At 40.2% G+C, this 72,089-nt stretch overlaps 3 protein-coding genes and 1 long non-coding RNA gene across 5 annotated transcripts; 3 read left to right on the forward strand and 1 right to left on the reverse strand.

Moving 5' to 3' along the window:
• Positions 1-2,485: 2,485 nt before the first annotated feature.
• Positions 2,486-21,935, forward strand: LOC124253120 (sulfotransferase 1A1-like). Of its 2 annotated transcripts, XM_046686838.1 has the most exons (7): positions 2,486-2,547; positions 14,750-14,911; positions 15,332-15,510; positions 15,754-16,077; positions 20,208-20,311; positions 20,912-21,098; positions 21,482-21,935. In XM_046686838.1, the coding sequence occupies exons 2-7, from the start codon at positions 14,898-14,900 to the stop codon at positions 21,589-21,591; spliced, it is 918 nt and encodes a 305-aa protein (XP_046542794.1). In that variant the 5' UTR covers positions 2,486-2,547; positions 14,750-14,897; the 3' UTR covers positions 21,592-21,935. The 2 variants fall into 2 exon arrangements, with proteins under 2 accessions (XP_046542794.1, XP_046542793.1); XM_046686837.1 differs by lacking the exon at positions 2,486-2,547 and having other exon boundaries at positions 14,721-14,911.
• Positions 11,061-31,942, reverse strand: LOC124253124. The gene is made up of 4 exons (XR_006892103.1): positions 31,930-31,942; positions 24,696-24,703; positions 15,728-15,735; positions 11,061-11,243 (listed from the first exon to the last, which is right to left on the reverse strand). It is a non-coding gene; the product is annotated as an uncharacterized LOC124253124 (long non-coding RNA).
• Positions 31,943-33,726: 1,784 nt separating this feature from the next.
• On the forward strand, positions 33,727-39,939 carry LOC124253123 (sulfotransferase 1B1-like). The gene is made up of 6 exons (XM_046686842.1): positions 33,727-33,840; positions 35,129-35,307; positions 35,944-36,267; positions 36,621-36,724; positions 38,108-38,293; positions 39,317-39,939. The coding sequence occupies exons 1-6, from the start codon at positions 33,827-33,829 to the stop codon at positions 39,344-39,346; spliced, it is 837 nt and encodes a 278-aa protein (XP_046542798.1). The 5' UTR covers positions 33,727-33,826; the 3' UTR covers positions 39,347-39,939.
• A 1,332-nt stretch (positions 39,940-41,271) lies between these two features.
• LOC124253116 (sulfotransferase 1C2-like) lies at positions 41,272-45,831 on the forward strand. Its single transcript, XM_046686833.1, has 6 exons — positions 41,272-41,620; positions 42,114-42,292; positions 42,412-42,735; positions 43,532-43,635; positions 44,056-44,242; positions 45,165-45,831. Exons 1-6 carry the CDS (start codon positions 41,607-41,609, stop codon positions 45,272-45,274), a joined length of 918 nt encoding a protein of 305 aa, XP_046542789.1. The 5' UTR covers positions 41,272-41,606; the 3' UTR covers positions 45,275-45,831.
• The last annotated feature ends 26,258 nt before the right edge of the window (positions 45,832-72,089 follow it).

Consider the following 72,089-nt stretch of genomic DNA (forward strand, 5'->3'; position numbering starts at 1 on the left):
GGTGCGTAAAATGGGGGCGACGGGAGGAACCACCGGGGCCAGATCGACGCTGTTTAAACGAGTCCTGGAGCTGTGACTTCTGTATCTTTAACAGTTCAATCGAGACTTGAAAGTGGGTTTCTTTATCAACTTTATTAGATACTTCTTGGATGCTACCATTGAAGAGGGAGTCAGTAAACCAAGGCTGGCGAAACAGTTCTGTTTTAAATCCCTCCTCCCATGAAGAGATGTTAAGGGGTCCACGTCGGCGAACAGCAAGAGTGTAGCCCAAAAAATGAGACAAGTGATCCAGGATAATTTGGAACTGGCCCAGAGCTAAAGTCATGCATCCTCGGATGTAAGCGTCTTGATCAGAGTAAGTATGCTCCAGAGCAGTGTTAACAGCGTCGACTGCTGCAATCACGCAACTAATAGATGGCAACGTCTTTCTCATGGTTGAATCCATGTGAGCAAACTCTCGGTCCTCAATAAGGTAGGGCGAAGCAGCTCGTTTGCCACCCAGGGTTCCAATATCCTCATCAAATGTTGACTGACTGACTGACTGAGTTTGGTTTTACGCCGCTTTTAGCAATATTCCAGCAACATCACGGCGGGGGACACCAGAAATGGGCTTCATACATTGTGCCCATGTGGGGATTCGAACCCGGGTCTTCGGTGTGACGAGCCAACGCTTTAACCATTAGGCTACCCCACCGCCCCATCAAATGTTGAAGCCGTAGAGATTTTTGTTAGGCCGTGGACATGAGAGGTAGAAGGATTATATCTGTGAGCAGAGAATCCGTCCTTAATTCGTTTCAGGCTCTTGAAACCATCATTTAGGGTACTGGGTACTTTCAGAATACAAGGTCGAGGTGGTAGGGTGATGGTAGACCAATCCTGGTTCCTAAGAGTATAAGAGTGATCCAGGTCGTGTGCTGGGGTACTCAAGGGAAGTTGGAGCTTCTCAACAATCCAAAGGAGTACCTGAGGTGTCTCAACTGCTGCAAAGCTACCCCCAGGGGTAGATAACTCAGAGTGAGCGGAGATGCAGGCATGGCTATTTGGACTGGATCAATCTCAGGAGGTGAACCAGATGAAGAGCCCGGAGCTACCGAAGCCGGATGGGCAGGAGTAGACGGCTGTATTTGGTTCCAGGCTGAGGTTATGGCCCTTATCATCATATTTAGATCCGGAGTCGCTGTAGGACTCAGCGATGATCATAGAGTGAGTAGAAGGATTCTCAGAGCGTGTAGACGGAACATCGTAAGAGACTGTAGGCCTATTAGTGGTATCAGAGCAATCATCACTCGAACGTGGGTCAGAGGAACTGTATCGAGATCTCAACGTGGTAAGTACCGAAGTAGGTTGGTAAGCCGGTGATCTGGATTCCCTAGTATGGCTAGGTGATCCGGTATGACATGAAGAACTAGTCAGGGTCGCTGTAGTTCTAGTTGGTGATCTGGTTCTGACTGGAGCTCTGGTTCGACCATCTGAATAGGATCGGCCATGAAATGTGGATCTGTACTGTGATCCCAATTGGTCAATGGGATCGTATAGGTGACCTGGGTTGGTAAGATGATCTGGATTTGTAAAGTGATTTGGATCGATTCGATGCACTAACTGGAAACTGTGATCGTGATCTGGATCTATAAGGTGATCTGGATCGAACAGGTGATCTGGTTTGCAGTTGCGATCTGGCTTGATTTGGTGATCTGTATTGGTTAGGTGATCTACGTTGATGTTGTGATCTGGATCGGTTCGGTGATTTGGATCGGTCTGGTGATCTACTTCGATGTTGTGATCTGGATTGGTTAGGTGACCTAGATCGGTCCGGGTGATCTGATTCGAAGTTGTGATCTGGATCCATTTGGTGATCTGGATCGGTCCGGTGATCTGATTCGAAGTTGTGATCTGGATCCATTCGGTGATCTGGATCGAATAGGTGATCTGGATTGATCAGGTGATGTGGATCGTAGTTGTGCTCTGGATCGTGACTGTGATCTGGATCGATCCGGTGATTTTGATCGTTGAGGTGATCTAGATCAGGCTTGTGATGGTGATCTGGATCTTGAAGGTGACCTAGATCGTTGAGGTGATCTAGAATGATGTGGCGATCTGGATCGGCGATTAGGTGACGAAACCTGTATTGTTGATTCATGCTGTCATCCCCCGGCGACGCTGTTGTAGCAAGCTCCGTCCGGTTCAGTGAACTGTGGGGAGACAGTTGGCTGGTTGAACGCGGTTGGCCAGGCTCTAAACAAACTGAGATATGTACCGATGATCTGGATGGTGATAGTGTCGATCTAAGGTCCCCTGGTAGTGTAGATGGGACAGGCAACGAAGAATGGAAGGAGGAAGATTGATGCGTACGTAATAGGTGCCGACCGTCCTCATATAAGGAAGAATCTGATGATACGTCCATAAAATCCTCTTGAACCACAGACGTCGCACTCTCTTGCGTGAAGGTGCGATTTTCTGTCGCTGTAACTTGATACGCTTGGCTGGAGTGGGATCAGATTCTGTTGATTTCCTGTCCCTATCTGCGATTCTCCGGGAGCAAACACGAAGGTAGGCCTTAAAATCCTCATAGTTTAGTGAATTACACTTGCCACATCGTTTGTTCCAGTTACATTGTCCAATACAGTCACTGCAAGACGAGTGAGGGTCGAGGGACGAATAATTCGTCTTGCATTGAGCACGAACTTTCCTTTTCCTTGACTGATTATCAGTTTTCCCCATGATGTTAGGGTGAAATAATGTCCCTAATATACAGCACGTCCACACAGTCGTGCGACAAGAAAGAGAATGATCATTCAAGGTAGTCACGTGGGCAATTAGTGGAGCATGCTGCAAGCTTCATTAGGAACTAGGAAGCTAATTAAGGCTGAAGGGGTCGTTGTCGAGCACAGGTACTACAGATATGTACCCCAGGTACGTTTCTGTATACAGACATGTACCCTAAACAAAGACAAACTACAGAAACGTACCCGGTACCCTAAACGACGGACGAGTCCATATTCCGCAACCCAAAACCGAACCGTATATGTAGTTGTTCCCGTTCAGCTGATTGCAAGTGGTGTACGTTGTGCACCGTGACATATTCATTACTGTGTAAGTAGCATATAAGTAATCAGTTCCGGACAGACAATAGCATTCCTAAGGAGACAAAAACGTTCCTAAGGAGAACAATAGCATTCCAGGCGAGAACAATAGCATTTTTCAAGGAGCGCTCCTACATACTAAAGGAGCTTTCAGGAGCTCATTCCATAAATTCCAGGAGCTGTCCTTTGAACCTATTCCATGACATCTTTATATAATGAGATTACTCATGCTGATTGGAATGTGTATTGAAATGTTATGAATAGGAACCAAGCAAATTTGATATATTGAAATCATTGCTATTAAATTTGAAATGGGTGGAATGTTGCTCATGTCTATAAATTCATAGCTGATTTTAACCGCTTTCAATAAGTGCTTGGTACCATAAATAATATGTTTTAAGTAGTACATCTTATTTGTTAACATTTGTAAGCTAGTCTGACGTACAGACCCTGAAGCAAATATATCCAAGAAAGCCCACGCAAGTCTAGAAAATGTGGCAAGTCTAGATTTCCTCAGCTTCTGAAAATGAAGAGTCTCAGGGCTCCTTTTCATTATATTATATTTTTTTTTTACAATGAACTTTTTTCAGTAAAATATGTTCATTTCAGGGACTAGTTGTTAGTGTAACTTGTAAGCACACATCACTTCTTACGTTATATTCCATCAGAATTCCAACCTAGAAATGCAGCAGTCTATTTCCTTTTATATGTAATATCAATGCTCAAACCTTGTACATATAGCTTCTTTGGAAATAACATATTGTTTAAATCAAATGGTTTGAAAAGAAGTACAAACATATGTAAATATGAATGGAAGGTTTAGCCTGGTGAGTCACGCAGATTGGAAAGTCAGTTACTGAAACTGAAAATATTCACCCAAACGCAACCGTCCACGTTAAAGTGGGACGGAACTAACGCATCTCGCCTCAAAGTTGTGTTTTGGCGCTACACTCCAGCGAATCGCAATTTTTTCAATCTAAGTTTAAACTCACTAGCGAAAATTAAGTAAAAATAAAGGTTAATGGTACCTGCGGCAGAGATTAATTATTTACAAAACCCTGCAAGATATCATTACACAGCCAACTTACATGAATTCGATATGGGAATGTGTAATGAATTTCAACTGAGTATTTCTCTACTCCAGCAGGTAAAGGGTTAACAGAATGTATGAAATACAGCTCACCTTTTCTAGCTCATTGTACATGTCTGCATATGAATATAATTCTGCAGTATACAAGCAGGTCAAAATAAAGACTATTCTCTGCAAGAAATGAAATATCAAATGCTCAATGGATGAGAAATATTACTTCTAAGTCAATCAATTCTAACAATTTGTACAAAGTTTCAATTACATACCTTCAACTGAACAACATAGGGTTTGCAGAAACACCGTTCCTGGTCTTGAATTGATAACACTAAATTTTTCACTTTGCTTTTAAGGATAGGTATAGTTTCACACAACTGCTTATCATTCAGCTGAATCACACGCCAGACAAAGATGTGTGCGTTCACCTGTACCTGTGATATTTTTTACCAACATAAAATTAAATCACGTATATCTTCAATGTCTTACCACTTTATTTTGAATGTTTAATGGTAGACGCTATTTAGAAAATGTCACGATTTATATTACACTATATCATGACTTACAATTCCTTTGAATTTTCAGTACACATATTCTATTAAAAATGTCACGATCAAGATTTGCAAACTTTTTTTGTTTGCAGACAAATAAGAAAGTATAGCATATGACCTCTTTACACTATTATCTGATTATTGCATTGTATTCCAATAGTTGTGCCACAAAATATTTTATTGATACTTCATCAACTACAACCTTTATATTAAACTGAGGTCAGATTTAGTTTCATGTGATTTCTGTGGAAGGTTATTTAGTATGTATGTAACTCATTAATAGCCAAATATATGCATGACGTAACAAGTCAGCCAAGTCATGGTTGGGTGTATTGTTCTCATGCACTGATACATTCAGTCATCTCAGCCTTCATTAAAGCAAAACAATGGAAAGTACAAAAACGTAGTCGCCATTTCCAAATAGGGAAGTGCTGACACAGAAAGGAATGTGTATTCACGTGACAAGCTCACTGTGTGGGCATTGTTGAGATGTTATTATAGATCATGACTAGTGTGGGGGCTGCGACTTGACACTATTGAAAAGAGATGCCGTGTGTCAACAACCTGTTTGCGAGCTTTTTAGATAGATAGTAGAATTCGAAGAACAGGATTTTGCAAAAATATGAAATTATCTAAGCTGTAATCGTTTTGTGTTTTCTTCACACGAAAAATTCGAGTTCAACAACTCCACCTGGATGTATTGTAGGAGTAGTTTCATTGGTAAATACTTTAGGTTTTTCTGTTTATTTGGTCAAAGCTTCTTTAACTTGCTTTGTTGTTACCTCTAGGTAGTTATGTAAAGTGCATGAACACTCATAAACACGCAATGTATGCATGACATCAAGGTTAGACGTGATGACAGATGCGAATACACTAAGGCTATATTAACCTCGACTCTTCATTCAGCCAAAACATGGCGTAGCAGACCTTTCCATATAAGGTTATGCTACTACTTGATCACCCGATCCAGAGCGGGGGCGGTCTTGTAAAAAGGCAAATACACTAGTGTCAGCAAATATATATATATATATATATATATATATATATATATATATATATATATATATATATATATATATATATATATATTCGGGGGGTTCGAGGGCGGTGGGGTTGCCTAGTGGTTAAAGCGTTGGCTCGTCACGCCGAAGACCCGGGTTCGAATCCCCACATGGGTACAATGTATGAAGCCCATTTCTGGTGTCCCCCCCGTGATGTTGCTGGAATATTGCTAAAAGCGGCGTAAAACCAGTCAGTCAGTAAAAGCCTGTTCAAGATCATATTGTTTTGAACAATAGGATTGCTGAAACATATTTACAATGTGTATGACACCATAGAAACATGAATTAAAAACAACGAAACAAAAATTGTAACGGACGTTTTTTTAACCACATAAGGTGTCAGTCTTCACAAGTGTAGGGTTCAAAGGATTTTTCACAAGAATAAAAAGCAATCTTGATGGTTCAATGATTTTAAAGCTTGTATTGCGTTTTAGTCTTAACATGAAACATGAAACAACTCAGATACATCAGGTATAAAACAGAGAAGACTATCGTTTAGCGGCATTTATGCCACAGAAAGATGTTTGTGTCCTGGGGGTCCCAACTTGGCTGCTCTCCTGATGTATAGGACCAAGTGTTTCTTTGATAGGGAGCTGTTGGTGTCATTTCGAGAACTGTTTTGTCTTCTTGGCAGGTTGTGTTTTTAATATGTGGATAAGTCCACATCTCTTCCTTCCTTTATGTCAGCTTGGTGACTGATTCTTCTGTGTCATTATTATGGGATGATAAAATCTCGACTGAAGGGTTGTAACAAAAGACAAGGATTTTATTCTTGCTGACCCTCATCATCATCATCATTATCGTCATCGGCAGCCATGACAGATTCACTGTCACTTTCTACTTCGGGCATATCTATACGAGTCAGAATGTCTTTCATGATCGTTTTCATGAAACGGGTTATCTTGTTTTTGATGATAGATTGATCAGTGCCAGGGTCCACATTACTCAGGCTGTCTAGGTTGGGTTGAAACAGAGGTGCCTGTTTAAAGTATTGACTGAACTCTATGACATTGTTAAGGCTATTTGCCAATTCATTTCCCCATATCTGTTTCATTTTTCTGTCAATCCAATCTTCTGTTCGACCCTGTTGTCTGTACTTTTTCCTTTTGAGTTTCATCACGTCATGGTTGATGTTGTACACACGATTCCAGATGCGTTGTAAACCCACATTTTGCCACTCCTCCATGTCAATGTTTGAAGGCTTCCCACGACATTGTTTTCCAGCAGAACCTCCTCCTTTCTGTACAGGAACTTGTTCCTCGCCTTCACTGTTGTCGTCACTATGATATCTGAGACGTTTCCTCTTGGATTTCAAACTGGTGTTTACTGGACACCATGTTTTGATATGTCGCTGTAGATTATGCATACTGTCTATCAATACGCCGCAGTCGGTACACGCAGTGGCCATGGTGAAAGGTCCTGTGTGTCGTCACTCGAGATGGATGCTTTTTCAAGGTCGTTGTCAAAGTTAAGTGATCTTACTTTGGATGTGTGATCAGCACAAATGTCGGAAGCTGTCTGAACGTCTAATACTGGAGAGACCTCTTTTACCTGTTCTTGTTGCAAACCACTCTGTTGATCAGATGTATTGAGGTTGGTTTTCAAGAGATTGACATGGAGTCTATTCTTTTCACTTTTACTAGGTTTGAGATCCACTGTGAGGTGTCCATAAGGTGTATCAACAGCCTTTTCATAAAGAGTCATAAATCTACTAATGTCGTCAGGAAATATCCTTCTGGCAAATAACTTCACCTGCTGTCTGTCCACTGGTGAATTGAAAAGTGTTACATAATGTGAATTTAGAGCAATGTCACGAGATTCCTTACCTCTTGGGAAGAGGTTTTGCAATAGTAAAAAATAATAACATTTTTGTGGTGGGAGGTTTGAGTAAACAGACGGGAAATTCGCTTATCGTTCTTTGCTTCAGACAGAAAATCATCCAACACCATCATGTTCTGGTTGTGGGCATCAAAGTGGTTTTCATCTTCGATATTTAAGGTATTCCTTTCACAAAACGTACTTGAGATAAAGTTTGAAGAATGCTATCGTAAAGAGGTTGCCACACGGTATAACACCAGACTATACAGTCAGGTAGAGGTTGAATGAATCCACGTCTTAATAGGTTGAAGACAAACACCGACTTTCCACATCCACTGGGTCAGACGATGAAGCCATTGGAGGGAATGAGAAATTTGAATCGTTCGTGCTGCTTGTGCTCCTCCTGAAGAGGAGGAGGAGGAGGAAGTTGTTTATCCTGAGGCAGAGAAAGATGTTTATCCTGAGGAGGAGGAGAAGGAAGTTGTTTATCCTGAGAAAGAGGGGGATTTAACTCTTGCATTGACCCATGCATATGCATCTGCTTCTGATGTCTTTGTAAATTATCTTTCGCGTAAATCTCTTGTCACAGTCTGGACAGGTGGTAGTAAGCTCCATAGTGATGTAACACAAGTGTGTGATTAGAGGGTCTGAAGCATTCTTTTATACATTTGAGCCATGTTACGTTTCAAGGTAGCTTTAGTCCGTTTCATAATGATATTCGACACAGGTTGTATTTTCAGTGCAGTCTTCTTTTGCCCTTCACAGTTGTCCCTCTTTTTCCTTGTTAGATGTAACCTGTCTATTCAGCGATCCCATTGTTTCTCTCTGACGTGTTTTTGTTGACTTGCTCTTGCCAAACTTTGTGAACATGGGTGTAGGGCCAAATATATCCTCAGAAGCTCTCCTCATGTTGAAAAAGGACGTCTTATCCGTCAGCAGGCAAGAGTGAAAATGCCAGTCATTAGATACTTCAGTTTAGTATTATTCTGCTTTCTTACTATGCATGACATTTTTGCAAATGATATTGGGTAAGGAGGAATGCAAAGTATAATTATAGTTGTGTAGCAGTTCAGGTAAAACATCAAGGTAATGTTTGGTATTGTTGTGTGTCATGTAACGGGTGACCAACGATTTTAGTGTTCTATTGAAACGTTCCACATAATTGCTTTTGATGATTTCATTCAGTGCAATGGTGAGAGTAATATTTTCTTGTTCTAAATAGGATTTGAATGCACCCTTAAACTCACTTCCAGCATCTACACGAACTTTCCTTGGTTTTCGTTTCAACAGTATTTTTTTGAAGGCTTTCAGCACTGTCTCTGGTTTCTTATTTTGTAAAGGAAAGGCAAAGGCAAACCTACTCAAGATATCAATAGCTACAAGCAAGTAGCGTATACCCTGATTTTCTTTGCTGTAACGTGAAAGATCAGCTATATCCACATCAAACATTTCATTCATGGAATTCACTCTTACTTTCATTCTTTTAAATCTATGTTTGACTGGTTTGTGTAAACTATAAGCATCTTGCAATTGGTTGTTCACAAATCGTTTCACCTTCCTCAGCTTGATACTATGGTGACTCTTTTTCTTCAATTCATCACGCAGTTTGGAGGGTCCATAATAAGTGCCCGGAATGTGAGGGTCATAATGATACTTTTCTAATGCTTTTTGCTGTTTCAACTCACTGCTTGTCTTTTGGGAACTCATGTTGTACTGAGGAGAATGTGACTTACTAAACAATATATATAACATAAAACACATATGGTTTGATTATTTATTCATTCCACTACTTTCCCCTATTACAATTCACAAAAGTGTGTTACAGTACATAATGATCATCACCATGTTACAGAGCATGATTAAAACACCTCTGAATTTACACGGATAGGATATGTCCTTCAAAATCTTGAGATAACATGTCTTCCATCATCCCCTCTGGATCATAGTAACACAAACAGTCAAAAAGTTCATTACAACACACGTGACACTGGACTTGTCCACTATTGCAACTCACGTGACGCAGCATATTATTGTGACGACAAATGCTACAATTTCGTTGAAGAGGAGTAAGTTTCTCTTCTTCATATCGATCTTCCGCTGTTAAATCACATGCGAGTGTAATCCAACCAGAAGTCATTTAAGGTGGACTCTGTTGGAAGCCAGTCTTTGAAGTTAGGTTCTGTAGGAGGTGTTATAGGTTCTATCAGGAGTGATGGAGATGGCTGCGGTGCAGTAGGTGAAAAAGCGCTGACATCGCTCCTATCAATAAAGAAAACAAATACAAGATATAAACTTGGAACAAAATTATTTCATTGTAAACAATTAGGTAGAACAAATATAATTAATTATCATAATGATTACACTTACCTTGGTTTGATTGCTGGACTGGCTACCTCCTTTTTGGTCTTCTGCTTTTGTGTTCTTTTGCTCTTCTTTGCAACTGGTTGTCTCTCGTTCTCCTTCACTTTTCTAGTTTTCTTAGCCTTAGAAGAGATGCGATGGGAGATTTTTGCTTTCTGTTCTCTGAATTCTCGTTGGCAGATGTGGCAGCAAATTTCATGTAATCCAACAGCAAACTCAAGAGAGCGGGCGATACTGATGGCAGTTTCTCTTCTAAGGTCTTCATTCGCTCTGCCATCTCGGTGTACGTGGTTTTGTACAACTCACTTGTTCGCATCATAGTTTCATGCAAATGTACCTGAGTATTCACAATATCCTTCACTTCTTGAAACACACTAGTAAGTAACTGGTCTGTTGAGAAGCCTATACATCTCATGTCCAACACCTTCTGCGCCATATTGATTGCGAGCAGAAATGCTTTTCCAAAACTCTTCTGGTTTATGATAGCAATGATAACTGATTTGAAATGTCTCATAGTGGAAGGTGCAACATGGGATTGTGTAGTGCTTGTGCTGTCTGATTGGATGTAGAGTAGTACACATGCTGTCTGATTGGTTGGTTAACAAGACACGATAAATGGAATGCCAAACAACACAAGAATTTAAAAGATGTAGGTGGCCACCATTCCACCCATTTCAAATTTAATAGCAATGATTTCAATATATCAAATTTGCTTGGTTCCTATTCATAACATTTCAATACACATTCCCATCTCCGTGAGTCATGATGTTAACTAAAGACGTCACTTAACTCTTTACCGGCTGGTATAGAACCATAGTGTAGGCTATCATTGTATACAATAGGGTTAAGGGTTCAAAGGACAGCTCCTGGAAGTTATGGAATGTGCTCCTGAAAGCTCCTTGAGTATGTAGGAGCGCTCCTTGAAAAATGCTATTGTTCTCCCCTGGAATGTTATTGTTCTCCTTAGGAATGCTATTGTTCTCCTTAGGAATGCTATTAAATAATAATAATAATATGTGTATTTATAATACGCTGAACTCCACACATAAGGCATGCTCAAAGCGCTACATATTTACAAATATTTACAAAGCAAAGGTTATGCTAGAACGAGGCTGACATTTTTGGAAAGTTAAGTTATAGATTGTAATATTTTCTGAAAAGATGGGTTTTCAGGGAACTTTTAAATGAGTCAATGGAGGGAGACATTTTGAGTTCAGTCGGGAGTTGATTCCACAACTGTGGAGCACCATAGCTGAAGGAGCGAAACCCGAATGCCCGGAGTTTCTGTCTGGTAATAGTGAGAAGGTGTCTATCTGCCGATCTTAACATTCTGGAAGGATTGTGCTTGGTGACTAGCTCAACAAGGTACTCTGGAGCCGTAAGATGGTAACACTGGTAGGCAAGACTCAGGACCTTGAATTCAATTCTGGCTCTGATTGGTAGCCAGTGAAGAGACTTAAGAACAGGCGTTATGTGGATCCTAGAGGGAACTTTGCTGACAAGTCGAGCTGCAGAGTTTTGTACTTTCTGGAGTTTTGATAGAAGTTTTTCGGAAAGTCCATAGAAGATGCTATTACAGTAGTCAATCTTTGAGAGAACCAGAGATCGCACCAGTGCATGAGCTGCCGCTGTAGTAAGGGAGCTTCGGATGCTGCTAATGTTCCGCAAATGGAAGTAACAGGATTTGCAGACTGTGTCAATATGAGCTTTCAAAGAGAGATCAGAGTCCAGATGAAGTCCTAGGTTTTTACGGTTTTCGAAAATGGAATGACAGTGTTGCAAACTGTGACTGAGTTAGTCATCACTTGATGAAGATTCTTATTAGTGCCGACAACTGATTACTTATATGCTACTTGTGTATGTTCTTATATAACGATATCAAATGCATCTAATACAACAGTATGACCGTTCCGATGAAGAAAACTCCACAATGCAGAATGGAATCATCCCAGGGTACGTTTCTGTATTCTGATTTTGGCTAGGGTACATTTTGTATACAGAAACTTTACCTGGGGTAAACATCTGTAGTACCCATGCCGACAACGATCCCTTCCGCCTAATTAGGGAGAGCAGCATGGAGTGCACGGGCGAATGGACAAGGAGGCCTATGGAAAAAAGTTTACAGTCGTTCCACTAAAAGTGGAAGCAAGAGAGAGGTGCAAGTAGTGAGATAGGATAAGTTTAAAAATTAGATGTTACGACATGAATGAATCGGCTAAGCGAGACCACTATTCAGTTCAGCCTGGTTCCCTGGGTCTGTTGCACCTGCTAACGCTCCGACCCTGACCCAGGCAACCACTGCAGGGAGACGCGCCATACATTTACTATAGAAAAATCCGAGAACGGGTGGTTAGAATTTTTTCATAGCATTTTCATCGATACTATGGCAAAGTATACGTCACCAGAACAACACCCATCGTTACTTTCAGTGTACGAACACGTTATTTAAGCAGTTTCGAGACACGAAAATCGGTCGTTGCATTGGCGATATGTAAACAATGACACACACCCTATATTCATCACCGACGTGTGCTTTGACATTTCGTGTCAGCTCGCTATTGCCACGAAATCGTACACATAAAAAATGGATCTGAACGACCACATTGATTGAATATAGTTAGCATCTTTATTTTAGCAAATTTGATGACGAAAATATCGCCGATTATGTCCCGTGTCTTCCATCGTTTCAGGGTAGGTTTAGCGGATATATTTTTCGATCGCCTTGTGAAATTACAAGGTAAAGCGTTTAGATCATATGGATGATGTTAATGACAGGGTTTGTCATTCTGATATTTAGCCTCTACAAAACAACATGAAACAAGACAGATGAACACTCCACTATTTGTGAACTGTTGAATTAAGGGTGATTTGTATCAATGAAACCGGTCATGAGAACTGTAGTTTTTATGGCTTTAAGCCAGTATGAGAGTATACATTTGCTGTATATTGATTATTTTGAGCATGATAACCCTGGTGTTATTAGAATAGATCAGTGAAGGCCGCCATTCGGCAGTGGTTGCCAGGGAACCAGGCTGTATTCAATTATGGTATTTAGCGAATTGTTTCAGTAAGACTGGGTAAGTAGTTACATGCCTAACCTGACCAAATTTCCCTTTGTTGTTATTCGTGTAACTGCTGCATTTGTCCCGTTCCTGTACAATCCGATTCTAGATCATATTAACATATCTGTGAATTGTGATAAGTCATGTCTAACGGTATACACCAGCCTTTAGTCAACACGGTGATATTCTGAGCTTTCAAGTCACACCATGTATCCAATTTTCAATACAAAGCTCTACCTCCGAACATTTTTCTGGCGTTAAAAATGTCCAAGATAAAAAAGTTTATCTCTTCAAATTTAGGATGAACATTTAAACATTAAACACGTTGCTCGGATCAAATTTACGTGATAACATATATTTCCTTTTCCAAAAAGACAATTTACCATAACTCTCATGTTTTTCAAACTTGTACATGAAAACCATTTTCTGTATTAAAATACATTCAGCTACTTTCTTTCCAAAAAAGGGTGAATGAGCTACGTCTCTTAAGATTGTACAATCCCACTCTCAAACCGTGTCGACATAACCAGTGTCGATTGTGGTAGTATGTACTTTCGACACACACCTTCCATTCAGCGTTGGAATTAAGACCTGGGGAAAATAGGTCGGGATGTTGGTGAGCGCACGCTATTTGAAATAAGGTCACAGTCTCCTGTATTAGAAGGAAGTCGTCGACCAGGCTCTTGCTTTTTTCTTTAATGAAGAGTTTAATTCAAGAAGGCATGAGCGCATTAGATGAAATACCATTTCATTCACCTTTCTGACCTGTGACGTCGTGCATCCATTAGCCTATTCATGAGTTGTCGTGCATACTAATCATGGATCGACCAAAAGGAGCGTGTGGTGACCCTTACCATACTAAGACTGGGTTCCTCTGATTTCTCGTAAGTCGTGACATGGCGATTGTGTCAAGACCAAAATGTTGTCAGGCACGTTTGGGACTCGCTTTCGTTGGAAGGTTTGTCACGATATGCACGTTCATTTTCATTGTCATACGGAACCTTTTACCACGTCTGACTTATTAGGTGCGTTTGGTTGATATAATTTTTCATCAGAAAACACACTGATATCGGTAATTACTGTTTATTTGCTTTGAAAACCATGTTATCAAAACGGCACATCATAATAAAAACACCACCTTGTAAGAACAAAATCTTGCATTTGGTTTTGAAAGGAGACGTTTCTTTTCCGGTTCAGTATATAAACAAAAAAAACGTTAAAAAAATGACGCTACCAGGTGTTTGCAGACACGTGAGCGCATCATGCATCATCGCTCGCACAAACACATGCAATGTTAAACTAGGTTCGCCAGCATCAAAGATCAAGGGCAACAAAATTACAATGATAATCAGCTGAAAAGCAGACACATACCAAACAAGAACAAACATGGAGGATAACAGCTGATAAGCAATCGGTGGGTGGGTAAGTTAAGTTTTACACAACAGGTGTACAAAAGGTGAACAAATATACGTTCAAAGACAAATTAATTACATTCAACACTCATCCATTCCACGTACTCCTATTGGTATGGCGAAGAAAAGCCAGGAAACATATTCAGTGTCGTAGGTTTTGGGGGTGCTCAAGGGACGCAACTCGGCACAGCGAATATACTGTACTGGTTTGTTATCTCAATAACGTACTTTTATCTAGATCCGTGACTTGCATAAACAGCCTTAATAAGAGCGTGTTGGGTTGACTATAATAGCTGTGAGATATCTTCCTGTGGATCTAGACCAAGCATCCTCGCTCCCCGAGAATAAACAGTGCTGCTTATTTGGAACTGGAGCATTGGTCGGGACAATTCCTTCTTCAGCGTAGGCGGACACAGTTGTGTGTTGAGGAAAGTCAGTTACAAGCGTTGATCGCAGGTACTGATCATTATGGAAGGTGAGCGGTAAGTACTTGTTCCCCTCATTATTCTGCGTCAGTGCACTGCTTTTTTCTGTAGCATCGTGTTCCTAAATGAGGCGAATTGGTCACGATTGTACGTGCGTATGTTGCTAATCGGAGGGAAGTAATTGTTAAATTTAAACATGGGCGGAAACCGAGCAAGGTTCGCATGCCATCAAATCGCAACAGCAACCTTTTTTACTGTTGTATTGGTATCATTTATTCAAATATGACTATCACTCAACTAAATGCACATTATTACGTCCCTTGCGAGGGCAAGAATCGACGAAGTCCATACCCAAGTTAGAAATAATGTTGATCTTGGTTTGTAGGCACCATAGTCACGTTTATAAGTAGCACCAAGCAGTATCCACACACTGTGATTCGAAACTGTCATTCAAACCCTACCAGTGATTCTTTATAGAACTCCCGAGATTCTGGACTACCGGAATGAGAATGGTCATGGATGGTCCTTCTACAAAAATGACAGTGTTCTTCGGATGATTGTTACAACCCCTGAGGATGACATGGAAACGCTCCGAAAAGTTAAGAGATTCGAACTTAGGGACGATGACGTCTTGATTGCGACATATCCCAAATGTGGTAAGAACCCATGCTGAACAATATACTGTATGTATGAGTAATTTGTTCTGTGAATGAATGGGTTTTTTAACTCTGTAGTAAACAGATTGTTCTGTAACACAATAAACTCATGATTTGGAGTGAAGCTGATTTATGAGCTATGCACTGTGTAGATCATGCTGACCGAAACGCAATCACCATTCAAACAAGGTGTAAAGCCCAATTCACTCACTCACACTGTGCTGTCTATTTCGATCACTTCAGGTAGTCACTGGTTGTGGGAAATAGTCACTATGCTCAGGACCGGTAACTCTGAGTACAACATGAATGCGAAAGAGTTCGCCATGTTGGAGATCCCCAAGTCTGAGCGGCCTGATGAACTCCCCTCCCCAAGAGTTCTAAACTCACATCTACATTTCCGTCATCTGCCCGAGAAACTGGTGGAGAAGCAGATAAAAACAATCTTGCTCCTGCGAAATCCCAAAGATGTCAGCGTATCATTTTTTAACCATCTGAACGGACTAAAATTGAACTATCGGTTTGACGGGACGTATTCAGAATTTCTGGATCTGTTTCTGGAAGGAAAAAGTGAGTGATGCTGTTACGTTATCTTAAGCTTTATGGTACTAACCATGGAGTTGGGTGGTATAATATGCTTATCAACGTGTATTGCTAGGTTGATATCAATCTGAATCATAACTGCTAATTTTAATTAACATTTACAGAAAATAGCAGATATTATACTTGTCCTTGTCTTCAACAGTAAAATAATATAGGTTACAGTGTCGGAATTAAGGTGCCACATTTCGCTGTGAAATTTGTGACCGTGGGTTTGAAACTGGTCATGTGTAGGCTTGCTTGCACATACCCGTGCTCGTGTATTTCATCAAGGTGGAAACATCTGGGACCTGTATCACTTCGGGCCTTCGTCCCTCGTTTAATAAGGAAGCGGTGAGTCGACTGATGTGCCTTTCAAAGCAGCATTAAAAACTCATTGTCTAATAGTTAGTGACTGGATGGGTTCAAAATTCGTTTTATGGAAGTGTGAAATTTTGTCATGTAAACAGACAGATTCATCACGAGAGCCCAAGGGAGATGGGATATTCAGGGACTAATAGTATCTTCATTGAGATTGCATCGTTTTCGATGTCGGCATCTCGGTAAGAAGCTAACCAGATGTGGGTTTACCGACATGCTCACTCTTGACGTACAGAGGTGTCGGAGTCAATACACACCGTCTTCCACTTTCTAAACTCATAAGATAAAAGTTTTCTCACGTCCCCATATGCTGCTGTTTCCGTGTGAGTTGGAACGTTCTGATGAGCTGCTGGCTGAATGTTGGTTCACATTTTTAGACAAGTTGCTCCGTAAATGTGCTTTAAAGTTCAATTGAATAATTGAATGCTCTGACTTGATGCTTTGTACCGATGTGTTGTACTGTCGCAAGATGGGTGTCAATGTTCTTGAATGTAGAACTTTGTACCGATGTGTTGTGCAGTCCCAAGATGGGTGTCAATGTTCCTGAATGTATGACTTTGTACCTATGTGTTGTACTGTCGCAAGATGGGTGTCAATGTTCCTGAATGTATGACTTTGTACCGATGTGTTGTACTGTCCCAAGATGGTCAATGTTCCTGAATGTACGACACCTATGTACTGTCCAAGATGGGTGTCAATGTTCCTGTAGGACTTTGTACCGATGTGTTGTACTGTCCCAAGATGGGTGTCAATGTTACCTGTCCCAAGATGGGTGTCAATGTTCCTGAAGGACTTTGTACCTATGTGTTGTACTGTCCCAAGATGGGTGTCAATGTTCCTGAATGTATGACTTTGTACCTATGTGTTGTACTGTCCCAAGATGGGTGTCAATGTTCCTGAATGTATGACTTTGTACCTATGTGTTGTACTGTCCCAAGATGGGTGTCAATGTTCCTGAATGTATGACTTTGTACCTATGTGTTGTACTGTCCCCAATGTTCCTGAATGTAGGACTTTGTACCGATGTGTTGTACTGTCCCAAGATGGGTGTCAATGTTCCTGAATGTAGGACTTTGTACCTATGTGTTGTACTGTCCCAAGATGGGTGTCAATGTTCCTGAATGTAGGACTTTGTACCGATGTGTTGTACTGTCCCAAGATGGGTGTCAATGTTCCTGAATGTATGACTTTGTACCGATGTGTTGTACTGTCGCAAGATGGGTGTCAATGTTCCTGAATGTAGGACTTTGTACCTATGCGTTGTACTGTCCAAAGATGGGTGTCAATGTTCCTGAATGTAGGACTTTGTACCAATGTGTTGTACTGTCCCAAGATGGGTGTCAATGTTCCTGAATGTAGGACTTTGTACCGATGTGTTGTACTGTCCCAAGATGGGTGTCAATGTTCCTGAATGTATGACTTTGTACCTATGTGTTGTACTGTCCCAAGATGGGTGTCAATGTTCCTGAATGTATGACTTTGTACCGATGTGTTGTACTGTCCCAAGATGGGTGTCAATGTTCCTGAATGTATGACTTTGTACCTATGTGTTGTACTGTCCCAAGATGGGTGTCAATGTTCCTGAATGTAGGACTTTGTACCGATGTGTTGTACTGTCCGAAGATGGGTGTCAATGTTCCTGTGTCAATGTTCCTGAATGTCCTGACTTTGTACCGATGTGTTGTACTGTCCCAAGATGGGTGTCAATGTTCCTGAATGTATGACTTTGTACCTATGTGTTGTACTGTCGCAAGATGGGTGTCAATGTTCCTGAATGTAGGACTTTGTACCTATGTGTTGTACTGTCCCAAGATGGGTGTCAATGTTCCTGAATGTAGGACTTTGTACCGATGTGTTGTACTGTCCCAAGATGGGTTTCAATGTTCCTGAATGTGGGTTTGCAGGCCCGGATGAGCTGTAGTGACAATGTGGGTTTAAATGCTCTGTGGTATTTTGCCTAAGTGTGGATGTACATGCTCTGAAGTGCTGCTCCATGAAAATGAGTGTACATCCTCTGAGGTACAGTTTCCTGAATGTGGGTTTCTATGTTCCGACATGCTGCATGGTATAAACTCTGTGACGTGCTGCTGTCCAATTTGAGTTTAATTGATGCTGTCTGTCTGCTCCTGTCGGGCTGTAGACATAGACACTCCTCCGGTCTGCTCTGTGAATTTGGGTTTAAATGCTCGTGTTTCTTTCTGAATGTGGCTTTAATTGCTCTGAAGTGTTGCTATCTGAATAAGAGTTTTTAACACTCTCACGTACTTCCCTTCCCAAATAGGGTCTAAAGCAATCTAGCAATCTATCCCGAAATGTTGGTTTCAACTGGGCTCTCGTGATGTTCAATGATCTGACGTGCCGCTAGTGGAATGCAGATAGCAGTTCTCTATTAGAGCTGCTCCTGAAATCGGTTTAGATGCATACAAATTCTACTACGTAAATGTAGGCTCAGAAGCCCCAAATGCAGCTATATGAATGAAAATTCAGATGCCCCGAGGTGCTACTGTGTGAATGTAGGTTCAGATGCCCTGAAGTACTACTGCGTGAATGTAGGTTCAGGTACCCTGAAGTGCTGCTATTTGAATGTAGGTTCAGATACCCTGAAGTGCTGCTACGTGAATGTAGGTTCAGATGCCCGGAAGTGTTACGGTGTGCATGTAGGCTCAGATGCCCTGAAGTGCTACTCTGTGAATGTAGGTTCAGATGCCCTGAAGTGCTCTGTGTGAATGTAGGTTCAGATGCCCTGAAGTTCTGCTGTGTGAATGTAGGTTCAGATGCCCTGAGATGCTACTGTGTGAATACAGGTTCAGATGCCCTGAAGTGCTCTGTGTGAATGTAGGTTCAGATGCCCTGAGGTGCTACTGTGTGAATGTAGGTTCGGATGCCCTGAGATGCTACTGTGTGAATGCAGATTCAGATGCCCTGAAGTGCTCTGTGTGAATGTAGGTTCAGATGCTCTGAAGGTGCTACTGTGTGAATGTAGGTTCAGATGCCTTGAAGTGCTCTGTGTGCATGTAGGTTCAGATGACTTGAAGTTCTGCTGTTTGAATGTAGGTTCAGATGCCCTGAGATGCTATTGTGTGAACGCAGGTTCAGACGCCCTGAAGTGCTCTGTGTGAATGTAGGTTCAGATGCCCTGAAGTGCTGCTGTGTGAATGTAGGTTCAGAAATCCTGAAGTTCTGCTGTGTGAATGTAGGTTGAGATGCCCTGAGGTGCTACTGTGTGAATGTCGGTTCAGATGTCCTGAAGTGCTCTGTGTGAATGTAAGTTCAGATGCCCTGAAGTGCTGCTATGTGAATGTAGGTTCAGATGACCTCAAGTTCTGCTGTGTGAATGTAGGTTCAGATGTCCTGAAGTGCTCTGTGTGAATGTAGGTTCAGATGCCCTGAAGTGCTCTGTGTGAATGTAGGTTCGGATGCCATGAAGTGCTATTGTGTACATGAGTTGAGATAGGTGTGTCTGAATGGGTACTGACACGCTTTTAGATGATGCTGTCATGTGAGCTATAATCTCCGACCTGAATGCGTGCTTGAAATGCTGCACTGTTACATCGCTGCATCATCTGTGCCAATATAGATAGATAGATAGATAGATAGATAGATAGATAGATAGATAGATAGATAGATAGATAGATAGATAGATAGAGATAGATAGATAGATAGATAGATAGATAGATAGATAGATAGATAGATAGATAGATAGATAGATATGTTGTATAAAATTCCTTCCAAAATTTCAGTGAGTAATAGTGATTATGCCGACTACGTGAAGGATTGGCTGCAAGTGAAACAGGACAACCCGGACTTGCCAATGTTGACACTGTTTTATGAAAACTTGAAAAAGGTTTGTAGCTGTCTTAGATGCCTTTTGTCAACAATATGGCCATTTGGTTTACTGGGTAGACGGTTTGAAGATTTGAATGTAAACACCGGTGGTCCAGAACAGTAATTGATGACGTTCAGCTGTAACATCTAAATAAACTAGAAATGTACCTATAACTGCGTCCTGTGTATGACATCTGTTGAGTTGCCCATTGATATGATGTTTGTGATATTGCCTATAATGCTCGTATCAAGTGCAGCAAGATCGATCATCAATTCCTTGATCATTTTAAATAACATGAGAACATATTTTACTTTGTCTGTCAGTTTTCACGTGCTGCTGTCACAGGGTTTGAGAAAAGGGGCGAGTGTTTTGTTAGTTTGCAGTTCCCGTTGATCAATCTGATGACATTTGGAAGGTATGTCATTAGTTCTCTGGTATATCATTATACATCTTTAGTTAAAGGGGGTTATTCATTATTTAAACATTCGTTTACCTTTAGTATACTGGACTATCCATAATTCTATGTTTCTTCAACGGCAATAGTACTGCTAATTATTAAGGGTAAGTGCTCTTTACAACATTTGTTCGGGATGACAACGCCTATTTGGTTGATTTTAGGATCCTGTTACAAACATCAGAACTGTTGCCGAGTTCATTGGATTGTCTGTCAGTGATGAACTATGTGAGCAAATAGCAGAAGCGTGCAGCTTTAAGAAGCTGAAATCGGCAGATACTGAAATCAAGGAGCACGCCAGAAATCAGTCTGACATCTGGAAGGAAGGTCACCATAGATGGTATAGAAAAGGTACAATTGGCCTTTGTCCCTCTTTGTCATTGTTTCCTACGTGTCCTTCATACATTAAATGAAGACAGTGGATAGTGTAGATCCAAGTACTGATACTGACGTACTCATGAGCACATATGGATATATAGATCAAGCCGATTTTCAGTATGGCTGACCACAACAACAAAAAACAAAAAAACAAAAAATCAAACAACTTGATCTAGGGGTAACCTGAGGCGCAACTTTTATAGGAGGCTTTGTGACACTGACAAATTACAGAATTGCTTCTGTGTTACTATCTTCAGGAATTACTCATGAATGACGTACTTAAGCAGCTGGTCAAGTGCTGCTTAATGGCCTTACAATTATCACTCGCCTTTGAACATGACTATGTGCTGTTTCAGGTGAAGTTGGGGATTGGAAGAACTGGATAACAGTTGCACAGAACGAAACATTTGATGACGTCATTGAACGCCGATTTCAAGGAGCGGGCATTGTATTCACGTATGAATAACGGGTTATATGGTGATCATGGGGTTGTGAACACTAAATACCAAATACTATCCATGAGTATTCATCGAAGAGTGAGTTGTATTTGTGTTGTGCCATCAACAGTTATTCATGTTATATACACTTTACATGTCACAACAAAGCTAAGGGAAATACAAGTAACTTACAATGTATTTACCGGTATATTAGTTTGATACTGTTTATATTTAAAGAAGCTATGTCCTTGAAGCTATTATTATTATTATCCTCTCTCTCTCTGATTGGCTGAGCGCTCTTGTAAAATTTTCAGTGTACCCCGCTTACAAGCGAGTAACATTTCAATGTACCCCGTTGTCAATGGCAACTTATTTGGTACTTCGTGGTAGTAATTCTTTATCTCGAATTACATTGAATCACGCATGATGTACGGAAATTACCGATGTATTGCGAATGCAAATCGATGGAAGGGAGATAACTCTAAATCTGTTTTTCTTGTCAGCAAAATCTAGCGATGGTTACAAAAAGATTGTGCTTCAAACAATTCACAATTAACAGTTAGGTGTTCGGTAAGATAAATACTCTGTTGATTGGTTCCTAGGGGCCCATGAGTTGATGTACCCAGATATTTAAGAGTATATTATAAGTTCTTCACTGGTCACGAGGGGGCTTCGGGCTCGGGCTCGGGGAACATAAACAAACATCGAGTTTACATCAACCCATGACCCCTCGTGACCAGTGAACAACTTATAATATACTCTTAAATAACTGTACTCAAGGTTATTTGGCCATACTACTGAATACACGATAAATTGATTGGTTGTTTAAACTGACAAAGTTACACATATATTTCATGATGATATATGTCATGAAATATGTTAAAGTTTTCCAGTTTCCTCCATATTACTATTATTAAAATGGACCCGAAAAGATCCGGGGTAGAATAGGTCTTCAGCAACCCATGCTTGCCACAAAAGGCGACTATGCTTGTCGTAAGATGCGACTAACGGGATCGGGTGGTCAGGCTCGCTGATTTGGCTGACACATGTCATCGGTTCCCAATTGTGCAGATCGATGTTCATGATGTTGATCTCTGGATTGTCTGGTCCAGACTCGATTATTATCAGACCGCCACCATATTGCTGGAATATTGCTGAGTGCGGCGTAAATCTAACTCACTCACTCACTCACTATTATTAAAATGGTGGAAACTGACAAAAGTTTAACAAATATTTCATGACGGTACATTATTGAAAACTCAAAATATCACAGACTAGTTACACGTTCCACTATCTTACACCTGCCAAGGGTTACATTGATAACATGTATAGGACAAAATCCGGGACGAGTATCTGTGAAGCTAATAGAAGTAGTGTGCATTGTGTTTAAATCTAGATTGTATGTTTGTATCTCACCCGCCTGGGGTCACATTGATAACGGGCATATGACAAAATCCGGAACGAGTATCTATGCAGCTAATAGAAGCAAGATGCATTATGTTTATATGTATTGTATGTTTATATCTCATAGCCAAATCAAGTGCGTGCCACATATACCTTGGTGGCATACTCGCAACTGGCCATCGATGCTTCGGTCAAACTAAATGGCATAATCTCAAGGTCGCAGTAATAGAATAGAATAGAATAGAATAGAATAGAATAGAATAGAATAGAATAGAATAGAATAGAATAGAATAGAATAGAATAGAATAGAATAGAATAGAATAGAATAGAATAGAATACTTTAATGCCTTTTCAGAAATTTGTGTTACATCAGCAGAGCTACTGACACATTAAAGAGACACAAAACATATTTACATGAAATTCATTGATTTAGGTATCTTTACATTTGTTTAAGAGAGAAATGGTACTTGGAATAAAGGATGTACGGGCTCTCTTAGTTTTCACAATTGGAACTTTGTAGCGGCGGCCTGAAGGGAGGAGGTTTAAGTAGTGAGTACAGTCAGATATAATCTTGACAGCTTGATTGACGATTTGCCGCTCATATACTGGTGATAAACATTCAAATCTGACTCCAGCGATTTTACTTGCAGTGTTAACAATATTGTCTAATTTAGATATGAGATGCGATAAGAGAGACCCTTACCAACAATGGAAGAAAATGTTAAAATACTCTGAATAAATGCTGCATAAAAAGATGACATCACAGATGGGTTAACATTAAAAGATCTCAGTTTACGCATGAGATGAAGACGTTGTTGACACTTTTTGTATAGGGCTTCAGTGTTAGTTCCAGTTCAGCTTAGAGTCAATGAAGGTTCCCAGATACTTATGCTCCGACACTGTCTCAACGCATTCACCGTTGATTATCACTGGAAGCATTTCTGTGGGCTTACTCCGAAAGTCAATTATCAGTTTCTTTGTTTTTGGGTAATTTAAGAGTAAGTGGTTTTCTGCACACCAAGTCGTAAAATGATTGATGTCCTCTTTATACAGTTCTTCAGAATCAGTGTAGTTCAGTTTGCCGACAAGTGCTGCATCATCTGCGAACTTGACAGTTGAACAGGTTGAATTCGAGCTTGCACAATCATTAGTGTAGAGGGCGAAAAGAACAGGAGATATTACACAGCCTTGTGGTGCACCAGTGTTGGTGGTCCGTTTACTCGATACAGCCCCGTTAACTTTCACGTACTGCTGTCCGTCCACAAGAAAGTTTTCGAGCCACTTGATGAGGTATGAGTTAACGCCAATGTCTAACGGTTTCTGTATCATGATATGTGGCTGGATGGTGTTGAACGCAGATGAAAAAAGTCAACGAAGAGGATCCTGATGTATGACTTAGGTGTCTCTACATGTTTATAGACATTATTAAGGAGTGACAGTGTGGCATCAACAACTCCTCTCCTTGACCTGTAGGCGAACTGAAGCGGGTCCAGTATGTTGGCAACTTCCTGTCGGAGATGTCTCAAGATGCGTTCCAGCGACTTCATTGCTATGTGAGAGGAACTGGCCTGTAGTCGTTGAGTTCTTTGGGCTGTGTCTTTTGAGGAACTGGTACAATTACGTAAGAAGGTTATTGTAAATTTTATCAGTAAATGGAATAGGTATGTAATACGGACGACAGTCACAAATCATTCGTTGGTTGTCTAGTAACTTCATTCATGTTTGTAACTTTGCTATCTTCTTCTTTGATAAATCTTTACCATTTTGTTCTGTTAACTTTAAGCTATTGTACATATCTTTAGACCCTTGGCGATACCTTCAGATGTATGTGGAACGTGGCATCCTTTCATATATTTTGCTTAGGATTATTCATTTAACTCAATTCTTCTGTGCCATTTTACCGCCAAGAATTTAGATCAACAGCAATGTTGTATGTGAACATTTAACGTGGGTCGCTGACACATTGGAAATATTCCGCTGGAGAGTCCGTTTTCTGTCGGATCTTCTTAACTGATACTTGAAGCAATTAAAATTTGCTGGCGTAACAGCTGATCACATTCACCGCTCATCCAACCCACGTACTCTTATGAGTATGGCGTAGGTAAGCCAGGAAACATATTCATTACAAACTGGCTTTCCACAAACCGCTGTCATATATACCCAAGTGACGCAAGTCTGCACAGCGAATATACTGCACTTTTTTTTCTACATAAATGACTTGCATATGCAGCCTTAATAAGAGCGTGTCAGGTTGACTGAAATAGCTGTGAGATATCCTCGCGTCTTGCTGTCCTGGCCTTGCTCCCCAAGAACCAACACTTACACAGTCGACTAGAAAAGTGATGCTTATCAACAGCGAACTGGACCATTGGTTGGGGCGATTCCTTCCATTTTATTGGTAGTAGCAAAGTCACCTGAGGAGTACAAAGTTGTTGTGTTGAAGAAAGTCAGTTACAAGCGTTGATCGCACGTAGTGATCAAAATGGAAGGTGAGCGGTGAGTACTTGTTCCTCCCATTATTCTGCGTCAGTGCAGTGCTTTTTTCCGTACCCATCCTGTTTCTAAATGAGGTGAATTGGTCACGATTGTACATGTGTATGCTGCTAATCACAGGGAAGTAATCGTTACATTCAAACATGGGCCAAACAGAGCAAGGTACCCATTCCATCAAATTGCACCAACAGCTTTTCTTTCAAGATTGCATTGATATCATTTATTTAAATGCGACTGTCACTCAACTACCTGCACATTGTTGCGTCCCTTACGAGGGCTAGAATCCACGAAGTCCACACCCAGGTTCAACATAATATTGATCCTTGGTTTGTGGGAAAATAGTCTTTTTTTTAAGTAGCACCAAGCAGTTTCCTCACACAAGTGATTCTAAACCGTCATATCATTCAAAACAGCGTTAAATCGAACCCAACACGTGATTCTTCACAGAACTCCAGAGATTCTGGACTACCGGAATGCGAATGGTCATGGATGGTCCTTTTATAAAAATGACGGCCTTCTTTGGCCGGCTGTTACAACTCCAAAAGCTGATATGGAGAAGCTCCGAAAAGTTCAGAAACTGGAACTTAGGGACGATGACGTCTTGATTGCAGCATATCCCACATGTGGTAAGAACCCAAGCTGGATAATGTACTGAATGAATGAGTAATCTATTCTGTGAATGAATGGCGTTTCTTTAACTCTGCAGTAAGCAGGTCGTTCTATGACACAAGAAACTCATGATATTGAGTGAACCCATCCATCTACCAACATTGCTTAACTTCAAGGAGAATACGAGTTGTTATGTATATAACACGAGTGAATTGCAATAATTTGCTGGGTGAAAGCTCGTGACGTCAAATGTGCTTGGAGTCCGCCATATTGCCAAAGACCAAGCGCTAAAGTAGTACAAATCGTGTTGTTTCTGTCGTTTTTGTAACTGGTACGACAGCGTATTCTGTTGCCTGGGGATGCACGGAATCATCGAACAATGGAAAGCCACCATTTCTTCCGTTTTCCAAGTAAAGAGACAGACTTAGGCAGGAGAAATGCTCCGATCATTCCGAGTCGGACGCATATGAAAGAGACATGCACACATGGGGCATACAAATCCCAAAGCTAGGCTGAAGAAGGAAGAACTACCCACGAGATTCATTTATACTCCATCATTCCCTGTTACAGCTTACTGTCAGTGGTATTTTTAACATAAATTAAATCAAGTACGATTGCCAGTCGAATTGCCCCCGCTCCAAATTGCTCCAGCAAATTTGCTCAAATTGCCCCGGAGTTTGGTCAAATTGCCCCAGGAGGGTAGTTAAAATGCCCCAATTTATTTAAAATGATTAAATATGGGCCATAAATGACCAAATTTGCTGGGACATTTTTTAGCTGGGGCAGTTCCACTGGTACCCATGAGATATGTATTATTAAAATCAGTAAACCCGTTGAAAATGTTTCGCTGGGACGTTCTTTTCGGTTTGGAGCCCTACCCGAAACATTGCCGAATACAACGGCAAATCATGAAGTACTTGTTCCTTTCATTGTTTTGCATTTTGTCCAATTACGCACGTCGGCATCAGGCTCGCTATTTGTCAGTAGTGTGTGCCGTGAAAGTTGTTCTGTGTTCACATTGGCTGAAAAGATGCCATTTTAAGTCTATGGCCGAGTACCATAACTATTTCCATAACCAAACACTGGGGAAACATACATTGTCCTGACAAGTATTTTATAATTCACCTTTTGGGGGGAATAACTTATCTGCTCGACCAGGCTGGGATCTTGTATGGAGACTTGCTACGTTAGTAATGAGATCTAGGATCCTATTTTCTTTTTAACAAAATAACTCCAGTGTAATTTTTGTAGCAGATAATTTCTATTTTCCCCCGTCTGAAGCATAATCCCAGACACCCTACAGTCACCCATTTGACACAAAAGGAACTGCAATCACATTGCAAACAATATAATTCTTACGGACTGGTCATATACTTATAGAGGTTGGTTTGCTGGTTGGAACTGTATCACATTTTGCTGTCAAATAGTATTCTTGTCCCGAGAATAGGCGGAGAAGACGATAAAAACAATCTTCATCATGCGAAATCCAAAAGATGTCAGCGTATCTCTTTTTAACCAGCTTAACGGACTAAATCTGAGTATTAGGTTTGATGGAACGTATTCAGAATATCTGGATCTCTTTCTGGAAGGAAAACGAGAGTGATATGTAGATGTTGTTTATTTTAAGCCTCATAGTAACAACCATGGAGCCGGATGGTATGATATGCTTATCAATGTGTATTTACATGTTTATATCCATCTGAAGGCATAACTGCTTTATTCAATTATCATTTACAGAAAAAAAGCAGAAATAATACTTTGATTGTCCTTGTCTTCAACAACTGAAGGGCTGCTGTAAGAATGTGGGTTTGGATGCCCTGAAGTGCTGCTGTAAGAATGTGGAATCAGATGCCCTGAAGTGCTGCTGTAAGAATGTGGAATCAGATGCCTTGAAGTGCTGCTGTAAGAATGTGGAATCAGATGCCTTGAAGTGCTGCTATAAGAATGTGGAATCAGATGGCCTGAATGGCTGCTGTACGACTGTGGGCCCGGATGCCCTGAAGGGCTGCTGTAAGAATGTGGGCCCGGATGCCCCGAAGTGCTGCTGTAAGAATATGGGCCCGGATGCCCTGAAGTGCTGCTTTAAGAATGTGGAATCAGATGCCTTGAATGCTGCTGTAAGAATGTGGAATCAGATGCCCTGAAGTGCTGCTGTAAGAATGTGGAATCAGATGCCTTGAATGCTGCTGTAAGAATGTGGAATCAGATGGCCTGAAGTGCTGCTGTAAGAATGTGGAATCAGATGCCCTGAAGTGCTGCTGTAAGAATGTGGAATCAGATGCCCTGAAGTGCTGCTGTAAGAATGTGGAATCAGATGCCCTGAAGTGCTGCTGTAAGAATGTGGAATCAGATGCCTTGAATGCTGCTGTAAGAATGTGGAATCAGATGCCTTGAAGTGCTGCTGTAAGAATGTGGAATCAGATGCCCTGAAGTGCTGCTGTAAGAATGTGGAATCAGATGCCTTGAATGCTGCTGTAAGAATGTGGAATCAGATGCCTTGAAGTGCTGCTGTAAGAATGTGGAATCAGATGCCCTGAAGTGCTGCTGTAAGAATGTGGAATCAGATTCCCTGAAGTGCTGCTGTAAGAATGTGGAATCAGATGCCTTGAATGCTGCTGTAAGAATGTGGAATCAGATGCCTTGAATGCTGCTGTAAGAATGTGGAATCAGATGCCTTGAATGCTGCTGTAAGAATGTGGAATCAGATGCCTTGAATGCTGCTGTAAGAATGTGGAATCAGATGCCTTGAATGCTGCTGTAAGAATGTGGAATCAGATGCCCTGAAGTGCTGCTGTAAGAATGTGGAATCAGATGCCCTGAAGTGCTGCTGTAAGAATGTGGAATCAGATGCCTTGAATGCTGCTGTAAGAATGTGGAATCAGATGCCTTGAATGCTGCTGTAAGAATGTGGAATCAGATGCCTTGAATGCTGCTGTAAGAATGTGGAATCAGATGCCTTGAATGCTGCTGTAAGAATGTGGAATCAGATGCCCTGAAGTGCTGCTGTAAGAATGTGGAATCAGATGCCCTGAAGTGCTGCTGTAAGAATGTGGAATCAGATGCCTTGAATGCTGCTGTAAGAATGTGGAATCAGATGCCTTGAATGCTGCTGTAAGAATGTGGAATCAGATGCCCTGAAGTGCTGCTGTAAGAATGTGGAATCAGATGCCTTGAATGCTGCTGTAAGAATGTGGAATCAGATGCCTTGAAGTGCTGCTGTAAGAATGTGGAATCAGATGCCCTGAAGTGCTGCTGTAAGAATGTGGAATCAGATTCCCTGAAGTGCTGCTGTAAGAATGTGGAATCAGATGCCTTGAATGCTGCTGTAAGAATGTGGAATCAGATGCCTTGAAATGCTGCTGTAAGAATGTGGAATCAGATGCCTTGAATGCTGCTGTAAGAATGTGGAATCAGATGCCTTGAATGCTGCTGTAAGAATGTGGAATCAGATGCCTTGAAGTGCTGCTGTAAAAATGTGGAATCAGATGCCTTGAAGTGCTGCTGTAAGAATGTGGAATCAGATGCCTTGAATGCTGCTGTAAGAATGTGGAATCAGATGCCTTGAAGTGCTGCTATAAGAATGTGGAATCAGATGGCCTGAATGGCTGCTGTACGACTGTGGGCCCGGATGCCCTGAAGGGCTGCTGTAAGAATGTGGGCCCGGATGCCCTGAAGTGCTGCTGTAAGAATATGGGCCCGGATGCCCTGAAGTGCTGCTTTAAGAATGTGGAATCAGATGCCCTGAAGTGCTGCTGTGTAGGCCCGGATGCCCTGAAGTGCTGCTGTAAGAATGTGGGCCCGGATGCCCTGAAGGGCTGCTCTAAGAATTCGGAATCAGATGCCTTGAATGCTGCTGTAAGAATGTGGGCCCGGATGCCCTGAAGGGCTGCTGTAAAAATGTGGGCCCGGATGCCCTGAAGTGCTGCTGTGTGGGCCCGGATGCCCTGAAGTGCTGCTGTAAGAATGTGGTCCCGGATGCCCTGAAGGGCTGCTTTAAGAATTCGGAATCAGATGCCTTGAATGCTGCTGTAAGAATGTGGGCCCGGATGCCCTGAAGGGCTGCTGTAAGAATGTGGGCCCGGATGTCCTGAAGTGCTGCTGTAAGAATGTGGAATCAGATGTCCTGAAGTGCTACGGTGTGAATGATGGGCCCTGATGCCCTACAGTGCAACTGTGTGAAATATTTGTTCAGATGCTCTGATCTGGCTCGGGTATTTACACGCTTTCAGATGCCGATGTCATGTGTGGTACATGCTCCGACCTGAATGTAGGCTTCAAATGTTGCACTTTTACATCGGTGCTTCACTATTTTTATAGACCAATGCGTATATATACACACATGCTATATAAACTCCCTTCCATGTTTCAGTGATCAGTGCAGATTATGTCGACTACGTGAATGCTTGGCTGCAAGTGAAACAGGACAACCCGGACGTGCCAATGTTGACATTGTTTTATGAAAACTTGAAAAAGGTTTGTAGTTGACCTTGGTGCCTTACATGGTCTTAATGGTTTGCTGGGTATATGGTTTGAAGATTTGAATGTAATCGCTGGTGGTGGATCACAATAATTGATAACGTTAAACTCGAAATTAGCATGAAGCTGTGTCATGTGCATGTCATCATCTGTTGAGTTGCTCATTGATGCGATGCGTGTGATATTGCCTATAACACCCGTATTAGGGGCATCAACATCGATTATCAATTTCTTTGATCATTTTCGATACCATGAAACACGATTGCATAGTGTCATTTGTCATAGTGTCATAACAGGGTTTGAGAAAAGGGGCGAGTGTTTTGTCAGTTTGCATTTCCCATCTGGTAATATTTGGAAGGTAGTATCATAAGATCCTTAGGTGCATCTATATATATGTTTAGTTAACTGTACTGGGGCATAGTTGTTATTTAAACACACGTTTGCCTTTAGATTACTGGAATATCCATAATTCTATATTTCCTCAACGGCAATAGCACTGCCTGCAGTGCAATGGTAAGTGCTCACTATTACACTTGTTCGGGATAAGTCTAACATGTTTGTTTTTAGGATCCTGTTAAAAACATCAGATAGGTTGCCGAGTTCATTGGAGTCTCTGTCAGTGATGAACAGGACACACATGGATAAGAGAAGGTCTAAAGGATTATGTTGGTTGCTGTGTTGGTCAGTGTGGTACCAAGTATGTTATTGCTGTTTGTGAGGACACACATAGATAGGGAAGGTCTAAAGGATTATGTTGGTTGCTGTGTTGGTCAGTGTGGTACCAAGTATGTTATTGCTGTTTGTGAGGACACACATGGATAGGAGAAGGTCTAAAGGATTATGTTGGTTGCTGTGTTGGTCAGTGTGGTACCAAGTATGTTATTGCTGTTTGTGAGGACACACATGGATAGGAGAAGGTCTAAAGGATTCTGTTGGTTGCTGTGTTGGTCAGTGTGGTACAAAGTATGTTATTGCTGTTTGTGAGGACACACATGGGTAAGAATAGGTCCAAGTATTTCAGTGCTTGTTGTACGGACACACATGGGTAAGAATAGGTCCAAGTATTTCAGTGCTTGTTGTACGGACACACATGGATAAGAATAGGGCCGAGTATTTCAGTGCTTGTTGTACGAACACACATGGGTAAGAATAGGTCCAAGTATTTCAGTGCTTGTTGTACGGACACACATGGGTAAGAATAGGTCCAAGTATTTCAGTGCTTGTTGTAAGGACACACATGGATAAGAGTAGGTCCAAGTATTTCAGTGCTTGTTGTAAGGACACACATGGATAAGAGTGGGTCCAAAAAGTATTTCAGTACTTGTTGTAAGGACACACGTGGATAAGAATAGGTCCAAGTATTTCAGTGCTTGTTGTACGAGCACACATGGGTAAGAGTAGGTCCAAGTATTTCAGTACTTGTTGTGAGGTCAAATGTTATGGGCCACATGTTTACGTATGGCAGGACATCGATTTTCAGAAAAGTCCTGGAAGACCAAGGGAGACAATCCCATGGTTCAGTGGGAAACCTATTCATGAATGAAATGACATACTTCCGTGAACTTCAAGCTTGGACCTTGTACCGACAGAACAAGTATAATCAGAACGAATCTGGGATTCGAAAGCACGGTCAGCGGATCCTGCTACAACTTAAGGACGTCATTCAGTACATCCATATGCGGCTACTGAAACGAATAGGCCTCCAATGCCTCCAAACACACCAAGGCTTAACTCTTGGGTATGGCAGTAAAATAATTTCTTTATTGAAATACATTGTCAAAGATATTGTGAACATGTACTCGAACTGACGTGATCCACCCCTTATGCATATATAATTACTTTGATTTTTAAATATATACATTAAATTTCAATGTTACAAAGAGAAATATGCTTAAATGTAGATTTACAGTGTAGTTAGTACTATTAAGTACAATAATGCTTGTATTCAGATAAGTTATAGACCTCAAGCGTGTTATATTTTTTCTCTGTGTTCATAACGTGTAAAACATAAATATAAAATATGCAAAATAATTGTTTTTACATGTGTGTTAAAATGGTTAGATAGGGTCATATACCTTGATTGTTGCTGAGTGCGGCGTTGAACAACAAACAAACCAATAATATGGCCGCTTTACAGTATTTTACTTCCATCCTTCATTCTGTACATTTCCCGATGTGTGCTGCTTTGGGGAAACCGACGAGCATGAGTAAGGAGATGTCACATGACAAGGGAGATCCGTCAGTCGAGCACACAATGACAAGTCCTGGCATGGTAAAGGGACGCAACCCTTTACATCAGTCACCTGACCAGCCGTGAGACAAAAAATACTGCACACAAAGATGGGATCAACTCGACTCGGAGCTAAAGTTAAAGAAGTAGACAAGCAACGAGTTTTGATATACTTCAGATGAAGTGTATATCCGATTTTAACCCTGTTGCAGTCCAGTGTAAACATATCATAAACTTGTCATAAGAACTTAGTTAAGCACCGCCGACATATCTGAATGAGCCCTGATCTTAACCCTTTGGAGCATACCTGGGACATGGTTGGTCGTAGTATGCAATAAAGGCATTTCCTGTACAGAACCAGGAAGCTGCTTTACACGAGGAATGGCGTAGACTGCCCCTTCAAAGGATCAGGAGGCTGGCAGGAGGTATGAGGAGGAGAGTGTTAGCTGTGATACAGTCACATGGAGGTTACACTCTGTATTGACCTTGAATCGTGTAAGATACGCAAAATGACATTTTGAATGTTCACATTCACCAATATATTCCACATTAAACATTCCAGGGCCATACTTATACAGACATGGTTTTATATGAAAATCAGTGTTTTGTTTAAATGACCATTTATCATCTTAAAAACCAACATAGATTCCAACCATTTTGTCGTTTTTATTAGTCATAGGATCATAATAGTTTTGCTATGGTGGTCACCACGAGAAATTTTACGTACTCGTTGAAAACCTATCATTGCAATAAAATAGGGGGTGCTAAAATATACCCTTTGTGTATAATTCACAATCGGAGCAACTCTGGGATTCAGACTGTTGACTTTCCACGTCGCTGTTTAATCTGCGTGCACCCCCAAGCTAGGCCTGTGCGTAGACCAACAATCATGCACAAGATAAAACTGAGTTCAGGTACTTGAAAGTTGCATGTAATTGTCGGTATCTGTGTACACACGTGACTAGGTTAAGAGCAAAGTCATGTGAGGAGTACAAAGTTGAGTAAAGAAGCAGGACAGTTTCAGGAGTCGGTCCTTACAAGTACTGTTTGACATGGAAGATCCCCAGTAAGTATTAGTGTTGGGTATTGGCTGAAATCTCACAATTGATGAATACTTCATTACCAACGAACAATCATCGAAAAAACTTGGCTAGCGTCATTTTTCAGATTTTCCTATGCAGGTTGTTAATGCAGATAAGTTTAACATGATGCAACTCGCTTCTTAAAGTGATGACTAATATATCATGAACATGAACTTCCTGGAGTTTTCAAGAAATATTCAGTCATGACTTTTCAGTTAGTGAAGTGAGTTTTCTAAGAATTAAACAAGTTTTCAGGTTGACAACTTCGAAGATATGTTCCATCATCAAGTGTTTCAAACACTAAAACAATAGTTCCAAAATCGTTTGTGTTCGATTACGAGTAAATGTGATCAATGGCTTGGTCGTTTGGTCACTACGACCAATCTTCGATTATTTCAATTAATCGGAACACCAGCAGTATGTACATGTTACTCTCAAATACACTTCCGCGTCAGTGCAGGTTTTATCATTAGGGAACACCATTCAGGGCCACAAATGTGTTAAGCAGATGTTCACTGAACTACGCCCCCATTTTGTGGTCACAATTGATGGCTTCAGCTGTCATCTATATGGCCCGTAGAGGATTATGGGGTGAATTGATTACATATATCCTCTCGGAATGACACGAATTGGTAAGAAATGTACATGTTTATTTTGCTGGGATAGGGGGTTACACTCGTTCAGTGTGTAGCATATGTAGTATTTATGATAGCACCTTCTCGGTAAAGCATAATAGTCCTGGGGGTGAATCTAACTCGGGATCGGATCCACACTCCCAGAGTCAGGTACCTAACCTCCAGCACACAAGGTCAGCGATCCAACCCCCTCAGCCAACTATATAATTTGTGAACCCTCTGACAAGTGTAAATGGCGATAAGTTGCCTGACATTCACTCAGTAGATTCAAATTCCGGATGGGACTCAACTCAATAATACATGTGGGCATATGTGTTCATAGATAAACCCTTTTGTCAACTACGCCCAAATCAAAATTTGTATTTTAGTATTAAGGTTTGAATAATATTCCACTTAACACAGCTGACACTCAATTGTCGATGACTTTGCTATTTATAGTACAGAATTGCGTCCCCTGCCAAGGCCAGGATGAACTGGTTCGAAACCATAGGTGACCAATCATAATGTTGATCCCTGGTTTGCAACATCATACCTATTGCTACTGGTAAGCATCTATGGCATGTGCCAGAATTTCCCTCACAAGACTTAGTGTGTCCAAACCGTGATATAAATCAAAACGTTCGCTCATTCTTCAAAGAACCCCCGAGATTCTTGACTACCGGAATGAAAAAGGTCAAGGATGGCGCTTCTACAAAATTGACGGCGTCCTCCGAAGAATTGGCAAAACCCCCGAAGGTGATATGAAACTGCTCAAAAAAGTTCAGACGTTCCAACTGAGGGACGATGACGTCATGGTAGCGGCATATCCAAAATGTGGTAAGAACCAGAGATTGTCTCAAATTATTCTTAGATAAATCTTTTAACTTCCAGTGTGACTGATTATCACTGGACGCGTGGTCCAGTGTTATCCAGTGCAACATACCCTCTCTGGCTGTCACGGGAATGTTTTTTCCAAAAGACAACGAGTCCACTTCACACACACTACTCATATCTGTCTATTCTGACTGGAACGACAAGACCACAGGTGTCCAGCGCAGACAATATGCAGTCTTCATAATTCTTCAATATAGCATTATGTGAAAACATTATTTATGTTGTAAAATTTGACAACCAAAATTGGGATAGGTGTGGAATAATTTCGTGTCAGAACACTGCCGACGTGTCCTCGTTTGGAAAGTGACTAAACTCTTGTTACCGTGGACTGCAGTCGTCACTACTCAGGAGCTTTGTTACGGCGGGTATAGTCGGTTCACTGTACGTAACTCGATTTTGATGTTGTTAGTTTGGAACAAAGGCCAGCCCCACGCACTCATATGAGGGCGGAGAGTCTGACCCTTCAGATACTAAGCATTATGCACAGGTCTTGCTGAAGGAACTGGATGGTAACTTCTTTTTCCTGAAAATGTTAATTTCGGCCTTACCGAAATGTACTATATATTCTCATCCCTCCAGGTAGCCACTGGTTGTGGGAAATAGTCACCATGCTCAGGGCCGGTAACTCTGAGTACAACAAAAAGACGAAGGAGGTGGCCATGTTGGGGATGCCGATGTTTGAACGGGCTGATGAACTCCCCTCCCCGAGAGTTCTAAACTCACATCTACATTTCCGTCATCTGCCGGAGAAAATGGTGGAGAAGCGGATTAAAACAATCTTGATCCTGCGAAATCCCAAAGATGTCAGCGTATCCTACTATTGCATGTTCAACGGTATGAAAGAGAGTATTGGCTTTGACGGGACGTATTCAGAATTTCTGGATCTGTTTCTGGAAGGAAAAAGTGAGTGATAAGCTGATGCTCTAACGTTATATTAAACCTCAGGGTAATAACAGAGCAGGTTTGTTTATTGTGATTATTACATTGTATTTATATTATTATATCGATATTCATTTCACGTTGGTGTGAGTTTAAATGCTCTGACTTGAAAGCGTTCTTTAAAAGGCAGAGTCTGCATGTTGCTTCACTAAATGCGGGTTAAGATAATCCTACCTGCTGGTCTGCCTGAATGAAGGTTTAGATGTCTAGAAGTGTGGCCCTGTTTCATCACAATATAACAAATAAAACAAAAACCAAAAACAAAAACAACCATGTATGTATATAACGTTACATAAATGATCCCTTCCATGTTTCAGTTCCCAATGGTGATTATGTCGACTTCGTGAAGGATTGGCTGCATGTGAAACAGGACAACCCGGACTTGCCAATGTTAACAATGTTTTATGAAAACTTGAAAAAGGTTTGTATTTATTCTATTCAATACGAAATTATGTCTGCTTGGTACATCGTAAGAGTGCTTGTGTTACGTGTTGAATCCTAAATTGCAACAAAAACTTACTCGCGATTCAATCCGAAAGAACTCAGATTGAAACCAATAAACAGCAAAGGAAAGTGATTTATTGTTCTAAAATTTACCAGTCTTGCAAATTAAAAGAAAATCACTACTAGATCTTACAGTTGCAGTAGAAATGCAATGGCAGTGTAGTACAAACGACAATGATTACACCAATAAAGACAATGATGGTAATACTGACCTCCAAGCAACAATGGTCAAGTATCATAAGAACAAGTCAGAGTATCCAAGACAAGAATCCACACATAGGTGTTTGTAATTTATGTGTAATGTGAGATCAGCGTGAGTCAGCAAGAGTTTGATATGTGTTTATTCTGCAAGTGAGTGAGTGAGTGGGTTAATATTTAACGTCACATCGGCAATATCTCAGCCATATCGTGACGAGAACAATCCAGACAATAAAAGGTGAAAACATTTTGAAGATTAAAACCTGCCGACGATGGACAGTAAAAATACTAGAGAATCACAGATATGAATATACAACCAGCGAGCAAAGCTAAAAAATTCAAATTAAAGAAGACAATACAGTATAAAACACTGGCTATAGATCGCCAACAACTGAAGGTAGATCACCATTTATTCTGCAAGAGTTAGCAATCCGTATATACTTAAAAATAAAACTCCAGAATATTCTCCAACTCCCTCGGTCTGGGTTGTGAAAATGGCAGTAGGGTTGAAGTACCCTCCTACAACAGTCTACATATAGCACAGGTCTATGTATATCCATATGTACAATGTATTACATTATATGCAACACTGTTACATGAATAGCACTGACCCGTTACACTTGTCTGTAAACATATATACTTCATCCAAATATGGTCATGTGTACATAATCTGGTCTGAGATGTTCACACATCTGATGAAAGTCAAATCGCCGATGATACCCGCATCAAGTGTATTACCATTGAATAGCAATACCGTTCTCAGTATGGAAACCCTCCAGCTTAAGTGATAGAAACTTCATATGGGCCGTCAGGCTAGACGTGGAGCAATAGCAGGGTTTTGGAAAATGTTACTTTTAGTATATCGGACGAAATAAATAGGTTCCGGTTTAGTCGTTATCTTGGGAAAAGAGGGGGGGGGAGAGAGAGAGTTCCCTGCATTTCCTGTCTCGATCTGCGACTCGACACGAATACAACCCTCTCAACGTAATTCTAAATTTGGGTGATGTGGAATATTTCACCGGACATGGTATCGCATAGTGCAACAGTAGGTGATGGTCTTTGAGTTTGATTGGTGTATTTACCCACACTGTATTGGTTTCAGGATCCTGTCAAGGAAATCAAAGCGGTTGCGGAGTTCCTGGGAGTGACAGTCACTGACGAACTATGTGAGCAAATAGCAGAAGCGTGCAGCTTTAAGAAACTGAAGGCTGCAGATAAGGAGGTGAAGGAGAGTTTTGGGGACCTGCCGAACCCTGGAAGAAAGGTCACGCTGGGATGTACAGAAAAGGTGAGCTTCACTAAGGTCTGCTTCGTTTTAATCATAACTCACAAGAAGGCCTGGGTTAGAGAAGAGACAGTCCAAGTTCTATACTGAAAGTTCTGTTGACACATACGTGTCAGAGGAGGACCAAGTGTACATTGCGTGTTTTAAGGACACATGGTATAGAACAGATCTAAGTATTTTGTTAAATGAAAGTGACAAAACCCTGTCCTCATCCTTAAGAAATTAGAATTGTACTATTTCTAAACTCTATCATGAGCATATGTTTATGAATCTCCAACAAATAGTGACGACACCAGGTTTTGCGAACGGTTAGCGTGTCCTGCCCCACCAGTAGCAATCATCAAGCAAACATAGAGCACTGCTTTTGACATGTCTAACATATAACCTTTTGAAAGTTTTAATGATACCTTGGCATGTCGTAACATTGAGCGCACAACTTCTCAGCTCGAGCTCGTTAAGATTTAAAACAAATACATACTGTTTTTGAAAGTCAGAGGTATATAACGTGATTATATATCTCTGAATGACTGATTAACCAATCACAATCTAGTATTTACTGCAGTCATGATAGAATGATCTTTGAAATGTCGGGGAAAAGGGCATGTTCGATGATTGTCCATCGTCAGCTGACAAATCTACGTTGTGCAACAACTTGGATGTTCATATAGGAAAAGGAAAGCTTTCAGCGCAGGTTTCTTATCGATGTTGAAAAGGTTTTGTTGCTTATGTCATGTGAATAACGAATTGCTTGCGTTTGAATTTGGCGCTATGACATGTTTTTTTTTTTAAATAACAATGTAATGAATATATATATACGCTTTTAAAATAAAACTCATCTGGACTTTGCACTTCAAATGTGTGTTAATTCAGACTTGATCTCGTCACTATATGGCTGGAATAATGTCGATGTGACGTAAAACCCAATTCAACTCAATTTCTTCACTGAAAGACTAAATCATGTATTGCCTATTTGCTGGCGTAATCTTGTTTCAGCTAAGTGTGATTTAGGGGATGCTATTGTTTCAGGTGAAATTGGGGACTGGAAGAATTGGATAACTGTTGCTGAGAACGAACGATTTGATGCGATCATTGAACGACGTTTCAATGGAACAGGCATTGTATTCACGTATGAATAGCCTACGGGTTCTGAGTTGGTCATTTTTTATGTCTTCGTGGAAACCTAATTCCAAATATCATCTGTATTGATCAAGAACACATTTGGAAATATATTTCTGCATCGTGTACATCAATGTCTGTCGAAAGACCCTGATAATCGTTCCATTGCTGACAAAGAAACATGAGGCCAATCAAACAGTATTATTATATAAATGTTATTATATGTGTTCGACACAGTTGTGAATAGCATTTCTGTTTTATCACTGAGCGACAAATTCGTTGAAATTGCCGAGGATTGGCATAGTGCAGCCAAAGAATAGCACCCAATCAGAACAAATCTGGGATTCGAACCCATGTTCAGCAGATCAACTAATAATTCACGTCATTACTCTGCATAATGAGTTGAATGGGTAACCATTGCCTCCAGACAGACCACGAGTCAACTATTGAGTATGATTCTGCATATATTTAGAAATTGTACTGGTTACTGTTTATCATGTGAACACGAGAAATAAACATTACTTGCCATCTTACCTTATTTATTATATATGATAAGGGATTGAGTGTTTAGTTTCCACTGCTTTTAGAACTGTTTCAGTTATATCAGGTTGTGACGTGGTATTTTAAAGGAAAGCTCGAACTGATGCATGTCCAAGACGTTTACCACCCTGGTTACCCAGGGTACGGTGCTGACCAGAACACAATATCCACTAATGACTGAACCCACGGCCAGACCTGAGGGACAAAACCCTTTACAGAACCACCCTTTGAAGTTGGATATTTATCAGCTACTAGTACCTTCAGTCGAACTCCTGCACGCGAGTTTTCAAATCTATTGCACATTGAGATTAATGAAACCTACGATCATATACATATACCAGTAAAGACAGATATAAAAAGCTGGCATCCGCTCTACGATCATGATGAAATTTGGTGACGAGGAATCTGATATTTGTTGTGTTACTGATCTTGCGAAGATACATTGAAAGAAACAGTGCATTTCGTCTTTAAGCAAAGAGAAACGTTATGGTCAGCCAAATTACCTTTCTTTTAGCTAATCTCGTCCAGAACAAATTTTCACTCATTTGCATAAAAGATATCCGCATGGCGGGATCACAGATGCCTATATCTCCAAATGTCCCAAAGAGCTTATCTATACGGAAGTCTAGCATTCCAGGCATTATTCTTTCTAAAACTTCAGATGACGTTTGCTTTCCATTTCGATAAACTGTCCTGAACCTCTGCTTAGAAAACTAGGTTACTGTATTCATGATCGCCGCGTGACAAAGGTGTGGTAGCACGTTCCAATAACAGAACAAAGTGGACAGGATAGACTTTGAACAGTGAAAAGAACTGTGGCTGGTTCCTGTAATGTTTATAAGATCTATGTGAGTTAATCATTTCCCAAGTTTCAACTTTTGGATCATGACGTCATTGCTCGACGGTGAAGACTACATTTTAATCATCGAGTGACGGCAGAGTAAACATGGGACGATGTGCCACTATAAAATGCATGTGCATGATATGCATGCTATTGTTTGTAATCATACTATGATAGGGTCATTGGATTTCAAGAAAATTGGTGACAAGAGTAACTTCGCGATTATGTTTCTGATAAACATCTCAATCACCTTCCTTGGATCAAAGTCCACACTGGGGCAGATACAGCAAGATACGGAAGGTTCCTGCTGAAGAAGAGCCAATAATTTGAGTATTTATACACAATGTAAAATACAGCAAAAAATCGCTCTGCGTAAAGTTCTCAACAAAGAATCATCAGCAGTAAGCTAGTATCGTCATGTAGCACTTATAGCACCTTTCTTTGGGAATACAGTGACCATTTCACGTGTGTTGCTGACACGTCGGAAATTCAACTGGAAAGTCCGTTGCCCAAGGTTGCCCTAAAACCTTACCTACCTAACTATTCTGCAAAGGTTTGTTATCTCATGAACATGCCAGATCCATGACCTGCATAAACAGCCTTGATATGAGCGTGTCAGGTTGAGTGAAATAGCTGTTAGGTGTCCCCCCGAGGATCTCGGCTCAAAACTCTCGCGTAGTGCTGTCTGGCCCTGCTCCCCGTGAACCAACACTTACAAACTCAATGCTAGCACTGCCCACTGTATATTAATAGAAAATTGGAACATTCCTTCTTCAGGATAATAGCAAAGTCAAGCGAGGCGTACGTGTTGTGATCAATATGGAAAGTCAGCGGTAAGTAACTGTTACCCTCATTAAACATCTGCATCAGTTCAGTGTTATATATTTCATAAAAACATATTAGCTCATTTCATTCTCGGCGATACATGTGTTAAGCGGATGTTTGTTAGACAACGGCTCTATTTCCTGATCACGTACGTGCAGAGTTCATTTGAGCTAAATCCATAACGGATGAGGCATGAATGGATTATCTTTACCATCCGTCACCACCTTCGACTCTCTGTAACCATCTTGTGTCTGAATGAAAGGAATTGGTCCCGAATGTGCTCATATGTCTAATCACTGATCTTAGCAAACTCTATACATTTCCGCACAAGCAGAGATGGCAAGGTAAACATTCCATCAAACTGCAACAACAGCTTGTCTTTCACTATTGATATCATTTATTTAAATCCGACTGGCACTCATTTCAGTAGCAACAAGGAGTCCAAGCGGTCATATCATTCAAATCGGCGTAAATTCAAACCAAGCCAGTGATTCTTTGTAGAACTCCTGCGATTCTGGACTACCGGAATGAGAATGGTCATGGATGGTCCTTCTACAAAAATGACGGCATCCTCCGGACGATTGACACAACCATTGAGGATGACAAGGAACTGATCCGAAAAGTTCAGAAATTCGAACTGAGGGACGATGACATGATGATAGCGGCATATCCCAAATGCGGTAAGACTTCGAGACAGATTAGCAAGATTAATTATCTTTTTTCAAATGAATAATGAATAGTTGAATGATCTGTAAAACCTAATTCAGTGCTCACACTATGCTGTCTATTCCGATTCCAGGTACACACTGGTTGTGGGAAATCGTCAACATGCTCAGGGCCGGTAACTCTGAGTACAACAAAAAGACGAAGGGGTTCGCCATGTTGGGGATGCCGATGTTTGACCGGGCTGATGAACTCCCCTCCCCGAGAGTTCTAAACTCACATCTAAATTTCCGTCATCTGCCGGAGAAAATGGCGGAGAAGCGGATTAGAACAATCTTGATCCTGCGAAATCCCAAAGATGTCAGCGTATCCTACTATTGCATGATCAACGGATTCAAAGATAGTTTTGGGTTTGACGGGACGTATTCAGAATTTCTGGATCTGTTTCTGGAAGGAAAAAGTGAGTGATACGTAGATGCTGTTACGTTATGTTAAACCTCAGGGTGATAACAGAGCGGTATCCAATAGTGTGCTTATTACATTGTATTTATAGCATAATACTGATATTCATTTCATGTGTGAGTTTAAATGCTCTGACTTGAAAGCGTCCTTTGAAATGCAATCATTGACTTCATGTTGTTTGTTCACTGAATGTGGGATTCAGAATATCTTGATCTGTTCTTAAGAGGTCAAGGTGCATGGAATATTGGCGTGTTTCCGTTTAGACGTCCTGACATTATGCGCTGTATAAATGTAGATCCAAACGTTCTGTCATGCTGCTCACTGAATGTAGATCTTCATTGTCAGACATGCTCCAAAGTGAATGTATGTTTGGCATACTGTTAACTGAATGTAGATGTAAACTGTCTGTCGTCTTGCAAATTGAACATAGGTTTAAACTGTCTGTCATCCTGCAAATTGAACATATGTTCAAACTGTCTGTCATCCTGCAAATTGAATGTAGGTGTAAACTGTCTGTCGTCTTGCAAATTGAATGTAGGTGTAAAGTGCCTGTCATCCTGCAAATTGATTGTAGGTGTAAACTGTCTGTCGTCTTTCAAATTGAATGTAGGTGTAAAGTGCCTGTCATCCTGCAAATTTAATGTAGGTGTAAACTGTCTGTCATCTTTCAAATTGAATGTAGGTTTAAATAGGCTGACTGTTGGTCTAAAGCTGCTTCACGTGAAGATTTCGAATGGGAATTGATCTTCCGTACCCATATGGTTTGTTTTATGTCATTACTTCCATTGTTTCAGTTCCCGATGGGACTTATGCCGACTACGTGAAGGATTGGCTGCAAGTGAAACGGAATCAGCCTGATTTGCCTGTCTTGACATTGTTTTATGAAAGTTTGAAAAAGGTTTGTAGTTGGCCTAGATCCTTTATGTCGACAAGATGGTCATAATGGAAGATTTGAATGAAAACACTTTCGGTCCATCCCAGTAATTAATAACGTTCAGCTGGGTACGTTTGATAAACTCGAAATTCGCATTTATCCCCGTCCTGTGCATGTCATCTGTTGAGTTGCCCATTGATGTGATGCGTGTGATGTTGCCAATAACACCCGTATCAAGGACTTTAACATCGACCAGCAATTTCTTGCCCGTTTGTAATGTTAAGGCCTACATGAATAGTGTCAATAAGACTCAGTGGTCATCTCCGTGCATAGTTAGATCTGTCTCATCACATTGGATGACCATGATCCATCTGCATAAACTATCATGTGCATGTCGTCCTAATCGATAGTCCTAATCGATAACCCAAACTGTGTTGATTTTAGGATCCTATTAAAAACATCAAAATGGTTGCCAACTTCATTGGAGTGTCTGTCAGCGATGAACTATGTGAGCAAATAGCAGAAGCCTGCAGCATTAAGAAGATGAGGACGGCAGATGCACAGGTGAAGGAGCAGATATTTAAATTATCTGAAAACTGGAAGGGAGGTCAAAAAGGAATCTATCGGAAAGGTGAGTATAAATTTCTCGTTGTTACTACACACCCGGGTAAGAGAAGGTCCAAAGAATTATGTTGGTTGCTATGAAGGCACACACAGTTCAGAGCAGGTCCAGTAATTGTACTGCTTGTTGTGAGCGCATATATAGGTTAGAGTTGGTCAAAGTATTTCAGCACTAGTAGGTCTAAGAACTTAATTGCTCAACAGTTTTGAGAACTAATCTCAAAGACAACAGTATTAAAAGTTTTCTTCATATGGCAGGACGTCGATTTTCAGAAAATACACAGTGGAAATTTAATGGCATGCATTAAGCATTTATGTCGTGTTATTTATGTCGAAGTAAAGGATTGTCCATGTCCTGGAAGACTGAGGAAGGCCATTGACCGGGATGGCGGAGTACTGATTCTTCTGGCAATCCCATGTCCCGTGCCAATGAAGTGCGCCAGCAATTTAGAGGGGGATACAGTACTTACATATATGTGCAATTTCTGGTGTCCCCCCGCCATGATATTGCTGATATATTACTAAAAGAGGCGTAAAACCACACACTACTTATTTACTTACTAACTTACAGTTTACTTACTTACTCAAGAACTCACATATTGGTTATGTTAAGGCCCGACTCATGTACAGTGTGTTTAAAAAGTAAGCCATACATTTCTTTCTTGAAAAACGAAATTCAGTTTTTTTATTTTCCTTTTCATCTTACATAGATTTACGTAAACAATATATTCCTGAATGCTACCTCTCAGGGTCATCAACTGTAGCATTTAGACAATTTCTGTCTACTATTGACAACTGTACCAACTAAAAACTATATATTTACTTACTCACTCACTCACTTACTTTTCCTTACTAGCTTACTTACTTACTTAGTTAGTTACTTATTTGTACGCCTGTATTACTTAAGGACGCGTGTAATGTTATTGTTTCAGGTGAAGTTGGGGACTGGAAGAACTGGATAACTGTTGCTGAAAACGAGAGATTTGATGACGTCATAGAGAGAACATTTGAAGGCACAGGAATTGTATTCATGTATGATTAGATTAGATAACAGGCTAACAGATGATCATAATAACTTCGTACAACGCAGACTTGAATTATGATTATTGTCTAACACAGGATTTACACAGTGTCCTCTGGATAAATCTTCGGTGAAACTAGCTAGGACAATGTGCCGAGGGAACAAGGAACATAACCAGATGGAATCTCGGATTCAAATCAAGGTCAGGATTCTGCTACAACTAAAGAGCGCTGCAAATGTTACTCAACTTCTGTAGTCTTTCCCTAATATACACATATATTGTGACAGGTACTGAGCAAATGTTAACCATGTTATGTAATCGTCCTCTTGTAATCAATACATTGTCAAATTATGTAGTTTTCGCCTTGTACATAAACACATTGTCACAGAGATTGGTCAAATGTTACCAAATTATGTAGTTCCCACTTTGTACATAAATGTCACAAGATCTGGCGACCCATCAGTCGAGCACACAATCACAGGTTCTGGAATTGTTAAAGGACGCAACCCTTTACATCAGTCACCTGACCAGACGTGAGATTTATATTACATAAAGAATTAATAAACGGTTAACGGCACACGGGAGAGAGTGAGTTGTGCTTTTTGCCGCTTTCAGCAATATTCCAGCAATATCACGCGGGACACCAATAGTGAGTTTAGTTTTACGTCGCACTCAGCAATCGGGACACTAGTAATGGGCTTCAGACATTGTATCCATGTGGAGAATCGAATCCGGGCTTCCGACAAGACAAGCGACCTCTTTAACCACCAGGCTACTCCAAGTGTGTATCTCGGAACAAGCATGAGGCCCTGGGTGATCGTGAGAGAAATGTGGCTAAAGCCCCGGTGATTGAAATTCCAGTTAAGTCACAGCACCTGAACCAAGTTACGCTTACGACAGTTGACTTTGTCCGTCGATGTATAGTCGTGTGCCTTCCAAAGGTGTAAATTAGGTCACTATCTTATCGTAGCAGCAATAGATTTACCCACATCCCGATCGCCAGTAAGTACCAGTTACTCGCAAGTACACTTCAGCGACAATGCAGTGATTTTCATTCATTCACGAACACAGACCTACTGGCCCGTACAGGATGGCGGATTGGTGAATCATATTAGGGTTTCGAATAAGTATAGGTTAGAAGACGAGGACGCGTTCTGTAACCGTGGATTAAGGCGGTTAGAGCCCTCGGCGCTCCGTGCCGAGGGCTCTAACCGCCTTAATCCACGGTTACAGAACGTGTCCGAGTCTTCTAACCTAATTAGAGCATGCACACAAATATTGCTTTTAATAAAATAAAAGAGTAATATTTATTTGGTACGCGTCTGTAATTTAATGAATGGACTATAGTTTTTTAAGCGCAAACAAGGTTGTGGTGGGGTCGACTTATGTCATGAACGGCACGTGCTAATGTGTGTTATATTCTGTATTCTACCTAAAGGCACGTACAGTCGCTATCGTCGTTAAATCAACGCTAATATGTCTTTACCAGTTATCGAAGGTCGTCTTGAGAAAGCGGCCCGATGCTCTTTAATTAATCAGCTTCAGGGGTATATAGGATTTCATTCTGGGCCCTTATCAAGGATGGTTAATGAACCGAGGACGTAAAGCACATGCTTTTCGGAAATCTCACCTTTACAAACACATGGTCACCGCCCACATGTCTCTTCATTACACAGCAGGTATGAGTGGGACCGACAGCGACGATACATTGATTCCAGCTTCACAGTGTGAGTTTTTGACAATAAGTGAAATCTCTGAAGATGATGAAATTCTATGCACAGCACTGGAAACTGCGGAGGAAAGGGATCTTCTTCAGCAACATTACAGCGATATTAGTGACGTGGAGGAAGAAGTCCACGTGAGTGAGAATGTGTTTGGCGGTGGTAGTGGGAAGCAGAATGATCATGAAAGATTTTCTGTACCGTTGTTGGATTCTGAAATTGCAGGATTATGCGAGACAAGTGTGCCTCAAAATACCAAACAGAATTTACGTTGGGCCTGTGGTCTTTTTGAAACTTGGAGAAATTCACGTAATCAGAGAATTTTACGAGGGGAAACATCCGGACAGCGTTTAAGTTTAATATCTCACAAACTCGAGGATCTGAACGACGATGAACTTAATTACTCTCTGTGTCGTTTTGTATGCGAGGTGCGCAAAAGCGATGGATCTGAATACAATCCGAAAACTCTCCGGCAGTTAGTGCTGTTATTGAACATGCATTTGACGAAGTGTGGTCGGGATTTGAAATTCCTGTCTGATAACGTTTTTCTTGAACTGGGAAATATATTGGACAGTGTAATGAAAGAAGGATTGAAACGTGGTATTGGAATTCGTACCAAAAAGGAATTCGTACCTCTCATTGAGGCTGCCCTTGTACTGTTAGCGTAAATTGACAAGGCTTCTGTATGACTGTTCAAAGGGGCGGTATTGAAAAGTGTTGAACATATAGCCATATTCCTTACTTTGTTAGACTAGCAATAACGTAAATTGTCTTATTGCAGGTTTTTACAGCAATCACTCACTCAGAGCCACATGCGCCACTCGACTCTTTCAGTCAGGCATTGATGAACAACTAATCGCCAGAACAACGGGACATCGGAGTACCGCTGTGAGAGAGTACAAGCGAGTTAGTACAGCTCAGGAGAAAGAACTGAGCAACATGATCCAAGGTGGCAGTGAACTCCCTAAAAGACAACGAACTGCTGACTCCAGTGTCGACGTAGCTACCACTACCACACCCGCAGTCTCGCAAAGTGTGACGGACGATCGCGTCGCGATTTCAGTGTCTGTTGTCATTAAAAAGTAATAAAAAGTAATTATAGTCGAAATTGTTCTTTTCATTTGAGAAAGTAGTTCCGTCCGGGATGTAACCGCCACATCGGATGGTTATAGTATGGTCGAAGACAAAGGAAGCATGCTCTAAACTCTCTTACAGTCTGGCACCTAATCGCAAGCACACAAAGTCATCGATCTAACCCACTTAGCCGTCTGGAAGTCTAGATCAGGCACTTTGTGTACCACTCTGACAAGTGTAGATGGCCATTAGATGCCTGACCTTTAGATTGTGGGTTCGAATGCCGGATGTGACCCAGCGCACAAATAGATGTTGGCATATGTGGATATAGATAGAGCCTTATGTCAAGTACACCCAAATTAGGCTCCTAACATGGATTTTGTTTGAGTATTATTGTTTTGAAACATATATTCAGCTCAGCACACTCAGTTACCTAAGGCGTAGCTATTTAAAGTTCAGAAATGCTACCGTTGTCAACCAAGGTTGACAATATTTCATATCCTTGGTTTGAGAGCACTATACCTATCTATACTGGCAGCATCAATCAGTAAGCGTCTATGACCTGAGTCTAAACCGTGATACATGAAAAAGGTCAAGGATGGCGATTCTACAAAAATGACGACGCCCCCCGGAGAATTGTCACAATCCCCGAAGATGATGTGGAAATGATCCGAAAAGTTCAGTAGTTCGAACTGAGAGATGATGACGTCATGATAGCGGCTTATCCCAAATGGGGTAAGAACCAAACATTGTCTCAAGACTGTTATCTTTTAATTTCGTTTAGTTATTTGGGAACAAAAGTTGTCCCAGCGCAGTCATAAGAGGGCAGAGAATTTGAACCTGAAGGTACTAAATCTTTAGACGGATCTTGCTGAAGGAACTGGACATAACGTCATTTTCCTGCAAAGTATGTAATTGTTTAGGCATGGTCTAATTTTCGAAGTAAATCATATATTCTGATCCTCCCAGGTACCAAGTGGTTGTGCGAAATCCTCACCATGCTAAGGGCAGGTAACTCTGAGTGCAACAAAAAGCCGAGGAGATCGCTATGTTGGGGATGCCGAAGTTGGAGCGGGCTGATGAGCTCTACATTTCCGTCATCTGCCCAAGAAGATGGTGGAGAAGCGAATAAAAATAATCTTTATCATGCGAAATCCCAAAGATGTCAGCGTATCGTATTTTAACATAATCCCCGATTAACATACAATATTACCTTAAAAGGTTAACATAAAGGAACACTGATTCTTTACGTTAGAATGATGCATGATAGTAAAAAATATATTACAACACATTCGATTACATACCCTATGTATGGTACAGGGGCCAATGCTGATTCCTGTTTTCACCCAATGACAACATTACACAATGGCGTGATCATTCTGCAGGTTCCTCATATACAGTATATTTGGCATATGTTTAAACAACATCCACAATAATTAGAGATCCTAATTGTTAGGATGCTGTTCAAGATATTTTGGGCCGTATTTGAGCAACTGACGGGCGTTGTTATTGTCAAGTAAGGGGAAGTCATCTGTGGTTATATGACTCGCAGCTTGGTAGCAGTGACATGATTCCCAGGGCCACATGTAGTGCGATTTACATCTTCAGCTGACAGGTCGACATTGTGCAACAATTGGATTAAGGTCAGGGGACCTCGATGGCCAGTCCATGAAGTTGATTCCAGCGTTTTGAAGGAAATTTCGTGTCAACATCGCGGTATGCGGCCGAGCAATATCATGCTGGAACCATGAGCCGCCATGAAAGGAACGAGTTCAGGGGTGAGCACATGGTCGCGGTAAGCAGCAGCTGAGAAGTTTCCACGGATGACCAGAAATCGGGAACGGTTGTTCCCACAGAAAGCACCCCACACCATGCAACTTCCGCCCCCGAATCTGTCGACTTCCTGTACACAACATTGGGCATACCGTTCACGACGTCGTCTCCAGACTCTATGCCTGCTGTCCGCGAATCTGAGGGTAAACCTGGATTCATCGCTAAAGACGACTCGATTCCAGTCTCTCTGGGTCCATCGGAGGTAACGTTGGGCTCACAGCAGACGTTGACGTTGATGAAACGGCGTCAATATTGGCCCACGATATGGACGTGGAGAATGGAGATTGGCAGCCCGCAACCGATTTCGAATGGTCTGTGAGGACAGTCGACCTCTAAACATCTCAGCCCTGGTTCGTGTAGCCGGCAGAAATCTGTCACTTAGGTGACGAGGACGATTTGACGGTATTCTGCTCGTGACGTCACACGTGGACGACCCGACCTTGGGCGATCAGAAGTTGTGCCAGTTTGTTGAAGACGACCTCGCAAGTCATACACAGTACGACGGCTGCATCCCATTGCTCTTGCGACGTCAATAACTGATCTTACCGCTTGCAACATGCAAACGGCAAGTTCACGTTGCACATTTGACAATCGTGGCATTTCAAGTACCGTTAGAACTGTGTTTTAAAAGTGCTTTTTCATTTCTTGAGGCCAATGCAAACACGTGCATATGAAGAAAACTTCGATGCGAAGATCACGTGATCGACTGCATGTGCAAAACCTGATTTGGCACTTACGTCATTTGCACGATGAATGGATGGGTTTGAGTGGGTTTTGCTAACGTTTTTCTAGAGTCGAAAGATAGGGATCCCATTTCGGATACATAGATGTATCATCAGAGAAACATTATTCATTATTTTTCAAATTACATTTTGTGAAGTTTCTATTTTGACTCAGTATACATAAACCAGTAAAGACAGATGTAAACAAGTTGGCATCCACTCTACGATCATGATGAAATTTAGTGACGAGGAATGTGATACATGTTGTGTTACTGATCTTTCCAAGATACATTGAAGAATGCAGGCCATTTGATCTCTAGGCAGTGAGAAACGTCTTGGTCAGCCTAATTACCTTTGTTTTAGCTTTGCTCGTCCAGGACACATGTTGACTCATTTCCATTAAAAAACAATATCCGCATGGTGGGATTACAGTTGCCTACATGTTGTCAAAATGTTATCATTGTTATTATTATTTTTAACTTTTAAAATGGTTTTTTACCCGTGAACGTCCGGGTTAGAATATTGATCTTCAGTAACCCATGCTTGTCGTAAGAGGCGACTAACGGGATCGGGTGGTCAGGCTTGCTGACTTGGTTGACACATGTCATTGGTTCCCAATTGCACCGATCAATGCTCATGCTGTTGATCACTGGATTGTCTGGTCCAGACTCGATTATTTACAGACCGCCGCCATATAGCTGTAATATTGCTGAGTGCGGTGTAAAACTACACTCACTGTGAAGAAATGATAAACATCACAAGCACCTTCCTGGGATCAAAGGCCACACAGATACTGCTTCATGAGATAGATTCAGTGTACATGTTTACGCTTAATATGATTGTGTGTGTGAACATTTATCATCATCATCATGCATGTATAATACAAATATTGGTGGAGAAGGAAAATATTGTCCAAAAGAAAGCACCTCACAATATGTATCTATCACCTTTTAGTTATCTCATAACTGATTTGGGCAGATTTGCACTTTCTAGTACTGAATATGAAACGAAGATAGCTTTGGTAAATACACTGCATCCGATCCAAAACGTTAATATATGTAAGATGAAATGATTTATGTTTGAATGTATATATTTTTTGCATCTATATCTATATCAACTCTCTATGAAATTTACTTCCAATCTTCCTTGTCTCTTGCATCTATTGAGTCCTGTAATACATGTGAGAGACCATATATTTTTATGCTAAACAAAGTAAAAGACAAAATATTGCCTTTGTGGATTCATGGATCCTAGTTATAATGGTCAGACAGGGTTGACACAACACGAACCTGAAACTGTCTGTCTGACAAAAGGCCTCTCATACCAAAGTCATGTAAATCTCTTAAAATACCATGTTTCCATGTTGTATCATAAGCAAGGCCGAAAAAGATTACTGCAGCATACTTTTTTTTTATAATGGAATTTTTAATGAATGATTCCCGCCGCATTATATAGTCAATAGTACTTCTATTTTTTGCGAAAACCACAATGAATATCTGTAATAAGATTATTGGTTTCTGGAAACCATACTAATCTATTATTGACCATGCGTCCCATGGTTTTGCAAACGCAACTCGTTAATGAAATAGGTCTGTAGTTGGGTGGATCTGTATGATCCCTAGGTTTAGATATCGGTACAACAATGGTATAACGCCACGAAGGAGGAAAGTGCCCTGGTGTCCACATATAATCAAAACCATTCAGAAGTATCTCAAGACATCGGGTTTGTAGCTGAAAGTATTGTGCGAGGAAGATGACTTCCACGCAGGTCATCGTGAACTGTCCGTTCACATTCGTTATAAATATTTGGATCTGTGAGAGACAGATCAAGTGCACAATACGTTCCCGACCCATGATGTAAATACGTGGCTGATCAAACATTAAGTATGCAAAAATTATTATCGGAAAAGGACTTTCCCTATATTGTTAGTATCGGTACTTCCCCACAAAAGGTAAGGTCCGTTAAGATCACCCATGAAGAGCTCTGGTCCTTCTCGATTTTTTTCTTTTCCTTACTTGAAAGGTGGGCAAGACTCTCTGTTGCTTGAGTTGAATTAATGTCTTCTGGCTTCTGGCGGTGACAATCTTGTGATATTGGGGTATTGTCAACCAAGGCAATCTGAGTTTTATTCACCCATATTACAGTTTGACAAGAGTTTTGACTAATTTCCTTGCCTCAAAGTATTCATGCATTTGATTTTGAGACGTTGAGTCTCATATATAAACTTTGGGCAAGAGTTGGACGAAGCCAGATGCTCACCACTGCAGTTGGTGCATTTGAGGTCATTAATGCAATCGGTACTCTCATGAGTTTCTCTGCAGCGTGACCAAACACACTAGTAAAATAGAGACCTTGCACCATGGGCAAACCTTTTGCATCTGTAACACCAGAGTGGATTTGGTACACATACCTCAACTCCGATATTAGTATCCAGCTTTAATAGATCTAGGAAACATAGTCAGGCCAAAGTGTTCCCAGGTAGCATGCCATCATCAGCCCGATGTCGGTTGATAGTCGGCACCGTTGAACAGCGCTGGACCGACAGCGGGCCAATGTAACCCAGCTAACACATATTTTCAAAACATTTTCACAGGGTTTCAAACTGGTTTATCAAAAATATGTTCGTCAAAACACAGTCACAATGTTAGAACAATCCTCTCAACTATTTAAAAGCATTAATTACTCAAATGTTGTTTTAAAAAGTTGTTCGTGAAGAAAAAAAATGCTTCCGCGGGAAAGGACGTCGGAATGACGTGACACTTTCACGTCATATTTTCGCACGCGCCATATAAGTTGAAGTTTATCAAGGACAGTACAGCAATGTCATTGTTCAGGAGCAAATGGAACTGAATCATCGATCTGATGCAGTAAGTTAACTTTACAGTCATTATCACCCGGTTGTTGTTATGTTTATGTACATTTTGATATTCATTCGATTAATGTATCGTGCTACTCAGAAATTGCGAGGTTTTGAGAAACATTGCAGCCGTACAGGATCTCTTGGATTCGGTGTTGTTAGGCTTCCAACAGAGAGCATTATGTATATTTTTGTGAAGGAGACCTAAGGGAGTTTGTACCATATTAATTTTATGTTGGATACAAAATCTAATTCAGCTATCAATGGCAAGCAGTAAGTTCTTAACCAGACTTCAAGTCATGTGGAAATGTGCCGCTATAACATTCGGGATCTAGTCAAATGGGCCGAAGGACAAAAGGGCCGAGAAGTGCCAAGTCAAATGGGCCGATGGAAAAAGTCAAATGGCCGTGGTGAAAGTCAAATGGGCCGTGACAAAATTATCAAAAGGGCCTTATTCTTAGTCATATGTGGGGTTTTTTCATCTTTTATTGACATATATAGCATTAAAACATAATTTCATAACAATAATAAAATGGTAATTGCCAAGCTTGTCTTTGCATTTAATGGCAGTACATATAGATTCATAGCTCATAATTTAAAGCACTAAAGTATCAGTTCATTCCAGCACTGGTATATCCGGCTCAGTTACTATGTACACTACTTTCAGTTTCACAAGATCATTCAAACACACTTGGGGCATACACTCTTGAACACATAGTCAGAAGCGCATTTGGGCAGAGCTGTCCTTCTTTATACAGCCGCCAAGCAGCGAAGATTTCTGACTGGTCAGCAGATGCAGACTTCTTCACAAATCGGGTGAATTTGCCATCATGGGGGAGCTGGATATGAAGTGGCAGGAGACTGGCTTCTTTGTGCAGGCCCAATCGTTGATCTCATGTCCTTACATTAATCCGGCGATGCCAGCCTAAAATTTAAAACATATTTGAAATGGCCGAAGCATATACTTGGTAAATTACCGCAATACTGACTAAACTAGATCGAAATGTTGATCATCTGCATGGTTGTTGTGGTTTTGCTTGTCTAACATTTGCAACGTTATTTTCAGTAAAAGGCTAGATCTATATTATCAAAATGAAGTGTTTACATTGTGCATACTTCAATTGTTCGAAACGAATCAATTTATCATTTTAGGTTATGTATATTTCCCTTCTAAACGAGAGCCAGAAATATACGTGTTTCCCGCGCTATTACGGGGAGTTGGCAATGACTGGTCCTCGGCCATTCGGTTTTCGATCACCATGTTTTTTCATGATACAGTATTAATTATTTCTTATGGTTCACTTGGTACATCGAAACATTTTGCCAATGAGAAACAAATATAGTGATCGAAAACTGAACGAATCTGGTAACAATGCTCTCAACGAAATCATAATGCAGCAGTAACTGTTCCGCGAGTAAGACGTGAATCATGTCGCTAGTTACAATAGCTATTTACATCAATTCAAGTTTGGATTCTAGGTTAGACTTATAGAATCGTTCCCCAGTAATCCATGTTTGATGTAAAGGAGCAGATTTATGCTTGGGGAATCTAGTTCAATTTGTAACTTGTTATAATGTGGAACATTGTTATTTTCATTGCAGCAAGGTCGAAAACGAGTCACAAGAATTCCGGCAGATACAAACAGAAGTGATGGATTTATTGAGGATTACATCAAATAATCCCGGAGCTGTGAATCTGTAAACGTAAGTGCATCTGTACCATTGACTATATACTTGTTGGTGGCGTTTTGGCTTTTTATTGCAAAAATTGGATTTGTACCTGCACTCAGCCTCTGACCAACAAAAGTGATGGGGTTGCCGTTGCTATTCAGTATGATTTGAACTATTACCAAATTAGGCATTCAAGGATTTCATTATTTTTCATTGTGTGCTGGTGTCCATCAAACACTTGCATATACATAGGTGCTGGAAGACTTCATTAACTGATTATTGTCTCTTGGTTTGTCTTAATATACTTACTACACATTTTTTCTTTATTTCAGAATAATGGATAAAGGCGAAACCAAAGAAAAAGATTCTGAAATAATCTCGAAAAAGAGTTTTCTGAAAAAAAAAATAAAGAGTGTTGATTACGTTTATGTTTCCTTGTTAAGAGTAACAATGTCTATTTTCCATAGACATGTAATCTTATTGTTAACGGTTAGTGTTTCACTGAAAAGTAAAAACCACATCTTGACAGAAAATGTTATTACAACGTTTCCTGAACCATAAACATTCACATGAATAAAACGTTTTCAGGAGCTTTTGTTTTAAAACTATACGTTCATAGAACACACTGTTTCTGGAACCATACAAATCCATATGAATATATCGTTTTAAAAACATGAAATGTTTAGGGGATGTTTTTTTCACATTTATATATTATTTTGAAACCCATATAAAATAGTATTCATTTATAAATTGCGGTACATGCTATCAAATATGTATTCACCGTGGAGAAGTGAAGTGAGCAACTAAACTAACGGGCCAAAGAAGCAATACTAAGTCGAAATCACTGATATTACAAAACGACAAACCACCATTGTGTAAAAGGAAAGTGAATTATATTAACAGGTGTATGGGCATGTGTGTGTATGGACATGTGTGTGCACATGCGTGTTTCCCATACACCTGTCATCAAAATTCTCTTTCCTTTTACACAATGGTGGTTTAACGTTTTGAAATATCAGTGATTTCGACTTCGTATCGTTTCTTGTGCCCGTTAGTTTAACATGCAGTGCCTATAAAGTATGCCGACGATGGGCCGACGCTGAGCCAATAAAGCATGCCGACGTTGAGCCGATGTAGGGCCGATGCAGGGCCGATACAGGGCCATTGAAGTTTGCGAACATTGGGCCGATGTCTATCCGATGAGCAAAAAGTTTGCCGACGTCTGGCCAATAATGCACACGATATCGGCCGATGAAGGCTTGCTACCTGGGTTGTTGTTATTACGTTTGAGTCCTGTGTCCTGGCAAAATGCTTTACAGAAGTAACGCACTGATCTTTCAACTCGGTCACAACTGATAAACAACGGGATCTGTCTGTAACCATGCCTCTCCAACTGTACAATGTCTTATGCACCAAGACAACAACCTGTTTGTTAAGAAACTGCTGTAATCCCAGCAGACTGACAGATTGCTGCCTTTTGTATACATTCTACCAAAAGTGAAACGTTTCGGAGACGGTAACATTCTTAACCTCTCCACAGACACCTTAGATGCACTTGGAGACGTCAAAGCATTAATATTCAATGGACTCCCATCATCAGTGGATCAGGTGATGTTAAGCAACGCTAGCTTTTTGGTGGGTGGAAGGCAGTGTTCGGCAGCTTGAGTTGATTTCAGTCCTGCCCCACAACGAAGTACGCATGTTGTCTCAGCTTAGGCAAGTGAGTTTGTTCAAAATTGCCCCTGTTCAAGCAGCAGTGATTGGGTAATGTTACGGTTAATAATTTGCCGTGACAAAAGGTTTAAGAGTCCCCTTTGAACCAGCAAAATAGAACACAGACAAGTCTAAAATAAACAAACAATGGGCAAGCTACAATGAATGACAAAACAGATTTCTATTACACTGCAATTGAGTCACAAATCTAAAATATTGGGTCACAAATACAAAATATTAACTCACCAGATTCTTGACATTTACAGTGAGAGCAGATATACTGACTGGAGGTTGTTTACTACGACAGCAGTTGAAAAAACAAGCACGGCCGGTCTTGACGATGGCAGACAGATGCGCATAAATCCAGTCATGTGAAAAGTCTGTGTGTCGGGCAACTCAACAACCAGTCTTTATATAGTTCTTACAGTTCTCGATCATTTTAGCAAAGCTAGGTTGTATCATTATTCTCTTAGAACGTTATGGAATCATGTGGAACACGCGACATGGCTAAACAAAATAAACAAGCCAAGGGAGGCAACTCTGTAACGCTATCAAAAAGGCACGCCGCTACAAATAATATTGCCATTGAACATATATGATGCGAGATGTGAGCCAAACCCACACTCAAAACTTTAAACATTGTGACCCATAATAACTATCACTTAATCAATGTGATATTACAAATTACAAAAAAACCCAGTCTCATCAAAGTACCCTGTCGGATTTGTCAGGTGGCTGTTAACCTTTTAGCCCTTCACAGGCATATTGGTTTAACCGGGGTAATGATGTCTTAGCGCTTTGAGCATGCACTAGTGCGTGGATACATGCGCTTTGTAAATGTCCATTATTATTTATCCCACCTTACACATAAAAGTCGTTTTCGTACCTCGCCTACAAGCGAGTAACATTTTCTCTGTTACCCGCTTGAAATGCCTAACTGTGGGAATTTGGTACTTCGTGTTAGTAGTATTTTGGTTGTCGGTATTGGCTAATCGCCTAGCTCTTGTACTCCTTATTTTGATCCGATATCCGTGCTTCAGACAGTTCAAAATTAATATTGAGGTGTTCGGTAAGATAACTAGGTTGTTCACTGGTCTCTCGGGGCTCAACGAACATAAACAAACATAGAGGTTACATCAACCCATGTCCCCCTCGTGACCAGTGAACAACTTATCATATTTATAAGGAATTGCTAGGCACATCATTTCTATACTGCTTTTGTAGTCTACCATAAAACCTTTCTAAAGTTTAATAGGCCTTGACATGTAACATTGAGTGAACAACTTCTGAGTACGAATCGTGTGACGCCCTTTGAAATCTCGAAAAAAAGAGTATGCTCGATGGTTGGCGCTGTTGAAATATTGCTCGGCGTGGAGACGTAACCCACTATATCACGCTGACCTGTTGAAAACATTATCGTACATGCGCTCCAACAAATGGACTACATTGTTCTGAGTCCCTGACCCAGATTCACACACCTGTGTCACGTTCACCAGCCAAGCTTGTTTGTACAGGACCGGCCTCTTTGTGTCTTTATCATCCCAGAAAATGAACCTGGAGTGTCCCAAATGTACTTTAACAGAAACGGAAAAAAATACTTTCAACATTCATAAGAAATCTGTGCTAACAACAGACGCTATGGTACAATTGTGACTATATCATGAGCATATATTTGTTTCAGCAGCATTACAGCTGTACGATGTTGTTTGTAAACAAATCGAGTCTGGTCTAGAAAATCCCTTGATTGTTACCATGCGATACGATTACAATGCATATATCTATGAATCACTATGAAATAGTATGATACATGTTGTTTGAGATAAAGAGAGCGTATCTTGACCCACCGGTAGCATCCGTCATAAATATATGCTAAGTCTAGTTAATTGTTCACCTGAAATTTTGATTAAGCCACTTTAATTAACAAGTACCACGTGATACAAGGAATGAATTTTTGTCATGAGGAATAGTAGTGTTAAAAAGGCAAATGTTTTTTTAAAAATTCAAGAAAATCCCCAGAGATTTATGTCACAACAAGTATCAGTTATATTACCGCGTGTCACAGTAATGTCGCAACAAGTCGCAACAATATTGTGGCGTGACACAGTTATGTCGCAACAAGTCTCAGTTACATTATGGCGTGTCACAGTAATGTTGCAACAAGTCTCAGTTACATTATGGCGTGTCAAAGTCACAGTTATGTCAAAGCCATTATGTCACAGTAATGTCGCAACAAGTCACAGCAATATTACGGCGTGTCACTGTAATGTGACAACAAGTCACAGCAATATTACGGCGTGTCACAGTAATGTGACAACAAGTCTCAGTTGTTTTACAGCATGTCACAGTAATGTCGCAACAAGTCACAGCAACACTACAGGATGTCACAATAATGTCGCAACAAGTCACAGTTATATTATGGTGTGTCACAGTAATGTCACAAGTCTCTGTTATATTACAGCATGTCACAGTAATGTTGCAACACGTCTCAGTTGTGTTACGGCATGTCAAAGAAAAATCGCAACAAGTCATAGCAACACTATAGAATGTCACAGTAATGTCGCCACAAGTCACAGCAATATTACAGAATATCACAGTAATGTCGCAATATGTTACAGTTACATTATGGCGTGTCACAGTAATGTTGCAACAAGTCTCAGTTACATTATGGCGTGTCACCGTAATGTTGCAACAAGTCTCAGTTACATTATGGCGTGTCACAGTAATGTTGCAACAAGTCACATCGATATTATGGCTTGTCACAGTTATGTCACACCAAGTCTCAGTTACATTATGGCTTGTCACAGTTATGTCACAACAAGTCTTAGCGAAATTATGGCTTGTCACAGTTATGTCACAAGTCTCAGCTACATTATGGCTTGTCGCTGTAATGTCACAACAAGTCTCAGTTACATTATGGCGTGTCAGAGTTATGTCACACCAAGTCTCAGTTACATTATGGCGTGTCACAGTAATGTCACAACAAGTCTCAGTTACATTATGGTTTGTCACAGTTATGTCACAACAAGTCTCAGTTACATTATGGCGTGTCACAGTAATGTCGCAACAAGTCTCAGTTACATTATGGCGTGTCACAGTAATGTTGCAACAAGTCACAGCCATATTATGGCGTGTCACAGTTATGTCACAACAAGTCCCAGTTACATTATGGCTTGTCACAGTTATGTCACAACAAGTCTTAGTTACATTATGGTGTGTCACAGTTATGTCGCAACAAGTCTTAGTTACATTATACCGTGTCACAGTAATGTCGCAACAAGTCTTAGTTACATTATGCCGTGTCACAGTAATGTCGCAACAAGTCTTAGTTACATTATACCGTGTCACAGTAATGTCGCAACAAGTCTTAGTTGCATTATTGTGTGTCACAGTAATGTCGCAACAAGTCACAGTTACATTATACCGTGTCACAGTAATGTCGCAACAAGTCTTAGTTACATTATACCGTGTCACAGTAATGTCGCAACAAGTCTTAGTTGCATTATGGTGTGTCACAGTAATGTCGCAACAAGTCACAGTTACATTATACCGTGTCACAGTAATGTCGCAACAAGTCTTAGTTACATTATACCGTGTCACAGTAATGTCGCAACAAGTCTCAGTTACATTATACCGTGTCACAGTAATGTCACAACAAGTCACAGTTACATTATACCGTGTCACAGTAATGTCGCAACAAGTCTTAGTTACATTATACCGTGTCACAGTAATGTCGCAACAAGTCTTAGTTACATTATACCGTGTCACAGTAATGTCGCAACAAGTCTTAGTTACATAATCCCGTGTCACAGTAATGTTGCAACAAGTCTTAGTTACATTATACCGTGTCACAGTAATGTCGCAACAAGTCTTAGTTGCATTATGCTTGTCACAGTAATGTTGCAACAAGTCACAGTTCACAGTTATACAAGTGTCACAGTAATGTCGCAACAAGTCTCAGTTACATTATGGCTTGTCACAGTTATGTCGCAACAAGTCTTAGTTGCATTATGGCTTGTCACTGTAATGTCGCAACAAGTCACAGTTACATAATACCCCGTGTCACAGTAATGTCGCAACATGTCTTAGTTACATTATACCGTGTCACAGTAATGTCGCAACAAGTCTTAGTTACATTATACCGTGTCACAGTAATGTCGCAACAAGTCTCAGTTACATTATACCGTGTCACAGTTATGTCACAACATAGTCTCAGTTGCATATGGTGTGTCACAGTTCTGTCACAACAAGCCTCACCTACATTATGGCTTGTCACTGTAATGTCACAACAAATCTCAGTTACATTATGGCTTGTCACAGTTATGTCACAAGTCTCTGTTATATTATGGCTTGTCACTGTAATGTCGCAACAAGTTACAGCCATATTACCGCGTGTCACAGTTATGTCGCAACATGTCTCAGTTACATTATGGCTTGTCACAGTTATGTCACAACAAGTCTCAGTTATATTATGGCTTGTCACTGTAATGTCACAACAAGTCACAGCAATATTACATCATGTCACAGTAATGTTGCAACAAGTCTTAGTTACATTATGGGGTGTCACAGTAATGTCACAACATGTCTCGGATATATTTCAGTGTGTCACAGTAATGTCACAACAAGTCTCAGTTACATTATGGCGTGTCACAGTTATGTCACAAAGAGTCTCATACTTGAGTTGTATTACGATGTGTCAAAGTTATGTCACAACATGGCGTGTCACAGTTATGTCGCAACAAGTCTCTGTTATATCACAGCGTGTCACAGTTATGTCACAACAAGTGTCAGTGACATTATGGCGTGTCACAGTTATATCACGACAAGTATCAAATATATTACAACTTTTCACAGTTATGTCGCAACAAGTCTCACTTCTGTTACAGCGTGTCAGTTATGTCACAACAAGTCTCAGTTATATTATTGCGTGCCACAGTTGTATGGCAAAGAGTATCGGTTATATCCTCGTGAAAGCACATCATGTTTTTGCTACATTACAGAATGTGTCATTTATATCACTGCGTTCGCACTTGTCTCATTTGATTACGGGTGTCTGAGTTATACAATGACATGTTGCAGTTATATCACAGAACATATCAGTTATATTATGTGCTGTTATAATTAAACCGTGTCAGTTATATGAAGACGTGTCTGAGCTGTATCACGGTGTGTGTTTCATTTCTATCAGGCCAAGTCTGAGCTGTATCACGGTGTCCCACTTCTATCACGCCGAATCTGAGCTGTATCATGGTGTGTGTCTCCCTTCTATCACGCCGAGTTTGAGCTGTATCACGGTGTCTCCCTTCTATCACGCCGAGTTTGAGCTGTATCACGGTGTCTCACTTCTATCAAGACGTGTCTGAGCTGTATCACGGTGTGTGTCTCATTTCTATCAAAACGTGTCTGAGCTGTATCGTGGTGTGTGTCTCACTTCTATCACGCCAAGTCTGAGCTGTATCATGGTGTGTGTCTCACTTTCATCATGCCGTGTCTGAGCTGTATCATGGTGTGTCACTTCTATCACGCCGAATCTGAGCTGTATCATGGTGTGTGTCTCACTTCTATCACGGTGTCTGAGTGTCACTTCTATCACGCTGAATCTGAGCTGTATCATGGTGTGTGTCTCACTTCTATCAAGTCTCGTTCTATCACGCCTGTATCACAGTCTTATCAAGACGTGTCTGGGCTGTATCATGGTGTGTGTATCACGGTGTCTCAATTTCTCACGCCACTATCACGGTGTCACGCCATCACGTCTGCCGCTGTATCACGGTGTCTCACTTCTATCACGCCGAGTCTGAGCTGTATCACGGTGTCTCACTTCTATCACGCCGAGTCTGAGCTGTATCACGGTGTCACACTTCTATCACGCCGAGTCTGAGCTGTATCACGGTGTCTCACTTCTATCACGCCGAGTCTGAGCTGTATCATGGTGTCTCACTTCTATCACGCCGAGTCTGAGCTGTATCACGGTGTCTCACTTCTATCACGACGAGTCTGAGCTGTATCACCGTGTCTCACTTCTATCACGCCGAGTCTGAGCTGTATCACGGTGTCTCTCTTCTATCACGCCGAGTCTGAGCTGTATCAACGTGTCTCTCTTCTATCACGACGTGTCTGAGCTGTATCACGGTGTCTCACTTCTATCACGCCGAGTCTGAGCTGTATCACGGTGTCTCACTTCTATCACGCCGAGTCTGAGCTGTATCACGGTGTCTCCCTTCTATCACGCCGAGTTTGAGCTGTATCACGGTGTCTCACTTCTATTAAGACGTGTCTGAGCTGTATCACGGTGTCTCACTTCTATCACGCCTCACTTCTGAGCTGTATCACGGTGTTCTCTTCTATCACGCCGAGTCTGAGCTGTATCAACGTGTCTCCCTTCTATCACGCCGTGTCTGATCTGTATCATTGTGTTCTCTCACTCTTTCAAGACGTGTCTGAGCTTCGTATCACGGTAAGTGTCACACTTCTATCACGCCGAGTCGGAGCTGTATCACGGTGTCTCCCTTCTATCACGCCCGAGTTTGAGCTGTATCACGGTGTCTCACTTCTATCACGCCGAGTCTGAGCTGTATCGCGGTGTTTCACTTCTATCCCGCCGAGACCGTGTGATTAACGCCAGTCATTAATGTTCACCAAGTATTTTTTTTCCAAATTTTACATTGGTACATGGACTCCAGTCATGTTTAAATACATATTGTACATTTCAGTTAGAGAAAACATCATATAGAATACACCATACAGAAGTCTAAAACATCCTTCAGAAAGCAGAAGATGGCTGATCGATCAGAATTTGAAAAGATGATCGATTCCTGAACTTATCATAGATTTGTTAGTCAGTTCATAATATTTTTCAAGCTCCTGTTGTAAAAACTGAAAGGTTGGCATCTGTTTAGATGTTTTACAGTTAAAGATGATATTTTAAAGTTAAAGATGATATTTTACAGTTAAAGATGATATTTTTGAAAAAGGATAAGAATCATGTTGATTGGATCATTATTTTATGACCGAATCCGAGCAAAATGTGTTCTTTGTCAACTTTAAATTTACATCTAGATTATTGTTAAGCCAGTTTTGAAGATTTTGCCAAATAGGGGCAACCTTGCTACAATCATAAAATAGGTGTGTTATAGTCTCTAAAGAACCAGAACAATAGCTGCACAAGTCATGATCAATGTACTGTATCTTAAAAAGTCTATTATTTGTTGGTAAAATATGGTGCAGGATTTTTTTAGTGAAACCATTGCAGATTGGTGTCTTTGGAACAGCGCAACGGATATGGTTATATTGTTGCCAATAGTTTGTATCGATTTCATTCTCTAATATCCTATTCCATTTTGCACAATGTTGATTTTTGATTGATTTTTTCAAGTAAAGCCCTGTAAAATATTTGACTTCCGTGTTTTGTCTAGTCCAAAGCTTAAACATAAATGGTTGCAGAGGGTTTTGTTTTTAACTGATGGTTTCTAAGTAGATATCACTTCTTTTGAGGAATGCTTTAATTGAGTTCATGACTCCTGAATATTCTAGAAAGTTTGTTTTAACATTGTATTTATTTTCAAAGATATCATGAGGCACGAATTTTCGAGAGTCATTCAGAAGATCATTTATAAATAAAATACATTTGCATTCCATTGTGACATAATCGATATAGTTTTCCTATCGATGCTTTGGTTATACCATCGATGTTTTGGTTATACCAGATGAATTGAGAGGTGATACAGTGTGAATCTGATGTCACATGTATAGATAATAAGTTCCACCACAGTAGAAATTGTTACGAACAAATGGAATGATAACTTTTCTTATATTTGGACAATTATATTCAAAAATAGGTAGATTAGGTTGATTTTCAGACAGAAAGATTACAAAATTTTTGTGTGGTTATTATAAAATCGTCTTATGACAGAAACATTTTGAGCTCGCATTATGTCTTTTATGTTAGGTGCACTAAGACCACCATCTTTAACAGTGCGTATCAGTTGGTCACGTATGACTTTATCGGGTTTGTTTCCCCATATAAACCGAAAACATTTTCCTTGAAAGTCCTCAATCAATTTGTCCGAAGGATTAGGTAGAGAGGCAAACAAATCGTTTAATTTTGAAAGTACAAGAGATTTCCACACGGTGGTTCTGCCCACAGGGGTTAGGTTTCGAGCTGACCATATTGAGGGTTTTTACAATGTCTTAAGTTATATTTGTTGTTCAAATCAATCATATCTTCAATATCTTAGTAAATATTTATTCCAAGTAGTTCAAAATTACTTTGTTCCCAGTTTAGATTCCATCCCTGACAAAGTTTCATTCTTGAACATTTCTTCGAATCAATCCAAATAATTCTAGTTTTGTCTATGTTGACTGTCAATCCTGAAAGGCGGGCATAGAAAGTTAAAATTTGACAACTGCTTGTAGACAGCGTTCTTGGTCCATCTAGGGTACAGGTAGTATCATCAGCAAACTGATTTGGCAGATATACATTGCCTACACGAATTCCTTTTATTTCTGCATTAAAACGTTATTGCGAGAATCTCAACACAAAGTATAAAAAGATATGTGATAGTGGATCACCTTGACGACAACCCCCTGTACATGTGTATTTCAAAGCTGTCGAGGCCAAAACCATTTACAAGTTAATTTGATTAATTGATGTTCTTATAGAAATTCTTTGTCCATTTTTAATTGATTCTCCAAAAGTAAAAAGGTGAGAGTCTTTTCGATAAATTTCGAATCAACAGTATCGAAGGCCTTTTCAAAATCTATTAATAGTAGAAGTCCGGGGATTTGGTATGTGTCAGTATAATCAATCATGTCATAGATCTGTCTTGTGATATCGCTTATACATGTACCAGACATGAAACTTTTTTTATCAATGTGTCCAAAATGGATTTAATTCGTTTTGAAATTGCCATTGAAGCAACTTTGTAGAATACCGATAAAAGTGATATTGGACGTCATTTTTTTATAAATTGTTTTGGCTTATTTCCCATCGGAATACATATGATAAGTCTTTGTGTTTGTGATATTGATAATTCTCCATTTTTGTATCCATAATTTAAAGAACGAACAAGGTATTTACCTAAATCATACCAAATGTTTTTTCAAAACTCAGCAGTGAAACCATATGCACCAGGACTAGAGGGTTAATTTTAAGACATTTTAGGGAGGCAAGGATTTCATCTTTGGTAAGTACACCTTCAGGCGTCGAAGCAACATCATTACTAAGTCTCGGAATACAATATCCTTTCAGTAGATTATCTAAATTAATGTCAAAGCCTTCATGTTTCTATACAGCTCTTGATAAAATAATTTTACTTCATTCTGAGAGTCAAGGATACGTCCGTTTGAATCTTTGTACTCTTGAAAAAGATTTCTTGAGGAAATTTCTAGATTCTAGACTCAAGAAGAAAGAGAAGTCGGTTTTGCGCCTTGATCTATCCAGGTTGCTTTGATCTACGAATTGAGCCTTTGGTTTTAATTTCGTATTATTCTTCAAGTTCCTGTTGAATAGCCTTTATTTCAGTGATTATTTCCTCTTTAACGGTTTTCATTATCAGATTCATCAAGTTCAATATTATTTCTTTTTCATTTAGATTGTCAGAGATGTTTTTCTTTCTTAATTTTTTCCTTTTTCTGGAATGAAGAGTATTTAATGGTTTCTCCTCTTATCATCAGTAAAATAGTTTCGAAAAGAATTTGGACGTCAATGCTATATTCACCTGTGTCTATACCTTATACTGAGCAACGGTTTCAGAAATAACATTCTTCACTTTATTTACATAGTTGTGGTCTCTTAATAAAGAATTGTTAAACTTCCAAACCCTTTGCCGCGTGATAAATCTGACAGTTTGAATGTCATCGATATTAAGGAGTTGTATGTTTTAAAACCTGGTTCTATTAATGGTTCTGTACTTGAGGGTAGCATATAATAGGATACGAGAAAGTAATCTAAGCGCACTTTTTTAAGCGGAGTGGGTTGTCGACAAGTGCATCGCCGGTAATAAGGGTTCATTTGACGCCAGGGATCAAAGAAATCTAGATCTTCTTTCAGTTGTAAAATCTGGTCTCTATCTTTAGGATTATTCATATGTTTATTATGAAAGGTATCAGTAGAAAATTCTTGTACAACATTCCAATCTCCGCATAAGATTGTCACAATGGAAGTTTTTGAGTTTCTGCTCAAGGGATATATAAACGTCTGCATTGTCACTGTTTGAACCATACAGATTAACAATAGCAAGTTTATATCTGTCTAATGTCATTTCAATTATTATCATATTACCTTCTTCGTCTATGGTTACCCCCTGCAGGTCGAAGTCAAGCCATTTAGAGCATAGGATTGCTACGACACGAGAATTGCTCTTTAAAACCATGAAAATTCACCATTCTTCCCGTATTGTCTTTTCCATATTTTCAGTGAAATATACATCTTGTGGATGCTTTTTTACTTTTTCAAAATGTAAACAATTCTTAACGTTTTAGTCATATTTTTAGTTTGTCAAACCATTGTCAATGATAAACAAAATGAACATAATGGATTGCAGCAAGGTACTAATGGTTACATAGAAATATCTACAGAAGCATATCAAACGTTGGAGCACATTTAGGAGATAAACGCACTGTGTTTGGAAATTAGATGAATGTTAGATAGAATTGATAGTCTCTAAATTTCAGTTGAAACCGAACGTGTAGACAAGACAGAGGTACAGGATCCTCGTTGTCATTTGGACTTGGGAGCAGATGTATGCGGACACCAAGACCTGTGTATGAACAGTACCCCTCCTCTGATGAAACCTCAAACAAGGTTTCAAGAACGGTTGAATTCCTTTCAGTCTTGGCCCGTGCAGAGTCCTAGTCAAATGGCCCAGACTGGATTTGTGTACTTAGTTAGTGGGGACGCTTGCAAGTTTTTTCAATGTGGTCTCTCGTTCTCAATAACTGGGAAGTAAACGTTGATCCCTGGGTCGAACATGAAAAGTGGTCTCCAGACTGTCCGTATTTGGCCCTGGTGGGAGTAACCTCAGAAAGACGTGGCCTGCTGGGGTAGTCATGTGCATTTATATTTGTAACAAATGTAACAGTGTGATGTCCATTGTAAAATACTGCATAGAATAAGTTCAGGTGCTAGCACCTGGTCGCGGTAACCTGCAGCATTAGGGTTCCCACGGATAACCAGAATGTGACAATGTGTCTATTTACACTTATCAGAGGGGTTCGCAAAGTCCACAATATAGCCTACCATTTGTCCGACTTCCATTTCTTGTGGAAGTCGCGATGGCTAAGCGAGTTAAGCGGCTGACTTTGTGCGCTGGCGATTAGGTGCCTGAGGGTGTGGGCTCGAACCCTGGATTACTAAGAAAATGTAATCCCAAATATATAGCATATGTTACATTTGACCACTTTCTAAATGGCATAGTGTATCCATGAGTGATATTCATGTTATATAACATTCCTCAAACGTTACAGTGGGCAGATGTGATTATGTCGACTACGTGAAGGATTGGCTGCAAGTGAAACAGGACAAACTGGACTTGCCAATGTTAACATTGGTTTATGATAACCTGAAAAAGGATTGTAGTTGACCTAGATGCCTTATGTCGACAAAATGGTCATAATAGTTTACTTGGTACACTGTTTGAGGATTTGAATGTAAACACCGGTGGTCCAGAACAGTAATTGTTCACGGAACCATCTAAATGAATTCAAAATTCGTCATGTGCATGGCACCTGTTGTGAGGTGCTCATTGATATGATGCGTGTGATATTGCCTATAACACCCGTATCAAGGGCTTCAAGATCGACCATCAATTTCTTGATCATATTAAATAACATGAGTGCATATTTTTGCTTGTCTGACAGTTTTTACGTGCTGCTGTGACAGGGTTTGAGAAAAAGGGCGAGAGCGTTTTGTTAGCCTGCATTTCTCGTTTAACAATCTGGTTATATTTGGAAGGTATTATAATATCGTTAGTTTCTAGTGTATATCATTTTATAGCTTTAGTTAACTGTAGTGGTGCTTATTTGTTATTTAAACATACGTTTACCTTTAGTATACTGGACTATCCATACTTTTTTTTTTTCTTCAACGACAATAGTACTTCAAATTGTGCAAAGGTAAGAGCTCTTTACAACATTTGATCGAGATGACAACGCTTATTTGGTTGAGTTTAGGATCCTGTTATAAACATCACAACGGTTGCCGACTTCATGAGAGTGTCTGTCAGTGATGAACTATGTGACCAAATAGCAGAAGCGTGCAGAGACCGACAGACACTGAAGTCAAGGACAACATCACTAATCCGTTCAACATCTGGAAGGTAGGTCACCAAGGAGTGTCTACAAAGGTAAGATTGGACTTGGGCCCTGTTTGTCATTGTTTTATACGTGTCATTCATACATTATATGACGATTATGTGAAACACACGTGGTTTAGAGAAGGTCAAGTGATGATGTAACTTGTTGTGAGACACACGTGGGTTAGAATAGTATTATATCTTTAGCCATTTAAGGATGCATACATATCTGACTGAAGAGCTTACTCATGAATACATATGGATGTATATATCAAACCGAATTTCAGTATAGTTGTTCTGAGGGAACCTAAGAGGCAATGTTCACAGGAAGCTTTGTGACACTGACAAATTACATTTGCTTCTGTGATACTTGAGTAAAAAATACTGATCGATGAAGTACTTAAGGAGCTAGCCATGTGTTACGTACTGACCTTAAATTGTATTACTTACCTTTGAACATAAGATATTGTGTGCTGTTTGAGGTGAAGTTGGGGATTGGAAGAACTGGAAAACAGTTGCCCGGAACGAAACATTTGACGACCTCATTGAGCGCCGATTTGAAGAAATGGGCATTGTATTCAGGGATGAATAACGGTTATATGGTGATCATGGGGTTGTTGGACACTAAATACCTCATATTATCCAGGATATGTCTATGAATATTCATCTCTATGCTGTATGTTCATGTCAAACCACAAATTTTAACCTCTGACCATTTCAAATTATTTTGCTGACACTGAAATGGAGGTTATGTTGTGAAGAATCAATCCATGTTGTCACAGGATGGATGAGTGAGTGAGTTGTATTAGTTTTGTGTCATCAACAGTTATTCATGTAATACACCCTTTACCATGTCAAAACAAAACTAAGGGAAATATAGGTAACTGTATATTTACAATGTATTTACCGGTATTTGAGTTTGAAACTGCATATATTAAAAAGCTATGTCCTTGAAGCTAATATTATGTGTAAATGTTCGTAACACATGAGCAAAGCATAAAACAATCTATTAATGTATTATGTCTGTAAATATGGATTAAACCCCCTGTTAAACTCAAAAAGGTAAAACCATTCAAATCCGTTACGATATTCTTGAAACATGATTCTTGAAACATGATTTTCGTATCAATATCTATAACGTGATTATATATATACATATATATATGGCCATACTACTGAATAAACAATTGATTGATTGATTAAACTGACAAAGTTGAACAAATATTTTATGACGTTACATGTTATTGAAAACTAAAAATATCACAGACCAGTTACCATGTTCCACAATCTTACACCTGCCAAGGGTCACACTGATAATGTGCATAGGACAAAATCTGGGACGAGTATCTGTGAAGCTAATAGAAGCAAGGTACATTACGTTTATATATAATGTATGTTTATATCACACCATCCTGGTTGAGTTGTTGAGTTGAGTTTTGCGTGACATCGGCATTACTCCAGCCATATAGTGACGAAAACAAGTTTGCATTAATAGACATTTTAAGTACATACTCGGAATGAGTTTTATTTCAAAAACATATATTAATTACATTGTCATTTAAAAGCAGAAAAAGTCATAGCACCAAATTTAAAGGTAGGCAATTTGTTAGTCACATTTCACAGTCACAATTTATGATACAGATCAACTTCCCTCAGGTAGTTCACTATCAGATGGATCGCTCACGCGGGAGAACAGATCTTTCAGATTTGTTGCATCATAATGTGAGTCCCTTGCAGACGATATGTCCACGCATTTAAGCAGGATATGCTTCCTGGGGTCACGTTGATAACGAGCATAGGACAAAATCTGGGACGAATATCTGTGAAGCTAATAGAAACAAGGTGCATTGCGTTTACCTGTATTGCCAAATCACGCGCGGACCACATATACGTTCGTGGCATACTATCAACTGGCTGTCGATACTTCGGTCAAAGTAAATGACATTAACTCAAGGTCACAATATGAAGGTTATTGTAAGATTTGTCAGTAAATGGAATAGGTATATAATACGGACGACAGTCACAAATCATTCGGTGGTTATCTGGTAACTTCATTCATGTTTGTTATTTTACTATCTTCTACTTTGATAAATCTTTACCATTTGTTTCTGTGTTAACTTTAATCTATTGTACATATCTTTAGACCCTTGGCACTACCTTCACGTGTATGTGGAACGTGACATCCTTTCACATATTTCTGTTTAGCATTATTTATTTAATACTGAATAACACTTCCCGGTTTTGTGACTTATAAATTGTATAGAGTGTGTCGGGTACCCAAACTACTAGTATTACATTACGTTGTGGAAACTCTGCTGTTTTGTGACTGTATGGATACCCACTGTATTGAACTATTGTATTACGTTGTGATAAATGCGTAACGAATCTACATGTGATGTTTATGTACTTTGAATGCTGATTGCGTTGTGAACATGTTTTAAAAATTATTTATTGACTGATTATGTAATATAAGATCCTGTGACTGCTGAGTAATAAACTCCCCGTTTATTGACTCGTGTTGTGTTGGGTGGGGGTTGGTATTGTCAACCTCTTGCCTAGCGAGCAGATTCACCAATACTCGCGTTTTAATAAGTGTACAAATCAAACTATACGGAACCATAAAAGAAACGTCTTACCAATAGAATTTCTTAAAACACAAAATTTACATCACACAAACAAACAACAAAACAATCAAAAGGAAGTATTGAGTTCAAACTTGGCAATTATGGTTAACACATTTTCGGGAATCACATTTAGAGTTCACACAAACAAAATCACCAAAAATAATACCATTAGGATACCGTATGTAGCCTCCATGGGCATCGATGAAAGCGTTGCATCTTCTGTACATGGAGTGAATTAGCCAGTTGATGAAGACTACAGGCATTTGGGTCCATACTCTGCGAAATGCCAGATTGATTCCAACCGCAGTTGTCAGCATTGGCTGGAGGTC

The sequence above is a fragment of the Haliotis rubra genome, unplaced genomic scaffold (genome assembly GCF_003918875.1).
Source record: "Haliotis rubra isolate DU_JTF1 unplaced genomic scaffold, ASM391887v1 Scf532, whole genome shotgun sequence".
NCBI lineage: Eukaryota > Metazoa > Mollusca > Gastropoda > Lepetellida > Haliotidae > Haliotis > Haliotis rubra.

Excerpts from the sequence above, each read along its gene's own strand:
- LOC124253123 (XM_046686842.1), top strand. Across the intron at positions 36,268-36,620 it reads TCTGTTTCTGGAAGGAAAAA|TTCCCAATGGTGATTATGTC; the intron begins GTGAGTGATAAG and ends TCCATGTTTCAG. Across the intron at positions 38,294-39,316 it reads CGCTGGGATGTACAGAAAAG|GTGAAATTGGGGACTGGAAG; the intron begins GTGAGCTTCACT and ends CTATTGTTTCAG.
- LOC124253116 (XM_046686833.1), top strand. Across the intron at positions 42,293-42,411 it reads AGCGGCATATCCCAAATGCG|GTACACACTGGTTGTGGGAA; the intron begins GTAAGACTTCGA and ends TTCCGATTCCAG. Across the intron at positions 42,736-43,531 it reads TCTGTTTCTGGAAGGAAAAA|TTCCCGATGGGACTTATGCC; the intron begins GTGAGTGATACG and ends CCATTGTTTCAG.
- LOC124253120 (XM_046686838.1), top strand. Across the intron at positions 15,511-15,753 it reads TGCGACATATCCCAAATGTG|GTAGTCACTGGTTGTGGGAA; the intron begins GTAAGAACCCAT and ends CGATCACTTCAG. Across the intron at positions 21,099-21,481 it reads CCATAGATGGTATAGAAAAG|GTGAAGTTGGGGATTGGAAG; the intron begins GTACAATTGGCC and ends GTGCTGTTTCAG.